Genomic DNA, 65,242 nt, shown 5'->3' on the forward strand with positions numbered 1-65,242 from the left:
CAAATATAATGCTCCTTCCACCATGTTAATGGTTCTTCCTTTTTCTTCCACCATGTTAATGGCCCTCCCATTTTCTTCCACCATTTCATATATTAAATACATATGTATCACTATAAATAGAGGCATAAATTTTCATATGAAATACACTTGTAATACATTTTGGAAGAACAATAAAATCTCTCCTCTTTGTCACTCTATTTCTATGGTTTTCATCCTTTAATATTGTGACTCTTTTAGCTTCATTTTATAACATATAGGATATTATTGTGGAAATTTTTTTGTTCAAGGGATTAAAAATTACGATTTATCATGTAGGATTTCAACTAGTAATTTCATATTACAACTTTTGCAATTTAGGAATTAACTCACGTAATCCGTCCATCCTTGCAAAAGAGAACTCTTGACTACCTCTAGTCAAGTCACTAATACATCGAGATTAACTCTAGCCTAGTGTACCACTCAAACGCTTGTGAAGGTTCACTTCCTACAAGCAGCCTTTGAGAGTTCAACACTTTTTGATAACCTCCAGCCAAACACACTGATACACCTTGACTAACTCTAAACTACCTCTGCAAAACTACTGAGGATTTAGAGTACCTACAACAGCTTCCTTTTGATAAAAGTAAGTTTACAAGTTTAAGAATAAAAGAACAGAAACTTAACACTTCTAGGACTTAACACATTTTCAGTTGTAAAAGACCAGATCTTTGAATTTGTTGAAGCTTTATTCTTGAACACACCTTGACGCGTGGAGACTTGCACTTTTAGATCTGAACAATTTCTGAATTTTGCAAGAATCCAATTTTCACTTTAGCATGATGTTTGAATATGTAGAGAAAGAGTGAAGATGACAGCCCATAAAGCAACTCTGCTGTTGTATATAAAGCAACTCTGTTGTTGTATGCTGCTCTGTTGTACTGCTACAGTGGCAGCAGCTGTAGAGTTGACTGTACGACACTTTAGCAGATCTGATCTAACTGGTTCCTCGAGTGGGTTTGTTAAGTCATCAAAACAGCAAAACACAAGATAACATGGCTTATCATGATTATTGTTATTCGGTCAACTATTTTTGTACTTATATGTTTCGCATTTTATCCTAATGTAAGTTCATCTTTCTTTGGTAGTTGTGTTGTATTATAAGGTCCAGACAGAGAAATATGAAAAAGAATGAGGGCAATTGGTAATAACATTTGGTAGTGCGAGGACATAATTGTTCAAGGTTTCAGAGTGTAATACCTACTACACTGCTACTCCAATTAAACTTGAAAATGACACGTTTTTCTCAATTTTTATATACTGGCAGTGCTCTTAAGTTGAAGTTGTTTTCAGTTTGAAGTGCTTTATAATGTGTGATATTAGCGGCATTCAACTGTTCCTCTCATCATTATGGCGATTGGCACTTGAACCAATGTGGTAGTATCTACTCTTGGTCCTGTTTTTATTATATCAACAACTCGTACTTCCAAACTTTCAATATGCCATGCCAAAAGGCATGTGCAAATTCTCACAAAATTTCGTATAATAACAATTGTCGATATTAATACTCAAAACAATCCTTAATTTTCGGCCTGTACGTCAAATCGTGATATGCCGTTTTATTTTACGTTACAATATTTAATTGGACCCAAAGTTTTAAATGTAAATATAACCAATAAAATATATTAGTGATGATGGAGAAGAATATAAAAGTTATGGTGGAGAAAAGAGATCAAATATCAAGTTAAAATGTAAATTTATTCCTTACTTTCATTTTTACCCTTGGTCAAATGGGTAATAATTACAAGTTCCCAGTTTTCTTCCTTCTCCACTTTCTTTCTAGTGTAAACAAATTATAAAATAAAGGCTTAATACATAAACAGGCTCTTAAATTTAGCCTCGACTGTCAAGTATGCCCTCCAATTTAAGTGTGCATAAGTAGATACCTCAACTTATATAAAATTAAACAAGTAAACACAAATATTGACGTGGCACTTCCAAAATTTATGTGTCGCGTCAGTGTCATGCAAACATTTGTGTTCATGTGTTCAATTTTATACAAGTTGAAGTGCCTATTTGTGCACACCCAGTTTAAGGGCCTGTTTATGTATTATGACTAAAATAAAATTTCTTTTAACTTTCTCCACCATTGTGCTTCCTCCCACTTTTCTTTCCCTTCTTATACCAAACAAAAGTCGGAGAATATACATCAGCAACTACCTTTAATTAAACATCCATATGCAGAACACCTAACTCCTAAAGTCCATAACATGTGATTTACTGATGCCTTGTCTTCTTTTAAGTTGATAATAATACATATAATTAGGTATAGTGTTTTATAATCTATGTTCATTAACACGTGCTTTAGAATATACTATCAGTCGGGTTTTGGAATTTGGATGCCGTTTCCCCTATACCCCAATTAAGTCTTTAGATTAATCTTATCGAGATTCAAGATCTTATTTTTTTAAGAAATCGAACTAGTTGATTAGCCGAACCTATGGGCAATCCTTGCTCCAAACGGTCATAAGAGACAGTTTGACCAATGCAATGACATACGAAGTTGCGTGCCCACAAACTGAGGAAAGAAAAAAATATACAGCAAAAAAATAGTTTAGTTGTTAGGAATTTAATTTGAACAGCTAGGAAAAGGACAGGGACGAATGATGTATCCAAGATACTGTATGTAGAGTGGGCAAAATTGGAAACTAGAGGATTAAGCGGAATTAAAAAAGAAAAAGAAAAAAAGAGCTACGATGGAGGTTGATTGCACTTTCAATATCTGATGACACTTATGACTCTTAAGTAACTCATTTGGATAATGATTGTCGAAATTTCACGGAAATCTATATATAATATAAAGTTAGGCATAGATAAGGTGATGTGGCACCTCTCTATAGCCTTCATTTGCATTTATCTTTTTTCTCCTTTTTTTGGCATTTTTTCTTTCATTTCTCTACATATTCTACTAACTAAATGGACTAATAAAAGCCTTAAAAATTCCTAAAGTAAATACTATCTCTTTGTAATAAAAATCCATTACTGTTTTGACATCAACCACGTAGCAGGGACTAATAAAAGCCATTAAAATTTCCAAAGTAAATAGCACTTTGTAATAAAACCCATTATCATTTTGACTGAGTCAGCCACGTAGCACTAATTATAGATAAAATCTGTTTATAGGTAAGCCTAAATAGTGTCAATTATTACTAACTCTGCAACCTTTCATATTCTATTGTAAATCATTAATACCTATTACTGCTTAATTTCTTGAATGGTACTTATTTCACATCATTATCCTTTTATAACGTCAAAGTTAATAAATATATATAAAGAGAGAGGTAATAGGTGGAGGCTCATGGTTGATAACTTGTGAAATGGTGAACGCAAGCATGGATGGGGAATACTCAAGTCACTCAAAAATAATTTTGTGAACATGCTTTCTTTGGTCAGTAAGGTTTGATATGAGAAGTCTGCTACTTTTATTCGTTACATAAGCATTTCGTTTTTTTTCCTCTTGAATTTTTTTTATAAGAAAGCATTTTCACATTTATTCATTGTTCTGGAATGTATTTGCATCTTACATTTTCATAAGGCGTATTTTCATGCAGCTTTAATTTGGATGTGGGGACAGAACAATATTGCGCATAAATTCAAAATTCTCAAGCAATAGAAAAACATGAAAGAATATAGTTTCGAAGAGCACCCGGATGAGCGACGCCCTTTACTTCTACTTCTAACTAAAGGTAAACAACAGATAGAGCATACATCCATGATTTAAACTTTATGGGTTGATCTTTTTTAAGATTTTTAGCATTGAATCATTATATATTTAAAATTATGAATTCATGTCTACTATTGCAGTTTTAAATTTTTTACACATTATTAATTTTTGCTCTGCATCGAAAGTTATGGGTTCAATTAAACCCGTATCTACAATGGTACATCCACCCCTGACAGCAAACATTGCAAGCTAATAAAGAAGTCATTCCCCGATTGAATACTCTAATATTGTACTCTCTTTTCACTTTCAATTGATTATTGAGACTACCTTTTTTGTGGGATTTATATGCGATAGAGTAACTTTAGGATGTTTAGTCTGATTTTTTGAGGGAAATTAAAGGAACTTTTTCCCTATGTATTCTATTTGCTGGATAAGTGGCAGGTAATAAAGAGCGCGAAGGAAACAAAAAAAAGGGGGTTGGGGAAGAACAGAAAATAATGCTACCATATATATTAGAAAAAGATCCATAACTATTTGAAGCTAATATAAGGTTCAGCCTTTAATCATGTTGGGACGGAGGTGTAGCTCTATTAGCTTTTGGGCAGCTTTTTTTTTTTTAAAAAAAAATTATTGAAGAAATTTAGTAGAATTTTTGAAAATACTTTATATTTGAATAGCTTTTCAACTAAATACAACACTCGAGCTTTCTTTCATCGGAGTGTCCGTTTTGATTTCTTGAAAAGCACTTTGATTTCTTTGCCAACAAAAAAGATTCTACAGTTTTCAATTTTTTTCATGCACCTTATAACTTGAAGGAATGAAAGATTTATATTGAGAATATCACTAAATTGTCTTGCATTGGACAAGTAACGTACCAAAATTGACTTATAATTTATCATTTGCCAAATCTTGGTAATTATTAACTGATAAATCAATAACCAAGGTTCAAACCTTAAAAGTTAGAGATATTGGGATCAAAACTTGCTTTAAATAAGTTTTTATCAAGTACCATATATTCATATGACCTACATGAATTGATATCATCTTTGGTTTGGTCGAGGTGAGAAGGAAAAAAAAGGAAGGACGAATTGTCATGTGATTGTTTTCCTTTAAAAAGCTAAAGAAGAGCGAAGTAGAAGAGAATTTCCTATATATTCATTTAAGTTTTTATATTACTTAAAAATTAGACTAAGATGATAATATATATATCTGTTATTGATTGTGATTTTTGCCAAACAACTAACAAAGTAAATTATGAATAGTTTATGCAAACGAAGTTAATAAATGAATTTTTCTCTCCTTTGCACGTGAAATCACACATGATATAAGGGAATGAGACAGTCAAAATTTAGGTGAAGCAACGTGCTTTAATTATTTTTAAGTGAATAAATATTAATATTCATAATTATCGCGCAAAGCGCGGCATGTTCACTAGTTATTGAATATTTACGTGATGTATTATCATTCTTTTGTCTAATAAGTTATACTCCCTCCGATTAAAAAAAAAAAAGTCTGGCCGAAACACAACGCGCCAAAAATAATATTTACTCACATCAAAATTAGGTAATTTGACAAAATACCCCTAATTAAATACGTATTAGATTTGGTCACTTGACATTTAATAAGGGCAAATCTAGATAAATAAGGTTAATTCTTACTTGATTTGGTTAATAAATACTTTTTTTGAACTAAAAAATAAAGACTAAGTGAACACTCTTTTTGAATCTCATGGAATACTAATTTGTAATGATAATGACTTTAGTTCTTCCAAATAAAGTTGATGGCTCATTTTGTCTGAAAAAGTTGATGAACCTCATTCAAACTTGTAATTTGTGTTTATTATTGATTCTGTGAGATATAACCTATAGTTTATCATTTCAACAAAAATTGTAGTTTCTTAGAGTTATGTTTGGTTTATTTAACAACTTCCATGAAAACGCGTACATGAAACGATTGTATGAGAACATAATTATTTAAAAATAAAATCGTCAAAAGACAAGGATGTGTTATCTTTTTCACTTAAGTGAATCTTTCATGATTAACTAGAACTTCATAATAGTTAAGACTAAATTATAATTTTGAACTTTTAGTTACTCTTTCCACAAGTTTCAACAATTCATTTGTTATTTTAGTACTATACATTTGAAGCAATGCTGATGAGCGTAGAAGGTCAAACAACGGACTAGGCAAAGTCCAGAAATTGAATGTTATCCAGTCTTCCAATGGGCAATTAGCAGGAATGCCCTTATTTTGGGGTGGTCTTTAATTTTTGCCCTTCACCTAATATTATGAGGTTTGGAGTTCGAAGCCCGGTTTAGTAAAAAAAAAAAACGCAAGATAGAGTTTTGTAGCAAAGTTAGGCTTATTCGGGCAAAAGTTAGGCCTCAAGAAGAATTTTGAATACAAAACTCTACCTATAAGAAGAGTTTTGTAAGCCAGAATTAGGCCTTAGGCATAGTTTTGCAAGCCATCAGGCATAGTTTGTAGGCAAATTCTGCCTAGCGAATCTAAACCTCTGCCTTGCGTTTTTTTTTTTTTTTGGTCTGAGCAGGGGTTCGTATCCGGATTTTTAGGCGAAGGGCAAAAACTAAAGATTTCAAATTTGAGGGGCAAAAATTAAAGACCAGTGCTTTTGAAGGGCAATCTGCACAAAAAAATGTCTTCCAATTGCCAAGGCGAGTGCCCAATTTGGGCCTTTGGGGGAATTTGTACTTTTACTTTTTTCTTGCGCGGATTGCCCTTCATGTGGGTGGATCTGTTTAATTTTACATTATCTTTAAAGAACTTTTGCCCGCGTAATGCCCGGGTTGTGGATTCGAACCCCGGTATTTAAAAAAAAAAAAATCGCAGGCGAAATTCATCCTCGAAATAAAAATTGCATGGTGGAAATTACTTTTATCTTTGTGGGCATTACGTCGGTATTTGGTCCGGTATTTCAAAATTTCGAGATCGGTAATTGAAAATAGATACCAAATATTGAACTGAAAAAGTTCAGTTCGATTTGGTAAATCAAACTTCGATTTGGTAAATTCCGATACGATATTCGGGATTTACCATTCAAAAGAGAATCAATCAATAATCTACTATACTAGTTTTAAAATGAACTGTTCAATGCTCCATGAAAAAAACAATTCAATGCTTTGTACATAGCTTTTGAAGCAAAATATGTCATGCAAAAGAGCAGTGCTACTGATTGTAGTATGTCAAAGTACGTTATCTCTTTGGGACTGGGCAGAAGATTGGTGACTGCGTGAGAAGACTGAGCAGTGACCAGATGATCGGTCTTTTAATATTGAGCAGAAGACGAGGGCTCTTTGCCTCTTTGGGACTAAGGTCTCGTTTGTTTTCATTAAGAATAAGACGTTTGAATCTGAATACAGATCTGAATATTAAGATGTACATTAAGATTAAGATGTCTAAATCTGAATACACATCTGAATATTAAGATGTTGTCTCTACATCTGAACACTGAATGATTAAGACTGTTTGTTTTCAATAACTGCATGTGCATAATTTCTCTTTTAAACATAATCAATATAAAATTCAAATAAAATTAGGAATTAAATATTATATCAATATAGTATTATAAACTATCTCATTTCAGCAAAATAAAATTATGTTTTTATATGAACTAATATTTCGAATATATACAAATAGAGAATGAATATTATGAAAGTGACTACTGACAAGGATACTCTTAACTTTTAGAAATTAAAATGAGTATATTGTAGTGTTGTCTCGTATGTACTTCAGCCAAAACGAAACAAAAAAATCAATTCATAAGCAAAATAGATGAAGAATAAAATGGCATGAAGATCTTTTCCAGACACGTGGCGGCAATATAATCACGTAATAGTAGTAGATACACATCAACCAAACAATCTGGTCGAATTTATAAAGGTTTAGAATTTTATCAGTTCAAAAGGAAAAAGTTTTGGTTGCTGATGGATAGTTGGAGAGGACAGAGAGGTGTAAAATTCTTTCGCAAGGCAGAAGACACTGAGGTGTGAAATATGGCGGAAATAAAGTCATATCTATTTTAAGAGTCTAAATTGTGTTCAGACTTTATTAAAAATCTATTTCATTCATATACATTCAGACGATTAAGAAATTTTTAAAAAGGAAAAAAAAATAAATATTTTTTGGTAATTTTGAATCAATCATTAAAATTCACGTAAAAATAAAAACATACTTAATACCAATACGGAATACTAATGATTAAGATTGATCATTCACGTTAAATGAAACAAACGGCCTAAGTAGTTAACTAGTAAGGACTGGGGTCTCTTTGTGGGCAGACAATTTAGTAGGGTCTGTTAATATTTGATGGGCTTTGAGTGTAGATAAATGGATTATAATTAGGATTTAGGGGTGGATCTTTAAATAATTTGGTATTTAGAAAATATCAAATACCAAACGGTATTAATATCTCGGACCGTTTTCGAACCCGAATACCGTACCAAATACCAAATTACCGAATCCCGAATTATCAAAATTCTCAGTTCAGTTCGATAATTCAGGTTTCGATTATTTATGCCCAGCCCTAGTGCCCATGCAAATTCTGAAGGCCAAAATTTAAAGATTACCATTTTGAGGGATAAAAATTAAAGACCACCCCAGTGAAGGGCAATCCTGCAAATTGCCCGTACTTTTATGGTTCAGATCCAGATGCTCATGGAATTGAATCTTGAATGTTGCAAATGTTATAAAATGGCCTTATAAATTAGAGAAAAGACATCATTTCCCCGATCCTCGAAGACGAAAAACTTATTTTAAGAATTAAACTTTTTTCGTATTTATTTACCCCCTAACAACTTTCGTTAATTAAATACCCCCGGATGACACGGCAAGAAAGTGTACACTTTCTCAAAAGCGCGTGGAGGAAAAAAATACCAAAAAATGATTCCACCGTACATACGTCTTCTTCTAATTGATGACAATTTATTATACTTAATTATACTTTTTTAATATTTTATTTTTCCTTTCTCTTTCTTCTTCTTCTAACCCCACCCCCCGCCCTCCTTCTCCCACCCACGTGCCCCCACCCACCACCCTTTCTTCTTCTTCAACCCACCCCCCTGCCCTTTCGCCACACACCAGTCCGTTTGAAGGGCAATTCGTGCAATTTCTTCATTATTGAACATTGCAATTTCTTCATTACTCACTGAAGAAAAACCCATCAACCAAATAGCTTATAGAATCAATATTTTACAGTTCCAATTGTTGCTTTTTATCATTTTTTTTTCTCAGAAAATTTTATTTTTGAAATTCTTATTTGGGGTTTTCATGAAGATATTCTTTTTCCATCAATCTAATGGAGAGATCTTGGTCCTTAAACATTTTTCACATTCTGCTTCTTTGGCTCTCTTGCCAAGGTTACTTCAACTTTTTAACAAATATGACAACAGTTGCCAAGTTGTTGGCAACTGTTGTTGTAGGTTCCCATTGGCCGATGTTGTTGTAGGTTCCGTTTGGCCATTGTTAGGGAATTTTCTTGCAGAAATGTTCATTGAAGGCTCCTGTGCTTTCTTTTCCTTTGTTTGAAGACGTATCATTTCCTTGTAATGTACTCTCTAAAATAGTTTGGGCAGCTTTTCAAGGAACTTGATTTTTGCTGATGCTGGGCTTGCTCTTTTTTCCCCTTTTCCAGCTCAATTTCTTATTTATCGTCAATTAAAATAAATAGTCTTCGTCTTTATTTGCGACTTTTCAGTTACAATATTTCACATATGGGTGTTTCAAGAGCGAGGCACATGCATTTCATTCTCTTGCCAAGGATCACTATAAGAAATTCAAAATGGTAGTAATTTTCTAGAATGTGAAAAGTATTTGCAGGAAAAAAGATTATATACTGAAGCTAAAGATTTGAACAGGGTGTGAGGATATTTCTTGAAAGATTTGAGGAAAGAGAAAGGATACTTCAGTGGTGGGGAAGGTTGGCGGCGGCGGCGGCGGTGGTTATGGAGGTGGGTGGAGGTGGAAGTTGCCGGGGGGGGGGGGGGTGGGTTGAAGAAGAAAGTTCAGTGAGTAATGGGGGTGCTTCAGTGAGTTCAGTGAGAAATTGCACGTCGTGGGTTGATGGGTTTTTTTTTTTTTTTTTTTAATTATTGTTTAATAAAATAATAAAATGGGAAAAGAATGAAGAAGAAAGAAAAAAACTAAATAAATAAAAATAATTTAAAAAATATTTAATGACGCGGACCGATCATCGGTAGTGGTGAGCAACCTTAGATCTCAACTGGCCCACGTATGCTAAGGGGTATTTAATTAACTTGAAAGTTGTTAAGGGGGGTAAATAAATCTGTTTAAGTTTAGTTAACTAAACCAAGTTTTTCGATTGAGCTCGCGCTTAAATGATGTCTTTTCTCTATAAATTATTCAGTCAAAACTATCCTGTCTGTTCTTGTTTTCCTTTTAACAATTCTTTTTGGACTAGGGGTGTGTTTGGTATGAATGGAAGATATTTTCATGAAATTTTTCTTATTCTAAAAGATGAGTGATTTCTTAAGCAAGCAATAACATTACTCCTATCTCATAAGCATTAAGACAAGACTCATCTGATTATGGTAATATCTGGTTTTATTACAATATAGTTCATGGATTGAGCCGTTCAGTTAAAAGTGGAATTTACCTTTCACGTGCGTCACGACTAACGGCGTTATTTACCACCAAAACAAAACCAATTCATTAATTACTGTAAAAGAAAATAAAAAAAGGTTCATCTCTTTCTTCTCTGAACATCAACATCAACATTGCCACAAAAATCGGTCCAAAATCCAGATTGTCCGAAGAAACCCATTCTCTTCTCTTCTTCATCAGAATTTCACAATAACAACAATGGTCGTTGAAGCTCATCAACTATTTCTTCCAAAACCCCCTTTCTTTTCTCCATCTTTCCCTTCTCCACCCCCTCACTTTTCTTCTTTCCTCTTTCACCCTTCTTCTTTCTCTTTAGCTCTCTTCCATTCCGATTCCTCTATCTCTCTCTACCCTTCTTTCTCTCTCTCTTCCTCTTTCCCTCCTCCTCAAACCACCGTAACGCCGCCCATCTCCGCCGCCACCTTCCTCCTCCTCCGTAACCCTAACCCTAATACCCTCTTTCTCATCTCATCTCCTATTTCAGGCGGCTCTTCCGTTCTTCTTCGTTTCTATATACTTAACACTGCACGGAAAAGCTTTACTCTTGCGAAAGTTGTGTGTAACCACAGTGATTTGAAGTTTGATGAGAGTAAATTAGGGGTAGTTTTTAGGGTTTCACATGGGGTTTCAGTGAAATTGGTTGGGGATGTTAATGTATTTGCTTTGTACTCTATTTCGAATGGTAAGATTTGGGTTTTTGCTGTGAAGTATTTAGGGGGTGAGGTTGTGAAATTGATGAAGTGTGCTGTGATTGATTGTTCTTTACCGGTGTTTTCGATTAGTGTTTCGTTTGGGTACCTGATTTTGGGGGAGGATAATGGGGTTAGGGTTTATCCTTTGAGGCCATTGGTTAAAGGAAGAGTTAAGAAAGACAAGGGTGTGGGTAAGAAGAGTTTGAATGGTGGGTTGGAAAAAGATAAAATGGAGATTAAAAAACTACCTTTACGAAACGGGATGAATCATGGGATTAATGGAGTTAATGCTGAGATATACGAAACGGAACTGAAGTTTCCTTCCAATGTTGTATTGAATGAAAGGATTGAGAGCCGCACTGAATCAGGTGCTGGAATACTTTCTGGTTTGCTGTCCTTCCATAGCTGTTATAGAAGCTTAGCGTAGAGACTCCATGTTTTTTTCAGTAACTGTTTCATTGCTTTTATATTGCAATTACGTTTGTGGTGGTAAATGTAGTATTGTTAATTGCAAAAAGATATGGATCACTTAATCCTGAATATGGGATCTGTACATGTATCTATTATATTACTCACATTTCTACAAGCATATCCCTGTATAAAAATAAAAATTGGGTACAATCGTAGTGTTCCTCTGGGCAATTAGTTCTGTAAAAACTTGTCTGTGTACTGTGTACTCTATGTAATAGCAAGACTTTGGTTGGTATTTCGTGTACACGTCGCTTGGAGTAGTTTCTACATAGAAATAGCTGCTTAGAAAGTTCAATTACAATGAACAGGGACCTGCTATTTATGTGGCAACTTTAAGCTATTCCCCTTGCACAAGGAAAGACCCATAACTTCACAGTCGCAGGGTTTGAGTTTCTTGATTGTCTTCAAAATAGTACGTTCTTAGTAGGTTACGTAAATGACACCCTATTAGATTAGTCTGATACGAACAATGTCATGAGTGAGCAAATTTGAGCCTTAAGATATGTGTCGTAGTCTCGTAGAAATGTAGATGTTAAGATGGATGTGCAGATATACCAAATTTGACAAAATTAGAGATGATCACATCTGTTAGAGAGCACAAATAACACCCGTAGATGATAAAATGAAAGGTCATCTAAAATGGTTTGGTTACTCGTACGAGGTCTTCATATGCGCTGACCATAGCTGCAATGATATAATGATTAGAAATGATAAAAGAGGACAAAGTAGATCTAAGATCAAATGGAGAAAAGTTGGCTTAAAGATATCCAATAGATTGGATTGAAGCAAATTTAGCTAAGGACATAATACAATATAATAAAAGGATCCATATAAACGATACCAACTAATTATGATGAAGGTTTAGTTGTTGTTATGCTTACATCATGCCGGGTGTTCGTGAAAGAGTGACTTTATTAGATACATGTATATCCTTTTAGGGATAAGAGTGAGTTTGACACAATGTCTAGGTTTAGAGAACTTTTAATTTGTATAAATGAAATGAACCTGAACAGAGCAGAATGGATACGGTGGATTCTTATTGCTAAATGTCTTCTCAATCTATTTTGCGGGAGTAGCTTGTCTTCTGTAAATAATATTGATCATTTTTCTGATTTTCCTAGCTTCCTGATCTTATGTTAGAAAGCAATCATGTAATGGAGCAAACTTTCACTTTTGTATCTACCACACCTTCTTGATGCCATCAATGAAACTACTTACTTTAACAAAGAAGAAAAAAAGGATTATTATAGCACACCCCAAATAATTTGGGATTGAGGTGCATGATTGGTACTTGTAACTGAGGTAGTGTTTTGTTTGTCTTACGGTCTTACCAAGGTTATGGCTTTAATTTATGTCATGATTTCTCTTTAGATGATACACTTCCTCCTCGTCCTATATGGATCTCCATTTTCCCCATCTGAGAGATACATTTAATGTCTTGGAAGCTAAGTACATCCTTCTGTCAGAAAGGTATCATCAAAAGTGAAGAAACTAAATAAAACAAAGCTTTTGCGGAAATGATCTGACTTAGTTGCAGTTTCGGATTAGCCTATTCGCATTGGGAATGATGGTGATGCTTTCTGATTCTACTTTTTACCTGCATGGGCACTAAGAGTATATTATATCGTGTTGCGTAGATGTTTAAATTTATATATTTTTGAATTGTGAAAGGTTGAAGTAGTTACTTACAAAGATTACTTGATAAAAAAAGTGGTAATCTAGAAAGATGTTAATTCTACCTCGAGATAATGTGAAGTAGTGTTAGTTATATAATATAGATGGGCTGGATCAATAGATGGGTCAATGCCCAACCCTGCCCAAAGCTTGCTTGGGCTAAGATGGGCTAAACGATGGGTCATTAACCAACCAGCCCAACTCAACCCACGTTTTAAACATTTTGAGAATCTAAAAATATTGATATTCTTTAGTTGCAAATATTCTCTCACTCATGCTTTTCCAAATAAACGGCTTTTTCAAAATCAAATCTAAATACTTTTTGGAAATAGAGAAATAAAAAAAATAAACAAAAATTATTTTAAAAAAATTATAATTTTTTTTTAAAAATATTTTAAAAACTAAATAATGATTAAAAAAAGTTAATCATGTTTTGTAGCTTTTATACTTTTGAACGAAGGGCAGTTGATGAGTCAGTTTGGGCTGATGATTTGTGATGGGTCAACTTGGGCTAGCCCAAATCACCCCATCTTCAAAATCACTCTATCTCAAACCCATTAAATCCTGGGCTGGTCAAATGGGTTTGGGCTAGTTTTGCCACCCCTAGTTATATTTGGCTGAATTATAGGAATTAGGATGTAGAAAAACTTCCCTTGAAAAATATTAGTCATATTTTATTAGATGGATGAGAAAAGAGAGTAGGTCAATCATTTTTGGATGGCGGGAGTAAATTCCATGTTTCAAAAAATCAACCAACAGGTTAGGTTGCAAAATTTGCTCTTATCCCCCATCTTATGACAGACCCTGCCTAAGGAGAAATAATACAACACAAGTATGACACCTGGGTTTGTGTGACGTCGCCGTGAAAGTCGTAGAGAGGTGTGAATTAGTTAAGCTAATGACTCTTCACCAAACATTAGTTAAGCTAATAACTGCATGAAGATTTTTCCCTAATTCAGTTCTTTGAATTTTGATGCAAACCACTTGGTGTTCCATTTCTTGTCCTTTGTTCCTCCTACTTTGTTTCTTTCACCTTCTCAAAGATATGAATGCACGACAAGGCTTGTAGGAGATTCCTATATTTATTTCCAGTGAACCTTTGTCTGTACTGATTCCTGTCTGATTCCATTACCATTTCTCTTTTTCACTCCTATTGGGGTGGTTTTTGTCTTTAATCTTACTACCAAGGTGCCTCGGTTGTGTTTGCTATTGTAGAAATGTAGTTTGATATCATTTATAACTTTCTTTAAGTGTTCTGTGATTTCTCCATCATGTTAAAATCTTGAAGCTCCAATTTTCATTCCCTACAGCTGCTGATTGTGCATTCTAACTTGCAGCAAAGTTAAGATCTGTGAGACTCAGACAAGATTCCAGAGAGGGGATTGCAAACTTTGTGGCGTTCAAGAACAAGGATGATATTTCCGAGTCAATGAAGATACCAGCTAAGTCAGCAAAAGCAATTAGCATTCAGGGATTATCTTCAACCAAGTTTCTGATCTTGGACTCTGAAGGAAATCTTCACCTGTTGTTCCTTGCAACTTCTGTCCATGGATCAGAGACTCCTTATCACATGAAACAGTTAAGTCACAACATGAAAGTTCGAAAGCTTGCTGTTCTTCCCGATTCTTCTACAAGTATATTCCCATCCTTTTCAATTTAATAATGTTGTGTTCATTATTATTTTTTTTTTGGCGACATGCCGACATAATCCTATGTTAATTTGTTGATATCTTGCTTCAGAAATGTTTATAAAAAGGTGATGTCATAGACTATCAGCTTTCTCTGTTTTTGTAATGCCATTGGAAGTCCTTTTCAGGATCACAAACTGTTTGGATTTCGGATGCACTTCATACTGTACACATGATTGCGGTGACGGACGTGGATGCTCCTGTCAATCAAACTGACAGCAAAGACCCTGCAGAGAAGCTTGTACAGACCTCAGGTATAGTTTTCCATGTATTATTATGTTTCTAATTTAGGAGAAACATTTTATACCATGAATAATGCCTGTAATATTTCTGATTCTGTCACCTCTTAAAGTGATATGTAAATCCAAATATGCACTCAGTTCAAACTTTGGACGGTGTTTTTGCTTGTACGATGATATGTATCGGTGAAGAACATTCATTTGTTTATTTACGATTAGCATCTTTGTATTATCAGCTCCTTTTTTGCCATTGCTAATGCATTTTGACTTGTAATCCAAGTGGCATTTGGGAGGGTACATGGTCAATTTCATTAACTTCCCAAGGTGCATGCCTATGTCATGATAAAAGTGCCTTCAAAGTTCATTAATACTGCATTTGTCTGTCATCAGGTGATTAGTGGTTTGGTTTTCAGTGAGCATCATTTCTTTTAATCTCCAATGATAATCTGGCCAGAAAATCCTGGTCTTCTTTTTCTACCCGAATTTTTTGGATGTTCTGGAGTATAATCTTCTGATCTTTCAATTAATCCGCATCATGTTTATTCAAAATCGCAAATGTTCTTTTCCTTGAGGCTATTTCAAGTGGGATGAATTAATCTCATTAAACATTATTGGTCTTCTATTAGCACTGTTTATTTACCTTTATCATATGATTATATCACTCCTGATCTTCATCTATAAAGTTAGAGCTATTAGCAATTTAAGTAACTGTTGTCTTCTTTTACCTTTATGTAGTTGTGCAAGCAATATTTTCCAGTGAAAAGGTCCAAGAAATTGCAGCTTTGTCTGTGAATACAATATTGCTTCTTGGACAAGGTATGCACAACTTAAATTCTATCCGGACATGCGTCCCTATATCTTATCCTACTAATGGAAAGAGTCAAGAATCCAATCAAGTTAGTTAGCGTGCTTGAGAAAATGCGTATAGTGTCAATTTCAAAGTTAAAGTAACATGCTTGAGGTCATACAAGGTAATTCTTTCATGTGTGTGACTTTTTTAATATTAATTGACAACATATCCCGCCTGTCTAATTTTTGAGTTACATTGTTGGAATGGTCAGTTAACGTTTTAAATATTAATTTACAGCACCCTGCCGGTATAAGTTTTTGATTTATATAGTAGAAGCAATAGCCCTAAACATTGCAGTCATTGGTGGAAAAAAAGCTCTATTATAAAGAACCTTCTGATCACGCCCTCTGTTAATTGCAGGAAGCATGTTTGCATATGCAATTTCCTAGCGATGCTGAGTGGTTCTTTGTGGTCAGTGAATCCTCCCCTTCATTAGAATTTTTGTTCTACATACTTTGGATTCTCAGATAAGGCAATTTCTTAGGGGCGTAAACCAGAAATTCCTTATATTGATTGGCGGCAGCAAGATATTTTACATGAGAATCTTTACACATCAATATCAAGTTAATTTGTTTGCTCGTCCAAAGAAAAAAAATTATGTTTTTTAAAGGTAACAGTATATTATTAAAATTTTCCAGCGCAAAGGCTGTGCTGGAGCCATATTTATAGATCAGAAGTACAACAAAATAAATCCTTTATCTTCTTACAAGAATTCAACGATATCTAGTAAACCCTCTACATCTTCGAATAGTTCTTCTTTGCACCAAAAATAAAATAACCACGCGCAGTTCATCTTGACTTTCTGTGTAGGGCTGCATTTCCTTCACAACACCTCGAATTCCTTTCCCTCCACACAGTGCACCACCACACATGCTGGGATTGAACTCCAACGTCTATTCTGCTTCACTGTTGTTCCTCCCATATTGTTCTAGAACTCCAGGAGATCTCCAGTGTACTTCGGCATAGCCCATTTAATTCCTTTCATACTGAGAAACAATTGCCACAGTTTATCAGTGACTTCACAGTGAATGAAAAGATGATTGGTGGTCTCAGATCCCTTCCGGCATAAAAAGCATCTAGAGCATAACTGTTAACCCTGCAGATTTTCTTGTGTCAGGCATGCCTCTCTAACAATCAACCATATGCTGAACAGGCTACCTTATATTTAACGCTCCATATATGTTTCCAGGGCCATATGCATTGGTTTCCAGTAGCATTAAAAACTGGTAAGCAAGATTTTGCTCTGAATAAGCCTCTTTTGATGTTTACATCCTATTGTATCTTCGTTAGCTGTTGTACCCCGAAACTGCTCCAAAGCCTTAACTAGCTCAGCAGCCTTGCTCATTTTCCAGTCATTGAGTAGTCTTGTGAACTTTAAGTTCCATCCCTGCTGTCTCCAGACCTCATGGATAGTTGCATCAGGTTTTGGGCTAAACTAAATAGGTCAAGATGTTGCTCATTTAATGGTTTGTGTACTAACGATGTGTCACTCCAGAAAGATATTTTCCTTCCACTCCCAACCTTATAGCTTGTAGTAGCAGCAAAACCAAGCCAGAGTCTCCTGATTATTTTGCAAACACTAGCACCAAAAGCTGTTATGACTTTTTTTGGTGCACCAATGACCCCTCCTGTCCATACTTTATACTGAAGACCCTTCTCCATACGGCTTGATCTTCATGGAAAAATCTCCATAAGCAAACTCTCGTTGTGTTATCTCAGGTTCCTTATACCTAGGCCCCCCAGTCTTTTGCTCTGCATCAAAATACTTCATTTCATGATTTTCAGTGCGTTATAAATTAAATTATGCACCCTTTAGCTTTTGAAGATATGGAAATATAAACCTTTTCTTTTTCTCTCCTGTCCTCCCCCTCTTTTTTTTTTTTTTTTTTTTTTTTTTTTTTTTGTGCTGCATTGCAGGTCATTCATGTTTCACATTTGGATAGACAAGTATTGCCTGTTGGGTGGTTTTGCTGGAGTTCTCTTGTGGGAGGAGTAAGTATTAGAAGTGATTTATATATTACAAACGTTCTTTCTTCAACGTTTCAAACTTTTTAATGTTCATTAGTTTCACCTGGTTATGGTACTTCTTTTGTGGGTATTGAGCAGTCTTTGAGCTGCAGTTCTTAATATCTATCAAATGGTTCATATCAAGTGAAGGAGGCTGAGCTCTTGGAGTAAGGATCTTGATCTTTTCTCATTCTTTCTTCTAGATGATAAACTTCTCAGTATCAGGAGAGATTTAGTAAAAAGTTCGATAAAGTTTCAGGGTTCAGAAGTATTTCGTGAAAGACCAATTGTGAAGTTGGATGTTTGAGGGGGCAAGCATTGTGTAACATAATCTATATTCCCCACAAATTATTTTCCTGTAACTTTTTAATGCCTCTACAAAATATCGATTGCATTGGAACATTACCGAGACTGAATGCACCTTGAAATTGATAAATGCCATGTTTGTGAAGTATGTGTGCATGGTGGCATGAGTGATGGATTGAATAACTTTAAAGACCTACTACTTTTATATGGTGGATTCTAATCTGGTTCTGATTTCATTATTTCTTGGCTTGTGAATAAATCGAGTCATGTGTTGAAGTAGACAATTAGTTTTTTTTAGGTTTCATATTCTAATCTCTTGTGTACTATTTGACACACCATATAATTAACACCATATAATTAATGCAGCAGAAGTAGGTTGTATAAGAAACATACTCAATACCTTATATCGTGTTTTTATTGGCAGTGAAGCTATTGAAGGATCTGACTAGTGGCTGTTGGGCGAGGTCAACTCTTTCAGCAATGATGCCCGCTGTGCTGCATGGCTTCCATTACTGCAGAGATCAAAGTGCATTGTAACCGCTGAAGCCACATGTCCGATGATACAACTGTTGCATGTGTTCCTGGTCGTTGTTACTGGAATTCTCAACATTGATGGGGTATGAGACCAACCATCCATGTTAAGATGTGTGGTAAGAGGGCTTCTGCCATTATATTGGTCTAATATTGGCTTGTTTTTGGGAATTTAGCTTGTGTCTGTAATAAGCTTTGCTAGAATTATGCTTTGTTGGGATGAGGTTATGTTTTTCTGATACCTAGAGCTGCGTGATTAAGCTTCATAATTTGTGAGACTACCTCGTTATTTCCAGACCTTAGATTATGAAATAAGAACTAAGAAGTCTTTAGCTTCTTCACCGCTAATTGTAGTAGAGAATCAATCATCTCAAGTATGTTAGTCAGTGGGGTAACTATTTTGCTTCAACGTTCTATATCTTTACTGCTATTATCTTGTCTCTCTAGAGTACTATAGATGCTGTAGAACTCAACTTGGCGACTTAAGTGGGAATATAAGATTTTGTTTTCACCCTTTATGGCTCTTCACAGCTGTTCTAAGTTCTGTACTCGTATGCAAGTTAATTGTGATTAAGTTTTTGCTGGCTGAGGATCATGGCTAGGCATTTACGAGTCTCCTTAGTACTTTAATTGTAGCCCTCCATTTGAACTTTATCCCTCGTCTTCTCGACATTTTCAAAAGTTGAATTTTCCCTTTTCTTTTTCTTTTCTGTGGGGTTTTTTTTTTTTTTTTTTTTTTTGTTTGGGGGTGGGGGGGGGGGGGGGGTCGTGGAGGGCCTTGGTTGAAACATGTAGATTTCATTGCTGAGAAAATGAAGCTTATAAACTGTAACTACCTGGTAGAATCATGTGTTACCACTTTACAATGAAAAAGCAAGGCAGAATGGTCTAGGAAGCTTATAAACTGTAACTACCTGGTAGAATCATGTGTTACCACTTTACAATGAAAAAGCAAGGCAGAATGGTCTTGGACCCCCCCGAACTTGTCAATTTTTATTCAGTGTACACCTAAATTTTACGTTGGCCTAATTACCCCCTCAACTTGAAAATATGATAGCCTGGACCCCCATAGGCGCTGATGTGGCAAAGAGCGTGGATACACTCTCTTTTAGGCGCGTGGAAGGGTGAAAAATTGAAAAATCAGCTTCCAAATGGGGTATTTTTCAACTATTAATTGCTACATAATCAATATAATGATTTTATTTGATCCAATTGTATTTCTGATTGGTTTTTCTTAATATACATTGCATATTTTACCCCAATTGTGTTTTTTTCTTTTTTCGATATGATGATTATTTATTTCAGCTATGTATTTTTTTTCTTTTTTCGGATTCAAATCTAAATAACTTAGTTGAAAGTTTCAACTTGAAATTCTATTTATTTTATTCAAATAAAAATAAGGTTTAGCAAAAGTAATGAAGTTTAAACGGTGTATTTTTACAAAAATATTGTGTATTTTTCTTTTCATGCAAGTACTATTTATTTTAACTGTGCATTATTTTTTTCAGGTCAAATTCGTAAAATATTTGGTTAATATTTTATTTGATTTCTTTTTTAGATTCAATGGTTATTTGTTCTTGCTGTGTATTTCTTCGTTTCCTGGCCAAATATATAAAAATAACTTGATTAGAATATCATTATCTTTAGGCAAATAAAAAATTATAGTCAAAATATTTTCAAGTTCTTTTTTTACAGATTTGGCCCGAAAAAGATGATTTAAATAATTGTTGAACTTAAAAAGTAAAAAATATATATTTTATTCTTTAAAAAATGCCACATGGACAAAAAATTCATGTGGTAGCGCGTGTTGACCACCTCCATGGGTTGTCAGTGTTCAGGGGGGTCGTGCCTAGCATATTTTCAAGTTTAGGGGGTAATTAGGCCAACGTAAAGTTTAGGTGTATACTGAATAAAAATCGACAAGTTCAGGGGGTCCGATCTATTCTGCCGAAAAAGTAATGGAGGCCTTTGTTCCTTTTTATCGGGTTGCTGCTGTTCGAAGTGTGGTCCCGGTGAACTGCACGGCAAAGATTCTTCAGACATCAAGTCTTTATCTGTCTTTTGGCTATAAACAACTGAACAAGTTCGCGTAAAATCACTGTTCAAAATTTGGGACAGAAAGTAAAAGTTGGATTCCCATTTCCACTCAAGAGTTGCGAGCGTCAAATAAATGATTTCTTTGACTGGCATCATGGCCCGAGAGCTACTAATCCAATCTAAGGTGTATGTTTACATTTTTTTGTGCGGAGTGCGCTTCTTTTGGGGTGATCTTTAAATTTTACCCCTCATATTTATGGTCTTTAAATTATGTCCTCATATTCTTTGGCTTTAATTTTTTAGCTTTCGCATTCTGTTTGAAACAATGCCCGAAATCGTGAGGTTACGAGTTCGAACCCCGCTCAAGATAAATTAAAAAAAAATCGCAAACAAGGTTTGGGTCGCGTGTATCTGCCGGACCGATACTTTTGTTAAGGAATTACAAATTTTATCTTGGACCGCATACTCATGCCTTTTATGGGCGGACTTTCAGCATAAGTATGTCGGGTCCCAAGATAATTTTGATAATTTCTTCACAAAGTTATGCGGGGGTGGGGGCATACTTTTAATGGGCAAACTTTTATGCGGATCCTAAACTTTGTGAAGGAATTATCAAAGTTATGCGGACCAAGATACTTATGCCAAGTCGCCCATATAAGGCATAAGTATGCGGGTCCGCATAACTTTTGAGAATTCCTTCACAAAGTTATGCCGTGGGGCATACTCTTTTAATGGGCAAACTTTTATGCGGATCCGGCATAAACTTGTGAAGGAATTATCAAAGTTCTAGGATCCAAGCATACTTATGCCAAGTCTGCCCATAAGGCATAAGTATCTGGTCATAACTTTTAATTCCTTCACAAGTGTATGTTGTTGGGGGCGTAATAAATTTAAACTCTGCATTGCGAATTTTTTTTAAAATTTTATTTGCAATGGTTGAACGCTAATACTACGGGTTTTAAGCCAAGAAGCGAAAATTTAAAGATTTCAAATATGAGGGCAAAATTTAAAGACCACCCCAAAAGAAGGGCAATTCTGCGAATTGCCCGTATGTTTATGAGTTCAACTTTATTATTATTGTTCGTTATTTTTTTTTTCGAATAATGTATATGAAAAAAGAAATTTAAAATCATGCAACTTACATTCATTACAAAATGAAAAAGTGCGACAGTCGAAAATGATCAACATCTTTTTTTTTTTTTTTTTTAAGGATCAAATGTCTCAAAGAGATAAGACAACTGAATTTCTATCAAAACTGCCAATGAAAATCTACCTTGCATGTACGTGAGAAAAAACCTGACAATGACTATGTGCCACAAGATGATGGACCTACTTACTACGAGCCCCCCTAATTATTACGAGGATGATCTTGACATCGTCACATGTATTTATGGATGTCCACTCACCCAACTACAATTTATTTATTCATATCAGTATCCCTCTATTTCAATTTTATAATATGCCACTAAATTTTATCTTCTCATTATATCCTTTATTCGCCTCTCTTTCAACAAAATCTTTCCAACCCACAATGAAAATAACCCAAGACAGAGGAACAATGTTGATTAAAATTTTTCCCCTCTCAAATATCTTTAAGGTTGTGGCCATCCATTGGATTTCCTCGCCAACACATATCCTTATTCGAATGAAACTTCCTTGAATTAATTATATTAATTTTGCATAATAAAAAAGACTGACTCCTCTTTTGAACTTTTGAATATAGGCGGGTATCTCCACTTGTCCCTTTCAATGTTGGCTGCTTCAATTACAAAGCTTTGCGAGGTTATTATGAAATATCCAAAGATTAAAAAATGCCATGAATTTAAGACCATTCTTTTTAATTGGATTGCAAAAAAATGAGATGAAATATCATATTCTTAAAATCTTTTTCTCGAGATGAGTTTTTAACACCTTGGGCGTTCAAAAGCTTAGTTGTTGAATTACTGTCGTTTTTATTTCATAGCATTATTGAAACAAGATTTCCAAATAAGAAACTGACGGTAGAATTGGGTCACCACAATTTTGAATTCTTTCTCATAAAAGAAGGCTAACGGCCTCTGTCATTTGCTCGACTTCAACTTAGCATATTGGAAGAGTTGACTTAGCTTGTTTAACTAGAATTGAGTAAGAAGGTTAATACATCAAGATTAATCACGCTCATCTACAGAAGGTTAGGTGAATCAACCTAAACTTATATTATTGTAGCAAGTATCAAAACAGACCACAGTGCATGTCCCTATTATATAGTATCATTTCACACCCCTAAATTGGGAATTGAACAGCACAACGGTGACCCATCAAAAAATGGGAGATGAATAATTGATCAGTAAGGGTTATATTTACCTACTTTGTTGCACTTAATCACCAAACTTCCCTCCATTTTTAATGTAAAACCAATATCAGATTAGACTTCTCCTTTTTTATCTTCAGATAAGCCAAATATTCATTTGGCCCACTTTTCACCCTCATAATTTTTCTTGTTTTTATTTATCTAAAATTTGTGTTCAAAAGAGGTTGTGGGTTGCTGTCAAACAGGAAATTTAAATTTGAAATCTCTGAGGCTTATTTTTTGGAAGTTACTCGTTCAGCAACTGCTCTCTTTAGCATCTTTTTGCTGATTCTGCAGGCAAAAGATTTTTGAAATTTATATAGCCTCCTTTCTTTTTATTAAAAAGAGAACAGCTTTTTAAGTCCACACCAAAACTCCATCATCATGAAACTAGAAACTAGCATGGAACAGTCACCTAATATTGGAAATTCAAGAAGGCGAGATGATGGAGACTTGAACTTGAGAGAATGGTCTCTTAAGGCCAAAATTAGCAGAGAAAAAACCAACTCAAGAAGATTCTCAGCTTCTTATATTACGAGTTTTAGAGAAGATGTAAAATCCTTTAGATCAAACATATCCATTTCCAGTACTGCTTCTTCCCCTGGCTACACCTTAAGAGGTAATAAAACTACTTCTCCCATTTTCCTTCCTCATCATTGATTTATAGTATTTCCTCATAAAGTTTCAATCTTTTTTTACAGAAGAAATTGACCCATCAACGTACTCTTTTACCAATGCCCTTAAAGGTGAGTCCTTTACAATTCAGAGGCGAATTCAGAATCTAGAGTCTTGAACCAACAGAATTCGTCATAATGATGATGAATGACATTTTTATTTTTCAACTTCATAGAATTTTTGGTTTGTTTTTGAGTGCAGCATTGCAGGCAAAAACAATATACAGTTGGGAATACATGTCATCAGATGGATTGGCTCTAAATTCCAAGTGGAATGAAGCTGAGAAATATATCTGCAATCCTTTATCAGGGGAAGTTCCTTTGGAATGTTTATCTGCAAAAACACTAAGTGCGAGATCATTTCGACAATTAACCAGCAAAATCACCATGTCTGCACCTCTAATTTATCCTTCTCAAATTCAGACTCGACAATTCCCATCAAAACCTCCTACAAAAGTAGTACCTCATTTGCCTAAACATGAACTTGAAATCCAAATTCCAAACAAAGGTATACACACTTGTTCTCTTTCCATTTCCTCAATTCTATATATAATGTACGTTAAATTATACTGATAGTGTAAGTTTTTTACACTGACTATATAATTCAAATCTTTAATAAAAAGAGTTTAGCTTAACCTGTTGGAGCAGGTAACTCACGGTACTTCCCAAGTTAGTAATCCCACTTTTTACGGACAATTACATGCAGTTAACTTATAAGTGACTTAATTGTGTAAAAATTCTTTCACGCTATCAGTGTATATAACTTAAATCTTTAATATAAAACTTTCTTTTTTCCCCTCACCACTCTGCTTTCTGACTTGTACATTTTTATTGTTAATTTTAGAGAAGGGTAGTGTTACTAGAGATGTGGGAACACAGAGTAGTACTCCAGCTAATTACTTAAGTTCAAAGAGTCCAAGTCCTGCTCGTACTCCATCCATTGAGGATAGATCTACAAAACGCTGCGTAGCAGATGCTGATGATTCACCTATGAGTATGACAACTCCTGAATCAAAATCTGAGGAACAGGTAATAAATTAAATATTGCTTACTTTCTATGAGAAATATCTTTATCCTTAAAACTGTTTCTCTATGATCAACTACTATAAGTATCCAAAAGGTGGCACGTTGCCTTATTTTGCCACTAGTTATGATGTTAACATTAGGAGTGCACTCAGTGCCAGAGCCATAAGTTTTATTAACAAGATTCAAGATATAAAGAAGTAAACACATGTAGAAGTCAAGTAGAGAATTCAATATATGAATGTAAAATTATATTGTATATAGAAAGTCAATTCAATATATGTATGTAAAAATTTCCTACGAAGAGGTCCGGATGAACCCCTTGTGCCCTAGCTCAAACCCTGAGTGTACCCTCTCTGAATGTTTAAACTTTTAGATGTGGTAGTCATCTATTTCAACATATGAAATGGTCGATCACAGGATTGACCCTAATTGTTTTAGTCCTAGACCTGAATATTACTTCAAATTTGCAGCTCAAATGAAATGTTTCTGAATAACTTTTGTTTTCTTCAGAGTTATTACTTGTTGAGTTTAATTTTTATACACTTACTGTATAAAAGTTTTTTTACATTATCAGATCATTTAAAAGATAACGGCAAGTACCTCTCTCTAATAAGTGGGATCAATATAAAATGAGACAAATCTATAACCTGCTATAGGTTAAAACACACTAATAATATCAAAATAGTAGTTGTGAGACTAGATTATCGAGATTGACCAAGTCGCATGAATTGCTATACTGAATTCTACTAGGTAGGTGGGGACTTTTGGTCCCTAGAGCATCGTTCAGCAAAAAGTACCATGCACATGCAAAAATCATATCATCACTTGCATTTGTGGGCACTTAACTTCTTGGAACCAGTGGCACATCCTAGCTTTCACTTTTTTCCCCTTCTTTTTATTTTAGTTTGATCCTCTTTTTCTATTAATGGTTATACAAGCTGTGGAAAAAGTCACTTTAAGAAGCCAAAAAAGTTATGTTTTCTCCACCGGAAAGATTCCTTAGGAATTGTCATCTTCTCAAGTACTTCTCAATAATTATATTCATGCAAGAATAGTTTCTTTCAAGTTCCATATCAACGTCCCCCTTCTAAATTTGTATTACTAGTACATTATAACCTATTATAACTGATTATTTGCTCTGTTTTCCATGTTATTGTACTAACTTGTTAGAATTGTTACGTGTTGTTATAGGCAATTTAACTTCTTGTGTAAACTAATATGCACTGTCGTCACTACAATTAAAGAAGTGAAACCCTCTCAAATTACCCCCTTTATCTCACCTTCTCATTTTATTATTTTTTGTGCTTTCCAGCTATTTTATTTGGCTATTTATTAGTGTAAGATTTATAAATATATCCTAAACAGCTTTAACATGGCCTAGTAACATAGTCCATTTTGCAGGTAAAACATCTTTTTCTTACTTTGAACCAGAAAATGTGTAACACAAGATTCATTATAGTAGGTTAGAGTTCCTTAATTAATACGTAGTACAAACTGAACAGCAGAAACGTGTCTTGTAGGTCCTACTAGCTTCGAAAATACATACTCTGTACTACAATATAATTGAGTGGTCAGCTGTATTTTTGGTGATGCAGTAGAAAGAATAAGCAATTTAATTTTAAATTTTAGAAAAATAGAGTTGAAGTTCTGTATATGCACTGACACCATAAAAGATACTTTTATTTACACAATCAGAGTTACTTATATTATATTAAGGGTAAATATTATTGATAACATTGATAGGTAACCTCGTGAAATGATAGTAGCTAGTTAACATGTTGTAATACGTTAAACTATACTAAGAGTAAGTTAAAAAAAAAATGTATATAACTTAAATACAATATTTTCTACACGAGTTAATTAATCAACTTCCCAATGGATGAAAGTCATGTTGATTGAGTTCAGAATCACAAGCGAACACAGATGCTGACAATGAATGTATATTTGTGTACGGGGGTAATGTTTTATAGGTGGAAGTGAAAGAAACAAGACGGAAAGAAGACACAAAAATAAATGAGGATGAGCAGCTGGAAGAGAGAAATAATAATTACAAGGTGATGCAACAGAGCAGTACTAATAGCAGCAAGTGCAGGCAAGGGTGTTTATCATGGAGGAGTTTATGTATGAGACAAAAGCAGCAGAGAGAGAAAAAACATAGTAAATCAATAAAGAAGAAGAAGAACATCTTTCTTTGCTATGTAAATGGATGCTAAATAGTAGAACACTATGTCCTTTGAAAGATTCTTTCTTTCCCTTATCTTACTATCACTTGTCTCTTCTCTATTTCTCTGTTGTGTTTCTCAGATACTACAAAATCTATGAGAGAAATGAGGAACATGAAAGTGCAATCATGAATGAATGCCAGCGCTTCAGAATATATAGGGTCATGGTTACTTCCTTTTTTATTATTTTAAAGATTCTTTTTTCCGTTTCTTTTGCCTTCTAGGTATGTTATGTACTTATGTTCTTTTCCTGGTAACATATGTTATTCGCTGTGTTCTAAACTAGAAAATAAATATGAACAGTAGTACGTTAGATCAAAACGAAAATATTTGGAGCCCACAAAATTTACTTTATGTCCTTAAAAAATGTAATCCCCTCATAGTATTTGATGTATTGGATTATATTTCTTCCCGTGATAGAAAAGGTGTGAGAATGCGTTTACCAAAAAAAAATGGCGCAGAAGAAAAGGAAAAATAATTTTTGTCCAAAATTAATCAATCGATCATCATTTGATCAAATCCGGAGCTGAGCGACCACACCGTGTTGTCTTTTTTTCTTTTATAAACTAGTGTAGAAATATTTTTCTATTTTATACTCAACAAATATTTCTCCTTTCTCCAATGTAACATCCCTTCATTTCCCGTTCACAACTCAACCCAAATTAAATGTCATGGTTCGAATCCATTCACATCAAAAGAAAACATATATAGTTCATATTTTTTTGTGATAGAGCTGACAGCTTGAGTATCACGTGCTTCCGTTAGAAACGAAAAATTATGTGCTATTGGCGTAGAATTCCTACGGAAGAATTATCTATTCAAACATACTGTTTAACCATGCATGTCCAAATTGCACGGTTCCTGGTTAACGTGAAACTGATATTATCGCCGCAGTCCTATTTTGGAAAGAATGGCTATGTTGAAAATTATCAAGCAGTTCACGTGAACATTGATTAGTCAACAGTAAAGAAAATAAAATAAATAGAGGAACACTTTTCATTGTTTTTAGTATTCCCTCCGTTTCATAATAAATAGAGGAACACTTTTCATTGTTTTTAGCTTTGGGTATACCCCTTAATTAAGAAAACTACTCATTTCTATGAAGTAAATATGTATATTTTTATTAACTTACCTTTGACGTAGCTATTTACTAGTTTTTTGGTAATATAAAACTCTCTTTATTTAAACAAAGATAAAATTGAAAGAACATTATTAATGTCTTCTTGATTATGTAAAACACACTATAAAAAAAACACATTCACAGTGCCTTAGCTATACAGGGGGTGTCAAAAAATCAAAAAGAGATCTTGAGATGTAACTTTCACTTTTAAAACCAACCTCTTTACATATTGCAAATTGAAGGAAACATGTATATTATCATTTGAAGCTTGAGAAGAGGATTATATGAAATCTATATCCAGTAACGCTTAATCATCAACAGCGAAAAACTCAAAAACTCCACTGAGGGAAATTGCACAGATTGAACCTTCTATTATTCTTTCGATGCATAAAGATAGCTTTTTGACAAGGTGTTCAAAGAATCTAAGAGCAGCAGAAATAGGGGATGCGATTATACCCAAACTAACGCATCGCATGACATCAGAACTCCGAAGTCAAGTATGCTTGAGCGATAATTACATATAAATTTTTATGATAATTATAACCCAATAACCTGGTACTACAGCATTAGTTAAGCTACTATGACATAAATTAAAATTCATTGATAGCACATATCCTAAACTAAAGATGTAACAGTTGGTGGGCCCAGTAAAGCATAGCGTACTTAAATATACAACTCTACTACTGTTTACTTGTTACTATTGAAAACAATAAAAACAACCAAAAAGAGAAATATATAGGAGGAGGAGGAGGACGTTATACATGCGGCTGGTCAGTTGACCTAATAACCTTCTTATCGAGCATTAATCCTGGTTTAGTGAACTAGGTTTAGTGGGACCTGCCCAAATCCCAAATTAATGGATATAGGGGCGTTTATTTACACTTGGCAAAGTTTTATTGGGAGAGTGGAGATAAGGTACAACATCATTTGGATCTTTCCGATTCTTTAATTTGTACGTCTTCCACATCTTTTATTTAGAGCCTGTTTATCTTCTAAGTAATCCCTGCATTAAATGGAACTGAGGCTGCTGGTACTTGCTGTTTTGTCTATCTATGAACATCTCTCCTACTCTCGGGGAATACCACTTTTAGCTCTTCTCTAAAGGTCATACGTTTTGTAACTGTCTTGTTTTATTACACACTCTCACAAACATATCCAATTATCCATGATCCTTTATCTGTTTAAAGGTGGAATAAAGAGTATCTGGAGACTGTAGCATGGAACTTTTAATATCCATGTTCCTTTTACAATAGTTTTGTAAGTTGATCTTTACTTTTGGTGTGAGAAACAATAGTGTTCTAGCAGTTGATCAAACTAAATCTTGAGATGGATTATTGTCAGTACAATATTTGCATTAAATAAGGATTAGAATCCGCAAGTAAATAGGATGGGGTTATAATAATTGATCCTATAATTAAGGATTAGAAAGAGGTATCTGTGTTTGTTAAATACAAAGGATATGCCAAGAAAACAAACCTATCCCAAAACAATCAGAACAACATTATCATGAGCTAAAAGGTCTCCAAAAGAATTCTGGACCTTGGACTAATTAATATTATGTTATTCTCGATCGAGCAGAGCTATTTGTGTCAAAAATTGCATGACTAGAAAATCTTGTCAACTTGCAACATAAATAGTTAAAGGGGTTTCAAAATTATGGACATCAAAACTGCACATTTTTATTAGAGACTTCTCTCACACATGACACAATCACTGCCTATGTTGTGCAGTGTCTATCTAGAAACTTTATAGTTCACACAATTGATTGATATTTACATATATAATGAAGTCCATTTGATCCTGACACAACTCTTATTCTTGTTGCAGAAGTTTATCAGCATACCTAAAATGCAGTAAGTAGTATACGAGAGGTGACATTTTCTAAGGTCACTAGCAAGGATGACCATGGATTACTTTAAGGAACCAGTACATAGCTGAAAAAAACGCAATGGTCTGCACTACAGTATCACTAGGAAGAGTTCATACCAGGGGATGCATTCCACAGCAGGTTGTGCCTAAATTAGCTCATGTATATAGGGAGAATAAAAGACACCTCCCCTTTGTATCCCGGCTTTCACATAGTTCTCAGAGAAGAATACTTGAGACAGTGAAATCTGCATTGAGTAGTCAGGAGAAGCAACTGAGGGCCTTAGATTCTTACTTCAAAAAACTCCATGATAGCACGGGAGATTCATCTTCGAATGAGAAAGCTAAACTAACAGGCAAAAATCATCAACTTAAAGCAGAAAAGGCACTGCGATCTTTGAAAGATTTTAGTGGAAAAGAAATTGGAGGTAAGAATGCAAGAACTGCTATTCTATGAACAAACTTTATATTAACTATATTGTTGTGATAATTTCTTCTACTTATCATATTCAGGTGCAGAGTCAAAACTCCATTCCTTTTCTGCTTCTGATGACGACACATTTGAAGAAGCATCATATTTTTCCATCAAAATGATCAACAGTGATGGCAAGACTAAGAAACTAAAACAGTATGTGAAGTTAAAAGCTAAGGACATTCAGAGTTCGAACGAAGAATCATCTAGTTTTTACTTGATGTAAGACATCAGCCTCCCATTGAAATTTTGCAACTGCTACTTTAGTTATACTGTATAGTGTATGCATATTCTAATTTTATACCTTTTCTGATGATTTTTGCCTTTCTTAATGCAGAGGCATACTGGCTTCAATTAACATTGCAGTTTTCCTCTTCGAGACAGCTAGTCCGGTCAGGAACTCTGATATAGGGATGTTTTCACTTCCGATGGTATATGGCGCGAAGATAAATCATTTGATCCTACTTGGTGAATGGTGGAGGCTTCTAACACCGATGTTTCTGGTACAAGATTGAAATTGGTTCGTCCTTACATGATTAATTGCCCTAGAATTGCATAAAAATACAATAATATTGGAAACCATGGTATATGATTTAGTTTTTATGATTGCCAGATGCCAAGATACCAGCAAACACACAAAAACTTAACTTTTGCTTTCTTTTAACTAACTTTTGTTACATAAACAGTTTCTGATGATGAACCTAGAGTGGAAAAGAATTATTCAAGATATACAGAAGTAAAACTGCATATGTAGCAACTGTTATTAGGGAAGATCAGCTTAATTTGGTGTTAAGAATAAAACAGATAGGTTAGGTAGTAAGAGTTTTACTCTATATACTGACAGTATAAACGCTTTTTACAATATCAGGTCATTTAAAAGGTAATTACAGGTAAGTACTGATAAGACAATTAATACTCGATAACTTGTTAAATTACGCTGATAATATAAATGTAAGTGGATATAAGTTAAATCCATTTAATTTGATTGTTGATATGCTATGTTGCAGCACTCAGGAGTCCTTCACGTAGCCCTTGGTTGTTGGGTGCTTATAAGTTTTGGGCCTCAAGTATGTAAATCATATGGTTCATTTCCATTCTTCCTGATATATGTTCTTGGAGGAATTTCTGGTAACTTGATCAGCTATCTTCACACACCAGAGCCAACTGTTGGTGGAACTGTAAGTTCCATTACCATTATATCAGATTCTTTTTTTCTCAAGTTCAGCCTATTTGCCATTGAATGCTCGTCTTCCTCAGAAGTTTATGTTTCTACAATATTATTGTAGTTGTAATAAGGTCTAAAAGCTGATCAACTTGGAAAATGAAAATCTAATTCAAGAATTGCATTTCTTAGGGACCTGGTTTTGCTCTAATAGGAGCTTTGCTCGTTTATCAAGCTCGGAACAAAGACATGCTAGGAAAAGAAGCTTCTAAAAGCATGATTGAAAAGGCAATAATTGCAACTGCTTTCAGCTTTGTCCTAAGCAACTTTGGGCCTATAGATGACTGGTTAGTACTTACTATAAAGGGAAGTAAAAATTTCCATAATTACTTAACCAAGAAATTGACAATTGTTGTGATGTTTGCAGGGCACATTTGGGAGCAACATTGATGGGAATAGCATATGGTTTTCTTATATGTCCAACTCTTCAAGTGGACAATGCATCTTCAGAAAGTGGTGAAAAAGAAGGAATCACACTTGTTAAACAATATTCAGATCCTTGTAAATCTCTTGTTTATTTCTCGGTCTTAATTCTGCTGCTTGCGTCTTTGCTTTTGGTAATAGAACCTCCACTCAACTCATTAGCTGGAGGTGAAGAAGGGTTCTATATAAGCTGAAGCGGGGTGCTTAATTAAAACCACAAATATACCCCTTGTAAATAGGCTTGTTGTATACAGGTTTTGAATAAATAAGCTTTACAAAATTTTCTTACTGTTGATCTCTGCAAATATTTGTTCAATTTTAAAATGCAGGATCATCATCATGTTTACTTCATCGTCTGTCCAGATTTGGTTGGTTCAAAACAAGTGTATAAACATAGAATTTTTGACTGAAGTAAGCCATTATTTAAAGCAATTCACCAAAATAATACGTTTTTTTGAAAATTTACTGAACTAGAATAGATGTATTTCGCAGTAACGTATTAGACATTATTTACTCAAAAAACCTAACGGGCAAAAAAGTTAGTGATTGACTGTGTTAAAGGATAATACGTACTTGTGAGTAACGTTTTACCCTTAATACGTAACTGAGAGTAACAATTTTAAGAATCCAGGCACGGACAACTTTTGTATGAAATCTGACAATGATTGATTTTAAAGTTGTAATCCAGAGTTACGACTTCAGGCTTAAACGTAACTAACAGTAACGTTTCTACAGTGAACCCGTGAGCTGAGTTTAATGTTTTGGTTTCAGAAGAATGAGATAGATCATTTTCATCCATTAAACTTATGACAGTGCAAGCTAAAAGTAATAAAAAATATAAATACATCATATTTCATTTTATTTGTATTAATTTAATTAGTTACGAAATTTTAAAAAAATTAAAAACCTTGTAAATTTTGTGGTTTTAATAAATATATTATAATATTTCTTACATAACTTTAAACCTGCTATGTTATATGTCGAAATAAAAAATAATTTTAAATATGAAAAGATTTTTTTTAAATAAAATACATAAATTGAATTGGAGTGAATCTATTAAGACCCATTTCATAATGTTCATAAGTACATATTAGATGTGTTTCATTGCTTACCCATGACATATCAATTGTCATTATCATTTTAAAGTGAATTACAATTCAACGATAAAATATGCATTGCTAATGTACGTGTTTTATGTGACGCATATAAGCGAGATATCATACTTATAAAACCAATAAAAATTGTTATGCAAAAACTTGAGTTTTTTTGTCTACATCTATAATCGATTGGATAAATATTATATTCTTAAATATCTATAGTTAAAAATAAATTCACGGTAAATTTTTTCTCAAGTGTATAAACTTTCCAAATAAAGGAACACTCCCAAACACCATGTATATAATATGGTCTAAACATAGGCGGAGCCATGATGTAAAATTTAGGCATTATGAACTTATCATCAAATGCACAACTCGTTGTACTAATTGGTTTGCAATTAAAATCGTTATAATAAAAGTGATCTATCTCATTCTTTCGAAACCAAAAGATTAAACTCGCTCACTGGATAACTGTAGAACATTACTATCAGTTATGTTTTAGCCTGAAGTCGTAAAGTCGTAACTCTGGGTTACGACTTTAAAATCAATCAATGTCAAATTTGTTACAAAAGTTGTCTGTGCCTGGATTCCTAGAGTCGTTACTCTCAGTTACGTTAAGGATAAAACGTTACGTATTATCCTTTAACACCGTCAAGTACTAACTTTTTTGCCGTTAGATTTTTTGAATAAAATAATGCTTAATACGTTACTGCAGAATACGTTTATTCTAGTTATGTTAAAAAAAAATGTATTATTTTGGTAAATTAATTTAAATAATGGCTTACTTCAGTCAAAAATTTATAAACATAGTTACAACTTACATATGACCTACTCCCAAATGGTACAAAAATTGTTCGTGAATAAAAATAACAAAAAAAGTAAACTTCAAGCACGACAAAAGTCAGATATAAAGAATTAAACAGTAGTAGTTGATCAATAGAGGAAATGATCAATTTTCACTAATTTTTTCTTTAACCGTTCCTACTTGCCCTGCTAGTTTGGATTCACAGCAAAGCTTCTCTATCAAGAAGTTGCTAATTCTCAATCCGAAGCCCTAAATTAAAAATGGACCATCCCAACACATTTCTGGATGACATCTTACTCTGTCACTCCCTCCCATCAAAGGACAGGAAAACACAAGGGCAATTTGCAGGATTGTCCTTCGTTGGGGTGGTCTTTAATATTTGCCCCTCAAAATGGTAGTCTTTAACTTTTGTCCTTAAGGCAGAATTTGTACATGGATAGAATTTGCAAAATTCTATCTTAAGGCAAAATTTGCATGGCCAGCCTCCTTAAAGTGTACCTAATTTTTTTTATATAAATTAAGTTTCAAAAAATTCAAATCCACAACCTCGCTTTTTTGAAAGAAATAAAAACGTAAAGACCACTAATTTGAAGGACAAAAATTAAAGAACACCCCAAAATGAAGGCCAATCCGCGCAAAAAAAAATGCCGACTAATGATGAGGCCCAGGGTCCTGGAACTATGGGCTTGGAGAGAGACTGTGAAGTAGTGGGCTTAATTCATAAATGCAATCCCTGGAGCCCACCAGCATTTTTTTTTTTTTTTTTTTTTTTTTTTGTTATCAAATTTCTAACACCTGTAAAGTGTAGCAATGGAGTCCTCTTGAAGCAACCACGTATCCAACAAACAGAACACTATACTACTATTTCCGGGAAAAAACCAGACAACCACATATACTATACAATGCAAGCAATATTGGTGGAACTCTTAGAGTATCAGCTGAAGTTAAGTTAATCAATTAATGGCGGTGGGAAGAGGTGGCAGAAGCCTTATGGGACCATTCTTGGTCATAAACTTAGTTGTTTATTTAATAGTACTAGGACTTGCTGGTTGGTCACTTGACAAATACATTGATGGAGAACAAAATCACCCCCGTAAGTTCAGCTCTTTAAATTTCCATAAAATAACATGTTTAATTTCTGTTTGATAGTATGTTTAATTGTATTGCACGTGTTTGTGCAATGTGTGAACAGATTTAGGTGGGAATACATCAACAAGTTTTATGTTGATGTTTGCATTGATTGGGGGAGTGATGGGTGCTTCCTCTATGCTAGCTGGGTTTATTCATCTCCGAAAATGGACAAGTCAAAGCTTGGCTACTGCTGCTACTTCTGCTATCATTTCTTGGGCCATTACGGCTCTTGCTTTTGGGTATTAACTACTCCTCTAGTTCATATAATTTTGTCATTTGCAAACTGAATTTGTTCCAAAACTATTTAATTTTTAAAAAAGAGTTTTAAGTTCTATGGAAAGTGTAAGGCTTTACCATACCTTTTCACAAAAAAAAAAGAAAAGTAAAGTCAATGTAAATTTTTGTTACACTGTCAGGTCATCCAAAGATGTTCACAAGTCAGCCTCCGTAAACTGTACCTAAAATTTATGATATTGAAAATAAGACATGCTATTTGCTATAACAGGTAAAATGTTGTAAAAGTGGCCTGATGGTGTAAATTAAGTGAGATGTACAACAGAGATACTCTCTGGCTATTAAATGTTTTGTTGAGGATTGTGAGAAAATCTTACAAAACACTGAAACAGATAATCTTTTTTTTTTTTTTTTTTTTTTTCTTTTTTCTTTTTTTAACTGAAACAGATAATCTAAAAAACTGGTAATATGCACCATAATTAGAGGACTAAATCACTGATCAATGTGTTTGATGAACTTATGATGATGCAGTCTTGTTTGCAAGCAGATAATAATGGGAGGTCACAGAGGAAAACGTCTGGTAAGTGTCTCTCTAAACCTCCATTAATTACTATTACCATTTCATATTTACCTACAAAGTTACTGTTCTGTTAAGAGTTCATTTCGACTTCTGCTTGCAAACAGAATTACTGAATTACCATTTCATATTTAGCTACAAAATTACTGTTCTGTTAAAGAGTTCATTTCGATTTCTTTTTGTAAAATGGACAGCAAACTTTGGAAGCCTTGATCACCATAGCTATGGTTAGTCAATTGCTCTATATACTGTTGTTGCACGCTGGGATCTTTCGCAGCAGATATGGCCCTGTTTATGGTTCCTATGGACCTCAGCACTAGCTTTTGCTCAACTTAACCTCCCCTGGTCCAGCTCCGAAATCGCTCTCTCGATGATCAAATTACATGATTCGTGTATATAAGTTAAGTACATAGGATTGGGAGCTTTCCACTATGCGGATTAGACTTAAGAACTTGTACACTTAGAACTCGTACACTGTATACTCAATATCTGAGGGACGCTTGTGCTTTGTATGCTTGATAACTAAAGGAAAGTATGCTTGCCCTTCAAGTATTTTTGCTTCAATGTAGTGGCTTAAAAGACTTACATTTCACTCCCTTTTTCATCGATTGGCACGGTAAGAAATAGCTGTACATAAAAAATGGGTTCTTGTTTTAGAAGGATCCGGGGGGATTCGAAACATTAGATGCAAGGGATGTTAGTTCCTGCTTTGAAATGCAAGGTTTAATAAGAAAGAACAGAAAACTGAGTTCAGAAACCAATTTTTCGATAGTGTATTATGTGCACGAGGCCAAAACATGGCCCTACTGCCATTGGAATTCCAATGTTTCAGATTTAAGCAGCAAGAAGGTAGAATCAGCCTCGTCACAACATAGCACCAGTAGACAACATCAGCAGACAGTACTAAGTTCCCAGTAAACGCCAACCTAATTTCCACCTCAGTTGCATAGCCTGCTCAATAATATTTATAATAACATTTATAAGTACAACCATCTCATACAACAGTGACAGTGAACCAGATATCTACCATCTGAATTCAGACTTAAAACTGATACTTTTAAAGTGATTACTCAGACTCAAATGTCTGCCACTCTACACTCGCCATCGTATGGCGGCCACCACAAGCAACAAGTTTAGCGCACCAACGCCCTCCTTCAGGGCTGCTGACATCACTTGGAGGCGGAATATTTATTGGAACTTCCGATGGATGACCAGTTGTCACCTTTCTACCATATCCTAGTCGTCCATGGTCACCCCGCCCAAACTGCCACATGACAAATAGCCAATGAGTTGTTATTTTATCTTCAGTACAAAAACACAGTAATACAGAATAATTATCAATGATCGTAGTTAGTCACCATTACACCGAACGCCTGTATATCCAATCAGTACCTAACGTTTAAAGTAAGAATTTTCTGATGTATCTCACTCCCTTGGAGAAGGATGTTTCAAAATTGAAATATGAGGTGTACTCTACATATTGCAGAAATAAATGCGTGTAACCATTCTTCAACATCACATTTCAGCTTTTTCCAAAAGCTTAAAAAGGGATGGCGGATCACCCACAAGAATGTTATTCAAATGCTTGTTGCTATAACAAATTGGCTAAAGAGTTTTAGACAAGACAATTGCATGTTTTCGTTAAAGATTTCAAACAAGTAAAAAGATGGGCTTTGGCATGAGCCTAGCTTATGCAAACTTGAAGGTTTAGAAGGAAAACAGTGGCGGGTACTCACAGAAAACATTCGACCATCACGCGTTAATGCAACAGAGTGTGTGCCCCCACATGAAATCTGCATCATTAGAAAGAGAACTCACCTCAAGAAATTAGAGACAAAGACAGATATTAAAAGCTAAATTGGATTGACAAGCCCACGAGTAGATAGTTTGGAAATAAGTCGGAAACAAGAAGAAACAAACTCTTATCTCAAGCATGAGCATTCACAATCGGATTATAATCTTCTTCCACTCCCTATGACGAACTAACACGCACGGATACAAAATGTAATGTTGCATCTCGGTATCAAACCCCAATTGGTCACACAAGCTGCCAAGTTTTAGTAGAGAAAATGGCCAAATGAGCCCCCAACGTTTGATCGAAATCTCAACTACACACCTTACCTTTGCAGGGGTCCTATTACCCCTGAGCATTTTAAACGTGCAATATTTATCCCCTAAATGCTTGCATGGCAAAGTGAGTGTATTTCTCTCCTTGAGAGAGTGAGCACCAAAAACAAATATTAAAATTTTGTTTTTAATAATTATTTTCATAAATATATGTATTCTTAATTATTATTATTTTCCTTATTTGTTTCTATCTCATTTCTAAAAATGTTTTTCCTTATTTTTTTTAATCTGTGAAAACTTCTTCTACAACACCATCAAACACGCCGATGAGCTCTTCCATCTCCGCTGCCAAAACTTCTACCACCACCCCTTTCGTCTTCTCCTTCCGCCCTTTACCTCAGTGCCTTGCTTCCAAAATAATGGCCAGTTTTGCTGCCAGGTCAGTCCTTCACTACGCCAGAACCGTCGCCACGAGACTTACCGCCGGTGACAAGCCCAAGGCCGCTCCTTCTCCCTTTCGCATCACTTAAAAACCCCTCATTGCTCCCATTTTCAGGTCATGCAGTAAATACAAATGTTATACTTCTTACATTTCATCGATTAGCCTAAACTCACACTCAATTTGATCGACCCGATTCGTCAATCTCTTCTACGGTGCATTACCTCGACGTGGGAGCTAGGAGAATTTGGCCGGAGATGGAGGATAATGACATGGCGTGACAGAGCTGAAGAAGGAGGACGTTTTTGAGAGTCTTGAACCATCCCTTGTAGGAATTTTTAAATGGCTGCGAAGGTTTCTTGAACCCAAATAGGTTGATTTCTTGAAAAGAAATGTATGATTGAAGATGAAATTGAATGTGTGTGTGTGTTAATGGAGAAAGAAAATGGTCTCACCTATGGCTTTGGAGGTGTTGCAGAAGAAAGAGGGTTTTGATTGAGGAAGATGAAGGAAAAAGAAAAAGAAATTAAAAAATAGGATAACAAATCAAAAAATTACAAAAAAAAAAAGTTTTAATTGAAATTTCCAGGTGTCAAGTGCGTGCATTTTCACCAGCAAGCATCTATGTGGGTGTGGCCTTTTAGGGGGGTAAATATTCCACTTTTAAAATGCTCAGGGGGGAATAAGACCCCCGCAAAGGTAAGATGTGTAGTTGGGATTTCGATCAAACGTTGGGAGCTCATTTGGGTATTTTCTCTGCATTTTATTTTGGTTTTCCTGCATTCTTTTATTTTTTAGGCGCATGTGTCCTTGGTCAGTTGGCCGTGCACATGTTCTGTTACAAGTCTCCTATTTTAAAATAACAAATAGATACTAAGTATGCCCCAACATTGACGAAGATATTGGGGCAGCGGTGTAATGAGCAAAATCTATTAGAGAGTGTAAGCCTAACAAATTGCTGAAGCTCCCCTATCTGCACCTGGGAAGCTCAACGACAATGGAAAATATACAATCAAACTCAGAAGAAAATCCACATTTTTACTCAAACTCTAGAAGAAGAAGAATAGCTGAGCTTGATGAAGAAAAGAGCATTGTTCCACCTTTATTTACCCCCTGATTCGCTGTTTTGTTTCTCAGAGTTCCAGTCTTTCTTCTTTTTCTTCAGTTCAGCTCTGACTTCCACTCTGACTGTTCTCCTGATTCTTTTATTTCATCCTATGAATTTTGCTGCTTTTTTCCATTGCTGCTCCATCATGTTTTGCATTTTTATTGTACTATATGTTTTATCTGGTGCTATTTGGGTGCTTTATCAAGAACTATGTGAATCTAAATTATTTTTGCATTTCTTTGACAGTTATTAATACTCATCGCGTATTCACATAATAGTTTAACCTTCACATAATTTTGTATAAATAGTGTCCCCTTAATTCTAGAAACTTCTGTGACTTCCTGCCGTATTTGTGCCACAACGCCACTTAGATGATGAGCAATATTTCAATCTCAAGTAAGATTCTGGCAAAGGCAGGCCTCTTAGTAAGACAAAGTCAGTCTAAAAATAATGAGCACGAGTGCAATTATAATTTTTCCTGGACATACAAATTATATTCCATAGCGTCGCACCTCCATCGGATACACAAAGAGTGCTGACAAAGCACAGGGCAGTGACTTCCATAGTGATGAGCAGAGAAAAGACCTACTGATAATGAAAGAAATGAACAACTCACCTGAACAATATTCTGCTCAGCTAAAAGTTGAACCTGTTGCGGCAACATTTTACTACTTTTGTCATCTCCAAATCCAAGTCTACCATGTTCCCCTCTTCCCCAGCCATAAACCTGTAGTAAGCAGAGGTTAACACACAGTTGACACAGGTTGTTGACTGTAGAGGATCATGAGAGTCATGATTCTGCATTCAGCCTCTTCCAAGGCACAGAATAGCAAACTGGGAGAACGTGTAGCCACGTCTGCAGATTGATCTAGGTGAACTCCTGCCATAAGCAATCTTTCCCACAAAAATGATGGTCATGGACTCATGGAAGTACAAAGCAAAAATACAGACCTAAAGTTTGACAACTTATCCGCCAAATTGACCTCCTGTTGGACCTATTTGCTAACCAAGCACTATGATTATTTTAGTTTATTTTTTTGATGACAAGGGAACCTGGGTGCGCACAGAATAAACCCCGCTCCAGTGCAATAGCCTGCAAACCACACAGGAGAGATAACCCGCACTAGGCAAGCCCCGTGCGACAAGCTCGACCCAGAAGGCAAATCCCCCTCCGTCGTAGGCAGGGAGTTTCGAACCTGAGACCTCCGTTATGGAAGCCCCATGCTCAACTAACTGAGCCACCCTTGCGGGTGCTATGATTGTATATGCTAACATTTTTAATAATTAACCAAATTTAACATCTCAAGAGCTGGAGGGAGACCAGCCTACCACATTGGAACCTGCCAGACAACCCATTACTTGAAATTTTTCAAGTGCAAAAAGAGTCATGTATTGTGGAGGAGATTGTTAGAATAATGACAACCTCCTTTGCAATACAAGAAAGTATCACTTGTGAGAATCAGAGAAAAAGCTGGTGTACTCTAATCAAGAAAAATGCACATTGCGTACTATATGCAACTTCATTTAACTATATTATTTGTATGTAAAAAGATTTATCTAAAGGAAAGAAAGCACCTATCATCAAAGTATTTTCACTTAGGTTTTGCACAAGCCAGAAATAAAGGGGGATCAGGAAATCTTTGATCAGTACCACAACAATGACATATGGTCAGATGCCCAACGTTCAGCCAGAGGTGTATTTATCTCGAAGTAACATATATACTGATCGTTGTTTAAAAAAGTACAGTACACACAAAGCAGAGAATGTTATGTAGAACTAACATAAAACATTAAAACACAAGCTATACCTCTCCGTCATCTGTCAAAGCTGCAGAATGCCATCCTCCTGCAGCAACATCAACCTGGACATGAAAACAGAAATATCTTACATACTTGTTTTATTAATACATCTTATGTGTTCATTATAACTCTTTGGCCCATTTCGGTTCTAAAATCAATAGAATATTAGGGCTTGTTATGTTTCATGCAGTAAGATAAATATCCAAAGAAACCTTCAATTAAAAAAAAAAAGATAAATATCCGAAGAAACTGGACTGAACAACTGGTCCTTTAACATGATGAACAACTTAATGTGTAATATACCGAAGTACTTAATGAGAAAATGAAGAGAAATATAAGGACAAGCAAAGGTTGGACCAAAATGATCAAGTACAAACCATCTTACAAATAAAAGCACAATCAAATGACAAGAACGGATTAATACAAACCAAAGTGAGACCAGATAGCCCTTGAACGGCAATGGGTTGTGATCTTGGCTGGGTATCCCCAGTTCCAAGTTGCCCATACTCATTATTACCCCATGCCATTAGAACTCCATCATCAAGAAGAGCCAAGTTATGAAAGGCTCCTACTGCAATCAACCTCACACTTGCAAGACCTTGTACACGGACAGGAGTAGAAATTTGCTTTCTGCAAGGTTTAACGCAGCACTTATGAAATTCTTAAACAAAAAAAATAATTTATTGTACACATCATGTTTACTAGAGACCAATGATTAGAATAGACTGTACATGTCACCAGGAGGCCATGGTTGACCCCATGTCCATACTTGTCCTTCCCTTGTAAGAACAACAGAGTGTGTACCGCCAGCAGCTACCTGTTATGTAAAGAAATTAGGAGTTAATTGGCAAAGAAGGCACACATCCAACATCGCTGCACATGATATAAGTATCCAGCAGAAAGGGAAAAAGCATTTAATAGGCCTGCATGTATTGAGATCCGGTTGGTGAGAACCTCTAAGTAAATTATTTTCTCCCTAACAAAAAAGAAATAAATATTGAACAAATGAACTTGAACCTATATCTTAAATCTATTTCTGTCGATTTTTTTATATTTTTTTTTGTATAAGGCAAAGTTTTAATACTAAAGTAAAAGCTATTGCTGTCGAAAGGATGTTCAAAAAGGAAGAAGTACAAGAGTTAGCAATAAATTTGCTGGCATGAGACTTAGACCCAGACACTAGAGGTTAGAGAGCACGTGTAAATATCCAAAATCCTGAAGCTCCAGTATTCAGTAAGCACTTATCAGGATCAAGAACCAAGACAAACAAGGAAAAGTCTTTGCAGAGTCATCAACCAACAAAACAAGGAAAGAAACTCCACGTGTCCAGCTCCTTATGAAATGAATCAATATAACGAGAATGTCACCTGATGAACAGAAAGCTTAGGAGCACAACGCTTAGGGATCACAATATCTCTCTTTATAGGCCTTCCAGTGTCATCTTTCCTTTCCGGTTCTTCACCACATTGCCCGTATTCATTACCCCCTGCAAGGTTCATGAACTTGAGAAGATAACTAACGCTCCAAGTCACCAGAATCCAGTAATTTGAACACTGAACTATTAAAGCAGACTGCTGAGTATTGGAAGAAACTAGAGGCGAAAATGGGTATGGAGGATTCATACAGTCAACCCTAGCTAGTTTGACGGTGAGCCCTTGTTGCCTTAACCTATTAAAGCAGATTTATACAAAGTTCATAGATGTTAGCTTTGTGGGTATAATCCACCAAAGCAAAGAAAAATTGAAACTTTTCCTTTCTTTTTTGTACTTTCTTTATTGGAAATCACCCTAACTGATATATTTGGAATACAGTATTGCTTTTAAGTAAGGATAAAGATGAACAAAGCGGAGGTGTACCCCAAGCATAAGCTTTTCCTTGATCATCTACTGCCAAACAATGCCAGCCACCAATAGCTGCCTGCAATCAGAAAATCCCATTAAAACCTACATCAACAAACTCAACTCTTTTGCACAAATAAAATTAAAATCTGGCTCTTACCTGAACAATTTTCACATTGGCAAGAGCTTTAACCTGACTAGGAATATTCTCAGTTTTAGTCTCAGGTGGATGCCCCAAAGTCCCTCTTTGATTCCAACCCCAAGTAAATAACTGATTATCCAACACAACCAAGAAACCCAAAATCAGACATAAAAATAAGAACTTTAATCAGTAACAGCTAAAAAGAAAGAAAGGGTATAATCGTACTTTGCCATCTTCACATATAGCAAGAGAATTTCTACTGCCAGCAACAACAGAAGAAACTTTTTCTGATTTAAGAGCTTTAATTGTACAAACCCATTCTTTCTCTTCATTATTTCCAATACCCAATTGACCATCTTCTCCAGAGCCCCTAAAACAGTAATAAACACATATATGTATAACCATAAACATAGTCATTACTTTTATTAATTAAAAAGTTAATTAAAAAAAAGTTATCAGCTTGGTTTGAATAGCTTACCAAGCGATGACGGCGGTTCTGGAAGCCATAACTCTCAGTTTACTCTGTGTTTTTTTTTTTCACTGCTAAGTGGGAAAACTTGGAGCTTTTTAGTTTTTAGTACAGTTCGGTGGAAATCTGATTTCAAGAATCGCTGTTGGGTGTGTGTATAAAAATGGTGGCTTCTTTAATCTCTATATATAGTGGAAGTGGACTAGTTGAGTGGAGTAGACAGTGGAGGCGCCCCAATATATTATTATGCATTCTCTAAGTAATTATTATTATTGCTACTTTGGAAAAGGGTCAAAAATACCCTTGAACTATCGAAAATAGGCCACTTATACCCTTCGTTAAAGTATGGGGTTAATTTTACCCTTGCCGTCTAATTTTGAGACCACATATACCCTTTTAGTTAACAGACCTCCACACAAGCTGCCAACATGGAAGAAAAAATGACGTGGCTGCCAACGTGGAAATAAAAAACCTCAAGTCCCTTTGACCCTATTCTTCAACATCATCTGCAACGCACAAAAAAACAAAACACAACGGAGAAGACAACTAAGTCACCGGAAAACGCAAGACGGCCAGATCTTGTACCGAACAAGCAACGTATCAGATAGCATCAAACAAACCATGTTCTTAGGAAACGAACAGAACCGAAAGAAAGACGGAGGAGGATGTGAAGCCACCGCTAGCGTCGGATTTTCTTCGACATCGACCGGTGAACAATTAAATATGAAAGAAAACAAAAAGGAAGCGTGAGCGGGGGAAGGGAGAAGGGGCGTTGGCCAGTCGTTGTGGCGTGGCGACGTGGTTGGAGCAAAAAGGGGTCGTCGGCTATTTATGGCTCGAGTTCGCCGGAGTCCAGCGTAACAGTGATGCACCGAGATAGAAAATAGGAAGAGAGTAGCGTATGGGTGAAGGGAAGGTCGTAATTCGTCACTGGCCTTCCAGTGGTCAAATCCGGCAGCGATAAACAACAGAAAATAGAGAGACGATATCATAGTAGTAATATAATTAGGGGAGCAATTTTCTTCTTAGTTTTCACAGTACCCTCGAGTCTCTCTTTTACAAGTAGTAATATAAATGGCGCTTCTACTATGGTACTCATGTTGATGCTCATTGATTTTCCTATCCTCGGCCAAATCGCCGTAGCCGGAGAGAAATTGATTGTTCTCCGGAACCTTAGATTAAATCTATTCATGAAGATCCGGCTTGGGGATTGTTCTCACGGCCTTGTTTGGCCGGAGCTCCGGTGAGGATGCTGATCGGTAGTGGAGAGTTTTCCACATAGGCAGCCACGTCATTTTTTCTTCCTTGTTGGCAGCTTGTGTGGAGGCCTGTTAACTATAAGGGTATATGTGGTTTCAAAATTAGACAGCAAGGGTAAAATTGATCCCATACTTTAACGAAGGGTATAAGTGGCTTATTTTCGATAGTTCAAGGGTATTTTTGACCCTTTTCCGTTATTTAATTAATTAGTCCAGTAGATATGTGCTCACTCCGTTTTAAAATACACACTCTTTAACAAAATACTAAATTCTTAAAAGAAAATTGATTTTTTTTTATTAAATTACTCTTAATTAAAATACATATTACTAGTATTAACTTTGACGCGGTGGATCTGGTCCACTTAGCGACAAATTTGAAAAAATAAAATTAATTTCTTCTTAATTATGTAAATGGACGCTTATTTTGAATCAAAATGAAAAGAATAAAGTGAATACGGACCGGAGGGAGTATCTTTTAAGATAATAGATTTTATTTAATTATAATTGAGTGAAATATATTTTTAGTTTAAGATGTTATTTAATTATAATTGAGTGATGTATATTTTTAGTTTAATTTATTATCTTTAAATTTAATTAAGGAATAAATACATCACATTGCTCCTTTATCCCTGTCATTTTCTTTAACTCGTGTAGGAATCAAAGCACTCGTGAATAGTTTTAAAATATTTATTAGCGAAAAAAATATGGGTGCATCGGAGAGGGTTTGCAAATTAATGAAATCCAAGCAGGCAATTGGATGTATTAATAGTTTATGTTTCCTCCTCTGGACTCTTATATCGCCCACTAGGAAGTGAAGCCCGTGCTCTGCAGGGGCCCAACATGTGTGTGCGGTTTTATATTTCTACGATTTTAAGAATTTTTCAGCATATTTTAATGTGTTTCTCAAAAGTAATATATGGAAATAATATAAAATATCATTACACAATTATTGATATATTATTGTACTTATTATGCTCTTATTTTACCGTGAAAAAAGGAGCGTCATAGTTAAAATGAGATTGACGAAGTGTAAATTTCGAGTCGTATTTTTCTATAATTTTTTAAAATCTGTTTGCTAACCTGTTAAAAGTGCTAGGTTGCATTTCTATTACTTAGAATTGATTTGATTATCCTAAGAAGTGATTGAAATTTGTGTTTTTTTACAGTTGAGTAACATATTTTTACACTATTAATATTTCCAACTATTTTAAAGATAGTACTTAAAATTTAAATACAATAACTTTAGCAAGAAAAAAGCCATTAATATATAGGTACTCTTCAATTTTTAAGATGTAATGCAGACACAATGCTATTAGAAAAAGCAAAGTTACGCTATATAATTTTATAAAATATTAAGGTATTTTTGTATTATTACTAATGAGTTAAGACTCAAAATGGAGAAAGCTGGTTCATTATTTTTCTTACTTTCAATTGTAAACGTAGAACAATCAAACTAATCCGCACTTTAAAGAAGAAATGAATATGAACAAATTTTAAAATTTTTATTTTCTTAATGCTACATAAGCTTGCACCAGTTTCTGTGCGTAGCCTGAATTTAATTCGTCTTTAAATAAATTAATATGTAGAATAACAAATGGAGAAGTAACTTTATAATATATTATCCTCACAGTTTAGCATATAAGTTAATTAGGCTAGCTTTTACTAAACTATATCATATTGGCTATTAACATGCATACCAAAAAAGTTATTGGCTATTAACAAATATTCTCTCGTCCTATAATAAGTGTCACCTTAGTCAAAAAAATTATCTCATAATAAGTGTCACTTTAGAAAGTCAAGACATAAATTGGTTAGTTTTTTTCAACTTTACCCTTAGACAAAAACTGACAAGTTAAAGTAACATCTAATTGATTATTGGGAGAGCCACATAATAACTTGGTATTGTTAGATCTCCAATGTGAAAAAGATTACAACTTGTGCATGCTCTAATCAAGAGGAAAAAATAATTTACTTTAATTATATAGGGTAATTTAGTGAATTTTATATTACATTATTGATTTTTTAATATGCGTATTTTTTGCCAAGTTAACACTCATTATGAGACGGAGAGAGTAATATAACATGAGCAAAACGTGGCATGCAGACATGATGTGTTGGTGTGTCCATCAACTGGGCCTGCAGCCTCAAAAAAGAGGGTCCGGAACAAAAATGCTGTAAAAAGAATTTTTTTAACCAAAATACCCCAACAAAAAAAAAGTTACCAATATACCTTTAAATAAAGCATTTTTTTGCGCGCTAAAGCACTTAACCGTAACGGTATCATTAAGTGCTTTAGCGCAAGAAAATATTGCGCTAAAGGAGTTTTCTTTACTATAACGCAAAGATTTTACTTTGCGTTATACTATAAATATAAAGAAAATATCATGCGTTATACTCTTCAACATAAACCGATCGGGTTCCACCACTGGTCCCCTCCAGTCGTTTTAAAAAAAAAAAGGAAACCGCCATTGACGGAGAAAAAAGAGGTGGTCCCACTTCCAAAAACGTCACTTTCTATTAAATTTCGTCCGGAAAGTTTAGATTCTCGGTATATTCAAGTCGAGGAGCAAGATTCTAAGTTCAAATTTTGGGAAAAGCGGCGTGAACTCGATTAAATAACTCTACAAAAAATCTTCGATTAAGGTTTTTTACTATGAACTTTTGTTATTATTTTGTTATATACATTATATTCTAAGCATGCTTAACATTTAATCCTTGCTATGTTTCAAAAAAAAAAAACAATTTTTTTTTGTTCTTTTTCGGACTGGGCAGTGGCTTTTGCCACTGTTCCGAAATTTTTTTATTTTTTTTTGTTGGTTTAATTCAATATTTATTAAATGTTTATGAATTGTTAATTTGTTAAATGTTTATGAATTGTTAATTTGTTATATGTTTATGAGTTGTTAATTTGTTAATTATTTATGAATTGTTAATGAATTATTATTTTGTTAAATATTAATTATGAATTTATTAGTTGTTAAATATTGTTTATGAATTGAAAGAAATTGATTGGTAATGAATTATTATGTTGTTAACACTTTGATTGGATGATTGTTATGTATTATTTTGACATTTTTCGTATTGTGTCATATTGTATAGGACCAAATCAATGGTTACATAAAATAGGACCTTTCGTCGTTACATAAAAATTATCTAAAAAAGTAACAATCAAAACAAACATTGTATTTAAATTAACAACATAATATAATACAATAGGTAACAACCATCCAGATAAGTTGTAAATGATTATGAATTGTTATCTATATAATTTTAAAAGCGTGAATATATATATGTTAAATAAAAAAAAATTATCTAAAAAAGAATAGTTAAAGTTCTTCTTTTCATAAATACATAAGTTAACGATAAAAATGTAAAGATTATCTAAAAAAGTAACAATCAAAACAAACATTGTATTTAAATTAACAACATAATATAATACAATAGCATTGAATCAACCATCCAGATAAGTTGTAAATGATTATGAATTGTTATCTATATAATTTTAAAAGCGTGAATATATATATGTTAAATAAAAAAAAAATTATCCAAAAAAGAATAGTTAAAGTACTTCTTTTCATAAATACATAAGTTAACGATAAAAATGTAAAGTATGTAGAAAAATATGTGATCGACGAATATACTCTTTTAGTCTAATTTTATCATAGCTGTGTTGGTTATTTGGTCAACTAAAAATATATCACATATTCAAAATAGAGTTCTAAACAAATATTACTGCTGAATTTCGATTCTCAAACTAATTAACTTAAGATGATTCTCAAAAAAATCTTTGCCATCACATATGTGTCCTTACTATCACATATTAAATTTACGCATATCCATGTTAATTATTCACAAGATATAATACTACATAATTCACATATTCCCTACAAATTATTAATTAGTTAATATAATTTATCTTTCATTTCAAGAATAATGACTAATTTAGTTTTGTACGAGGCGGACTCTTTCATGGATCCGAATGTTCCCCCTGGGCCCGATGTTCCCCCGGGGTCCGATGCTCACGCGAGGCCCTCTGTTCACCCGGGACCCTCTGATAGATCAGTATTGTCTTTACAAGACAATCATAGATCAGACTTATTATGGGTCGGTACTATAGGGATATTTACTAGGCTCCGCCCCCGTAGGCTGCAGAGAGCTTGGGCTCTTTTACGCGAGCACCCCCCACACCCTCTCGTCTTGGAGATATTGTTTCGGGGCGGCATCTACCGTTGCGTGTCCGTTGGTCGAGTACAGCATGATTGGGCGCTCATCACAGTCATGGTTGAGCGGTGGAGGCCAGAGACACATACCTTCCATCTTCGCACTGGTGAGGCCACGATTACACTTCAGGATGTGGAGGTCCTATTTGGATTGCGAGTAGATGGAGAGCCATTATACACTCGGTACGAGCCTCCTCAAGTCGGACGTGGGCGACGAGTTGACTAGGCTCACCCACTTCGTGCTCGTTGTCCAGGGCCGCATTTCGGGGACGGAGTCGGGTTCGGATTAGTGCACTCTGCACTTTTTGGAGGTCTTGATCCGGTTGATGACGCGCACCGGGACGCTGTCGATCGTCATGCCCGTTTGTATCTCGCTTATTATATTCGGGGGCATCTTGTTCCCGAATTCATCGGGTGCCTTTGTCGGCTTACGTTATTTGGTTTTCTTGGAGCATCCGGACCGCCCAGAGACTACGGGGGGGGGGGGGGGGTCGTTTTTGGCGTATCTTTACGGATACTGTGGCCGAGCGTCTATTGGAGTTGTCACAGATGTGTGTGGATTTTTTGTTGTTCTCCAGGTAATATTTTAAGTATGCCTTCCTTTAATGTAGACAAAACTCTTGAAAAGACGACTTAAAAATCATATTTTCTAATATCGGGCGTACGCATGGGCATGGGAGAGGATGCTTGCCTTTTCGGCCGTGCCTAGGCATCACCTCGACATTGACATGCCTTATGCGAGGAGGTGGACGGCGGTTTTGATCGAGATGTGGATATGCGCCACAAGATTCTACTATTCCGGACCGGCTTGATCACATGACGGACGATGCGGTAAAACAATTTAAATTTACATTAATAATTTAATTAAACGTCTTTTCGACTTGGTGATCAACGATTTGTATATATATGTTATGCGGCTATTTATATGGACGCCAAATCAAAGCTATATTTGATGGTTTGCCGGCCTTACGTAGGGCGGGTCGGGGGTTTGGATGTCGCGGTGTCCATTGATATACCTGGACATCGTAGGAGGGACATGCCGGCGTGTCTTACGACGGTTGGGCATACACAGAGTATACCCCCGACGTCCGTCATGAGCTCCGACACTTTACCGGACGATCGGCCGCCGTTGATGATGATTTTAAAGCTTTCATGTATGTTTCGGCTCCACCGTGGGAGAACGGGGGCACTTTAGTCGCGTCGGCCATTTGACTCCCATTCAAGATTACATGCGCCGGTATCATCGTATCACACGCCGATTGATCGACAATCCGCTTTGCGTCCCCCAGGATGTAGATACTCGGCACTCGCCGGCAAAGATGAGGCATTGGTAAGTTTATCGTATTTAGATTTATTTAATCGCATTGAATGTTACGTTTTAAAAAATAACTTTTTTTTTTTCGTTGAACACAAATGCGGGCCGGTGGCGGTACGGCGTTTACGCATGTCAAGTTAGAGCATATGCCTTACCCCGGGCTTGCGGCGGAGATGGTATGGATATCGGAGGATGGTATCCGGACAGCGAGATTAGGCGCATGGAGGAGCCTATTCGGAGGGCCGACTATCGGGCGGCGCCGGGAGGAGGACCGGGTGCTCCCCGCAGAGGCGGCCGTGGCCGGGCAGGACGCCGTGTCCGCCGGGGACGCCGTGCGCGTAGGCCGCGGTGCCGCCGCCGCAGGACACGGTGGTGGAGGACACCATCCGGTAGATGAGGCGGATGAGGCCGATCCCATTCCGAGGAGGGCGTTCACGGTCTAGTCCATCCGCGGCCGTTCCGGGCGGTGGCGGCTCACCGGGGACTCACCTACGTTTACGCCGCGCTCTTGCTGGCCGAGATACCCGGGTCGTTATCACAGCCGAGCCAGAATGCATATATGGAGGAGCGTGATAACGTTGATTGGGCGGCGTTACGCGCTTCATTAGCTGATGAGCGGCCTGTGAGGAATTTAGAGGGACCCAAGATTCTTGACTTCGATGAGTTTTTTATCCCGGTTAGTATTTAAAATGCTTATTTGTTCATTTAAATTATTTATTTAAATATATATATATATATATGTTACTCATTATTTAGTAATATTTTATATTTTTAGGATTCGAGCGCAGTGTCCACCGAGCCACCCACTCAAGCGTTTTCTCATGGGTCTGTCGAGCCAGCGGTGTCTTCCCATATGACCACTGAGCTACAGGTAAGCTTTTTATTAAATTTCTTTTATTCAACATAAGGTCAATATTTAATATATATATTTGATTATTTAAAGTACTTATTTTAAATATGTATGTTACGTATTATTTCGTTATTTTGATATTTTAGGATTTGACGCCACGGTCCACGGGGAGTGACCCATTCGGGGGCGTTACCGGTCGACTGTAGTAGAGGTGTCTTCTCGTGAGACTACTTAGGCGCATGTAAGTTTTTTACTTAAAACTACTTTTATTCAATATAAGGTAAATATTTATTTAATTTTTATAACCTTTACTTGGACTTCGAACAACATCTCGTCCAGGAGACTACCTCATATTCACCACCACACCCATCTAAGGAGCCTACAGACCCATCTCGGAGCTACTCGCGCCGTTGACACACACAAGTTTGATTAAATAAATAACGTTAATGTATTCAATATAAATAAGAAATGATACTAATTATTATATACTTTTCAGGTTCATCCTTCGGCGCCTGAGGTGGCGACTCCAGACGAGGAAGTGGTTGAGTCTCCAGACCTAGCTCGGCGAGGTTCGAGCGTGCCGGCGGGGAACGCATCCCGAAGAAGCATGTTCTAGTCAAGGGCGCACGGGCTAGGGGAAGAGGAGATGATCATGACTTGGAGCGTCCGGTTATTAAGAGGAAGAAGGACGATGGAGACGATGGCGAGGGCGGTGGGGATGGCGTGAGCCTTGTGCTGTGGATAGTCTCCGATACTACATGTGGGACCCATCCACGATAATGTATATACATTAGTGTTATACAATTTATCGTAAATATTATATATTTTTTGCATATTTATATATATTATCTTAGTTTTTATTATTGTTTATAGTTTCACATCCTAAATTGATAAAAAAAAAAAAAACTGACACGTTCGAAATAAAGTTAAGCATTAATTTAAAAATAAGACGAAACCCTAAAAGATAAATAACGTAAAGCTAATGACTACAAGTCTTCAAACAAAAAGGACTTCGAACACTTTTCAACCACTAAAACGACAATCCAAAGTATTGTGTATTCTTTATGTATTGAGCCTATCTTATTAATTGTACAAATATAAGTAGGGTTCTATATAAAATATTGAAGTTTCGGAGTATCAAAGCATGATTAATATACGGCTAAACTACATAAAAAGGAGTGAAATGGAAAATGGCGGGGACTACTATATATAATAAGAAATAATGCGCTATAGCTAAAACCCATCTATCTATAGCGCATTAAAATACTGCGTTATAGGGGAGAGACAAAGGTACATTGGTAACTTTTTTTTTGTTGGGTATTTTGGTTCAAATTTTTTTTTTTTAAGCCATTTTTGTTCCGGACTCCAAAAAAGATGAAGTGGGCCAACAAAGAAAAGTTATAACCGGACATGCGTCCCCGTAAACTATCCCCATGCAAGGGGTGAAATTGTCAAAGCAACACAAATATTTAAAAAGCAAGCCACGGCACGTTACCTTTCAGCCAATGGAATTGCTCCAATTCTACGAAATGACTAGACTTTCCCTCAACATGCCAAAGTAGGCATGTTGACCTGGTATGTGCTTATCACCATTTATAGTATATATTATATTTAGATATATAATAGGTTTGTGAATAAAATAAATTATCTTTTGGATTTAAAAAGTAAAATCAAATTAAGTTTGTGAATTGAAAAGCATCGCTGGTACCAAGATTTTTTGGCTGCTATAGCGATTGACTGTTATACATCTATAACAACATTAAAAAAAAAAATTATCCCTCCTAAAAAGATTATTCCAGAATAAATAGGCAATAATTAGGAAAGGTGCGCCAGCGGCGAGCAGAAGCAAGGTTATTAGATACCTCAGGAAAGTCCGGCCAGAACTTTTAAATAATATTTGATGTTGGCAAAAAGATCCATAAATTATAATTTTTTATTTTAATGTTATAAAATATAACAAAATTATTTAAAATTTAAAAATCAAACAAATGCATGCTTCACTAACTAAAAGTTAATAGAATTTCAATGATGGAAATATATATTCATAATATTCTTTGTCATAAATACTGTGTTAAAGTATCAAGATATTTAGACAAGATCTACACCTATTATTCGTAGTTTTAGACATTCTATTTCCATTAAAATAATAATAATTATGTTGCAAAAAAAGAATATAGTTATTATTAAGGGGTCTGACTGTACCTTTATAGTCACTGGTAGTCGCGTAGACATTGCTAATTTGCCATTGGTTCCATGGATCCTAGATTTGCAATTAGAAAGATATATACCTTAATAAAGAAGAATTAAAATAGTTCAATGTGTGGCATTTTTCATTAATGAGAATTACACAGAAAAAAGTTACATATTCATCCTCTCGTATTGATTGTGTAGATGAATGCAAAGTAAAAGTTCACATTCATTCAAATGACGGTTTGTTAAAATGTAACTTCTTAGATGAAAAGATTTTAGCTTTTCAGAAGATGTGAAGTTACTTGTCTTTATGAGAATTTTGTCATTAAAGCAAGTATCACGTCATTAACCCCATTTGGCTTCTTACGAATGAAAACGTAGATGATGCGCCTATTAAGGAACATCATTTGTGAACTAAATACACACCAATTCTCTCATTATCTCAAATACTCTGTCCTTCCTTGGCTTCCTTTCTTTGTGAATTTCTGGGCAATTATTTTGTGCAACTCCAAACTTCCAACCACTAGTGCAAGTGTTTGGGAGTGCTTTGTGGAACCTTGGGAGTGACCTTTGTGAACGATATGCACCGAGTCGGGCCGAAAATCGCTTTCAAGGCGGTGGCTTGCCACGACACAGCGATTCAAACTGATAAGTTGATTCTATCCTTTTGTTCAATTTTCTGGTTGATATTGTTAATATTTCCAACAATTTGAAAGCGATTTTTCTTATACAATATTAATCGGTAGTATACGGAGAGGTAAAATAATTTTATACATATTATGGTGATGAAAGGTAAAATACTTTTATATCTTCTCTAAAGAATGTGGTCATGAAAACAAAAACAAAAAACGTATGGATTGATTCCTTATGATGGATGCCTTAATTTAAAATGTTTGAAATTGAGAAATGTTTGTCCATCATATACAATTACAAAGAAAAAGGAAACTTACAGAAGAATACATGGTGAAACATCATAAAGTTTCATTAGTTTACACATTAAATGTTTGGAGTTATGGACATGGAAAAATTGAGAGTTGTGATTGTTAATTGTTATTAAAGATAGAAGTTAGGAAAAAAAAATGTGAGCTATGGAGGTCTTTTTAAGGAGATATGATTTACGTCTTTAACTTTGAGTTAATTGGATACCATTCATGTTTTGCAGTATCCTTGAAACCGCCTGATAGCACAGTTTCAGGAAAACTAATAAATGAATAGTGAATTAATGCCAAAGTTAGATTATGAATCTTGCACTTGGTATACATGAAGGAAACTGAGAGAACAATAATTTTCTTTGGGAATGTAATTGTCATATTACAACGAGAAGACAAAGACAACTCCAAGGTGCAAGGAAAAAAAAATGGCAAAAATCGAGTTCTATTTTCTTACAACTCCACTCTTATTTACTTATGAATTTACCCTTGTGTTTCTTAAGAAATACTAGTGATATAAATGTTAGGGTAGATGATTCATTTTGTGATGATCTTAAAATGCGTAACATATATGATATGCTTATGGTGATATGCAATTTCATTATATTAACGTGAATTTGTTGCATAATAGATCATGTGGAGTTTAACTACAAGTTATGGAATGATGTGAAATATTTAAGTTGGAAGGATCATATCTATACTTGATCGGTGTTCTATAATGTTTTGACCGTGTGAATAAATGGTATTTACATTTAACTCTTATCTTAAGGTTGGTGAACCTTTATGATAATTTTAATATTTCTTGTGAAGTATGTTTGATAACTGAAAATGTGCATTTGTCTAGATGTTGTCTCTTCCAAAAGAAAAGGCTTGAATATATATATAGACAAGAACAATCATCCCATCAGATGGCTAGCTTAAAATGCTCCAACGTATGACAATCAATGAGATTAAATAATAATGAGAAAATAAAGAGGCTGATGTCTATCTGTTACAAATCATATTCTCAACATTATGTAACCGTCATTCAAGGCTATTCATCAATGGACAAAGGACCATTTGAGTTAAGAATTCAAAGGCTATTAATGGCTAGTTAAATGTGGTTTGTTACAAATGCTAATAAAGGGTCTATTATAATAATGGCTATTAACCATGGCTGTAAAAGGATAAAGAATATGTTAGTAAACAATGAGCTTGTTGTTAATACATCTGACACCTGTGTTTATTCTAGGATGGTAGGATAATATATTATGATTATATGTCTATATGTGGATGACATGTTAATATTTGGCCCTAAGTGTGAATGTTGTTAATGAAACAAAGAACTTTTTATCTTCTCAATTTGAAACGAAAGACTTAGGAGAAGCGGATGTGATTTTAGGGATTAAAAAGGAACTGCTAATGACTTCTCGTTATGTCAGTCTCGCTATATTGAGAAAATATAGGAAAAAGTTGATTGTTTTGATGTAGTTCCTGTGAAGATTCCCTATCATTCTAGCATATATCACTTGAAAAAGAATAAAGCTTCTAATGTTTCTCATGAATTATACTCGGCTTGATATAATTTATGCTGTTAGCAGATTGAGCAGGTATATTCGTAACCCTATTTGAATGCTCTTCATCATTTGTTAAAGTACTTGAGACGTACTATTGATCGGCGTTTGCATTTTAATAAATTCTTGTTGTTTTAGAATGATGTTGTGATGCAAGCTGGGTAACTGACAACGATAAGGCTAAGAAGCCGAGTAGCTGAGAAATCTATTGGCAGATGTATCATTGTGAGGGAACAAGCTATACCAGACTCTTTACATTGTTACTCACAGGCGGCAATTGGGATTGCAAAGAACAGTGTGTACAATGAAAAAAAAGGAGACACATATTCGCATCAACCATGGTGTCGTTAAACGCTTGTTGAAACATGGTGTTATTTTCTTGGAATATGTAAGGTCCAAAAGAATTTTGACGGATCCTTTAATCAAGAGTTTGGTAAGGAAAATAATTCTTAAAAAACGTCGAGGGGGATATGGCTAAAGCCCGTGGATTGAGGTAATATGGTGGATACCCGTTTGTGGTCAAACGACGCCATATATGCCGTCAATATGCACTACATATCCTATCCCTATGGCGTGTGGTAGTGTTTTGTAAGGTTGAGTTTTACTCTTAATCCATAACCTGTTGTGGGGGTGCGTTTGAGATGCACTTGATGGATTTACTTGAGTTTTACTCTTAATGTTTCCATAACCCATTGTGGTGGTGCTTTGAGAAGCACCGGATGGATTCACCGCTTGATATGAGAAAGGTTGAGCTTATTTTTGCTCTTAATGGTTCCATAGCCTTGTGGTAGTCTATGTTGAAGATAGACTTGATGGAATCACCTACTTGAGTGTAAAGGTTTGGGCGCCTTGTATGAAAAATTTGGGTTGTTTTTCTAGAGCATTCATGAGACTCAAGGTTTGGTGCATGGCCATAAAAGCACTAAGTTGTATCGCGGAGTTTGCACGAAATTAAGGATATGGTATGTGTTGTGGGGGTCTCAACTTATATCCATTTAGTTCAAGAGTACTTCACTTTGTGGATATTTGTTGTTGCCTCATTTCACTACGTATCAATTCAAATCGAAAGATATTGATACTTAAGTACATGTTCCTTCGTTTTGCCTAGAAATTATTCCTATTCTTTTGACTTTGCATTTGTGGGGGATTGTGGCATTTTTCATTAATGAGAATTACAAAGAAAAAAGTTACATATTCATCCTCTCGTATTGATAGTGTAGATGAATGCAAAGTAAAAGTTCACATTCATTCAAATGACGGTTTGTTAAAATGTAACTTCTTAGATGAAAAGATTTTAGTTTTTCAGAAGATGTGAAGTTACTTGTCTTTATGAGAATTTTGTCATTAAAGCAAGTATCACGTCATTAACCCCATTTGACTTCTTACGAATGAAAACGTAGATGATGTGCCTATTTAAGGAACATCATTTGTGAACTAAATACACACCAATTCTCTCATTATCTCAAATACTCTGTCCTTCCTTGGCTTCCTTTCTTTGTGAATTTCTGGGCAATTATTTTGTGCAACTCCAAACTTCCAACCACTAGTGCAAGCGTTTGAGAGTGTTGTGGAACCTTGGGGAGTGACCAGCTGTGAACGATATGCACCGGAGTCAGGCCGAAAATCGCTTTCAAGGCAGTGGCTTGCCACGACACAAATGGATTCAAACTGATAAGTTGATTCTATCCTTTTGTTCAATTTCTGGTTGATATTGTTAATATTTCCAACACAATGGAATTAATTGGAGGAAAATAGGCTGCTGAGACTTAATTCTAGATAAACCTTCAATGTCTTTCTAATTTATCTTTGTTAAATCTAATTTTCTAATTCTAATGAATTTGAAATATCATATTCGCCACCTTTATTTTGAAAATTTACGACAAAGTAAGAAAAAAGAATTTATTAATTTTTGAGAATCGAATTAAAAAAAAGTGTAATAGCATACGACAGTAACTACTAGTAGTAATACTCATTGATAAAAAGACACCGAGAGAGTGTCCCTTTTTCCGCATAGAAAGAGACTCATCACTTGTAAGTAGCGTTCCGTTTGGGTACGATCTATGATCTCACTACTTTGTACCTTATTTTTCTTTATAATATTGTAATTTATTCTTTAAATTAAAGATGTATAGGTAATGACGAAAAATTATTCAAATCTATCCAAATGTTGTATTCATCAAGATAATACAATACAATATGATGCTTTATGAAACAATAGATACAAATAATACAATGCATTATGAAACATATGTAACAATCATCCAAAAAAGCTGTTAGAAGTACTTCTTTTGAAGTACCATATTGTTGATCATGTAATTTAAATAAAAAGAAATTGAAAACTAATTTTATAATAAGTCAATAGGATGTCCAACATCTAAAAGAAAACAAGCAGACAACTAAAAATTTAAAGACTAGCAAATGTTTCATCCTAATTAACTAGTAGGGCAATAAAAGAATCCCAGCTAGTAGCTACTATGTTGTATGACATAAGCATCTAAATAAGAAAAAACCCTAAAAACCGTGAGTTTTCTTAGCGCAAAGCTTTTTCAATTCCTTGACAACTTCTTCAATTTCTTCATCTCCTTTGGAACAAAGCATTTCCTTCATATCCTTTGCCTTTTGCCTTATAAATTCACCATTCTTGTCAACCACCACTTGGTTGATTATGGTTGCAACTTCTTCTCTATGAAGCTTTCCATTACTATCCCTCACAACCTCCACAGCAACGCCAACGTCTTCAACAAGCCTAGAATTAATTGGTTGATCAATATGCATAGGCATTGCGATAATCGGAACCCCATATTTCATGCTTTCCATTACAGAACTCCATCCACAATGACTCACAAATCCACCTATACTCGAATGCTCCAAGATTTTTGCTTGTGGTGCCCATCCTTCAAAAACTTTTCCCCTATTCCCTACCCTATTGAAAAACCCTTTAGGCAATGCCTCTTCAAGTTGAATATTTTCCCCCTTTTGGAACCTTATAGGCCATATAAAATTCACCTTACTATTTTCCAACCCATAAGCAATCTCTAACAAATCTTCCTTGGACAAAAAATATTCACTTCCAAAAGACACAAAAATTGTGGATTCCTTCTCTCTTTCATTCAACCATGTTATTAACTCTGATTCCCCATCGTCAACGCTAGGTTCTTGAACTAAAGGTCCAAGAGGTACAACCTTTTTCCCGGTTAAATTTGTGATATAATCACTATACTTACCCTCAATCTCCTTAAAACTTTTTATCAAAACAATATCACATGATAGGTAGAAACAATCTCTAACTCGTTTCTTATCTTCCTCAAGCTTTTCCACAGGCATAGATGATTCTTGTTTCTCAATACGAGCCATCTCATAATCGCGATAATAAATAGACGAGAAGGGAAATTTGATACCTGGCTTCTTGAACACATGCAACATGTAAGCGGTCATCGTGGAGCTGCTACTAATAAATTCCACAGCAGGAATTTTTAGTTCAGCAGCAGCTTTTGGAGCCCATGGTTGGAGAAAATCATAAATCAATAAATCCGGTTTTAGGGTTTTCAAGATTAGGGTAAAATCAGGGCTAGCTAAGTCAAAAGCTTCTTTGAGAGTGCTCATGAGATGGGGAGGGAGGCCATTGGTGGTGTGGTAACAAGGAGGAAGATTTGGTAAAGTTTGGAGATGAAGTTCCAAGAATTGGATTGATGGTGAAAATTCCGGGCTAATTTTTTTCTTGATAGAGCTTAGGATTACTGGGGTAGAACACAAGTAAATAGTGAAATTTTTTTGGCTGAGTTTTTTTGCTAACTCTAAGAACGGTGAAATGTGTCCATATCCCAACCATGGGAACATCAAAACACGAAGAGGTTCGCAATTATCCATGAAACCATTCATGATTAATTCCTTGAGTTTTTCACGTCTTTCTCAAACTTACTTTCTTATTGAAATCGTTTCTATGGAGTTCGTATTTGAAGTTGTTCAACTAGTTTCCCATATGGTAAGTTCGCAAAAATATTTGATACACAAACATGTAGAAGGAAAATTCGACAACGTATTTTGGTGTAGATATAACATCTGCATGGTTCATTTTCCTTTTATGTTGATTTACTTTCTTTATTTTGTTCCCTTCCATTTTAGCTTCTCTAATTTATTTTCTTGTTCCTTTTCTATTTCTGGTAACTAGTGCTAATTGGAGAACCAATGGTAGTTATTGTGTTTAGTGGGGTAGTACTAGCTAACGGTAAATCACAATTCCGTCGATATAATTGGAATCCTAGATTCCGAAGTGTTTATATTTAGACAAGATCCAGAAAAAGTAGCGAAATCATTTTTTCTTTTATATTCTGTTCTTTTCGATATTTGTAAAACTTTATTCTTCATTTTTTTTTATATGTGGCACTATTATTTACTGAAGCCAAGTTGGATGAAAGAATTGACGTATGCATCCAATGATAATAAAAAAAAAAAAGATAAAAAAATAAAGTTTTTGTTACCTAGCAAAACATAGCACAATAATTAAGGGTTGATAATTTTATAAATAATATTTTTAATTTAAATAATATATGAAAGAAAATAAAAGGGGTTTGTAATATATACTAGAAACCAAAAGAGGATGTGCGTATATATTATAGTAAGTCAGAACTTCGGGAAAGGTAGGTGTAATTCTTCCATAATATTTTTAATTAAGAATAAAAAAAGGTGTCCAGTGAGCTATATAATATATAATCTATACTTCTTATTTTTTGTTTTTGAGAAAACAGTGACAATAAATTATGTCAATTCACCTTGATCTCGTTCCAATAGATTCTTTAGAAAATTTTAAGGTAATTATGTCAAGTGTAAGTTTCTGGAATATATATATATAGAATCTTTAGATTTTCTAGTTAAAGGATATTTCTTAAGATCTTTACATTAAGGAAGTACTATATTCCTTTAATGCATAACGTAAAATCGATAATGATATAGGTGTGACTTGTGAGACAGATTACTAGTACTTCTATTCCAGAAACTAACACTTGACATAATTAAGTCAAGAATTAATAATTATGCTAGCAAACGACAGTAATTAAATCAGTGAAAAAGAAACAAAGTTTTTAGAGAGAAATTAGATCACATTTTTTTTAATCTGATAGACTACATTATTAGCACAAGTTGCGGGCATGCTCCTACAGTAATTAATTATAATTTTACTCTGTGAAAATGTAGACATGAGTGGCAAATTGTTCCATTGTAAATACATGATTCCAGTAATAGTGAAGAAATAAAAAGTAAAACCTCAATGATTTACAAAAGTAATTTCCAGTATCATCTTACAACTCTGTTCTTAGCTGGTTCTTCTGCTTCGATATTGCTTTCATCATCGTTCACTTTGCTGGGTAATATGTTGTGATTTGTAATTTTTACAGTAGATTTCTACTTTGACTACTTCCGGCTTCGTTGTTTCTTCAGAAAATTGTGGTTAATCTTCTGTTTGTGCGCTCCCAAGTATTAGTTTTGCTATATCATTTCAAGGAATGAATTTAGTAGCAGTAATTGTCAAAGTCAATATTTGAAAGTAATAATACTTGTTCAGTTGTTTGTATTGCTTTGTCGTGTCCAAAGTTTATCCTACTATGTTTGAATTAAAAAAAAAAATCTACTATATATGTCATTTCAAATAATGAAATTTAAATTTTGACAATTACTTGTCTTTTAGCTCTGCCTTCTCTAGAGGGGTTATTGTGACTATAATCTACACTAGAGATTAACGATTTAGCATATCACTACTGATGCAACCGCTGTCACGCCCCGAACCATGGCCTGGGCGAAACACGGCACTCGATGCCTTACTGCATGTGACCGACCGAACCACATGGCTTGCTGAATCATCATGAAGCATAACATGAGCGGAGTATAACGTGAATGCATGATGAGCCTTTATAAAACGTAGTAAGTCATAATACTTAATAAAAATACTTGTTTAAACATGAGTGCGTACGACTCCGAATGTCTGACATAACATAACTGACTTGTCTAGTCTATGAAACCTCTATCATGAGTCTGACTGGAAAACATACTTACTGGGACAAGGCCCCCAGCATACCTTAGATGCATAACAAATCATAAAACAAAAGTTGACTAAACCCCGAATGAGATGGGGCTCACCAATAAGCTGATACGAATGCTGTCCCATCGAGCGTATGTGTCGTCCGTATATCAATACCGCATCGTGAAATGCGAGGCCCCCGGAAATAAAAGGGGACGTTAGCACATTGAATGTCCGGTATGTAAAGCAAGCCGAATGAAATAACATGGGACATGAAGTAATAAAGATAAGAACCGAACGTGAAACTGAAACCTGGTTATGAGCATGGACATGAATACATATATAATATAAAGCATGGTAAAAATATCATAAGTAGGGAGAGCAATAACTTATAACCGATCCATGGTCTGGTGCTTGCGTCCCGCCGAAAAAACACTCGGTCCTTGCCGGGGAACATGAGATTTAATAAAAATATGAAAGGATCCAGTCATTATGAGAGATCGCCTGGGACATGGGTGGAGCGATCCTCATCCTACGGTGGCTACGTAGTTTCAGGCTATCTGAAGCCTTCCTCGGTAATTAAAGCAACTCCCAAAATCATAAACATGTAAAATAAGTGGCACTTGCTGCCCATGGTTTTCATGAATATAACTTGCTTGTTCATGGATATCATAAATTATAGCTTGCTTGCATGAACTTGTAAAACATGTATAGTATTTTCTTGAAAATAGCATAATATATCATAAACTAGCATGCATGAACTCATGGAATGAGATATATGGGTTTTCATGGATTACGGACGGATTCTCAATAATCATAGAGAAATATTAAGAACTCAATGATGGAATTATAACAATTCATACATGGTATAATCATGGACTTGGACCTAGGGTTATCATGAGCATGGTATAGAAACCCTAGTTTTCGTAAAGAATCATAATTTATGGATTATGAGGCGTGGGGAAGAACAATGATATTCCCACACGTAGATAGTAACTCTACATACCTTAGTCGCTTCAAAACTTGAATTAAAGACTTGAGCTTTGAAGAAGATTTCCAAAATCTTGAATTCTTGAACCTTGAGATGGATTTTCTTGAAAACCCTATGTTAAGAATGATGGATTCTTGCTTAATGATCATGAACGTATGTTGGAATTGACTTGGATTGCATGGAATAGGCTTACCTTAAAGTTTCTTGAAGGTTGGGAGAGAAGAGCTTAGTCCTTAGGGCTTGAGAGACTTCTTTAGGGTTCTTTACCTCAGAAAAATTGGTTTAAAACGAAGTGGGAAAGAATATAACGAAGTTTGGCTCTTAGATTGTCGTGGTCTGTGCGCGGTCTCGCAGCTGGAGGGTACTTCGCGCAGGTGATCGCGCAGCGAAGGCAGTAACACTGCCTCTGGTGCGCGATCGCGCACTTGAAGGGTACTTCGCGCAGCACTTCGCGCAGAGTAAAACGGGTATAACTTCTAGCACAGAGCTCCGTTTGAGCTCCATAATATATGGTTGGAAAGGTATTTCAAAGACCTACAACTTTCATGTTTTGAGTTTTCTCAAATTCCTAACGTCACTACCCGAAAACTAGCCATAAGTACAGACTGTCTCAGACTTAGACGAATTTAGAAGGCCTTAAGAACTTCACTTTTTGGTTTGACTTCAAAATGATCAAGTTTATCACCCGAATGGATTCATATAGCTAAAATATGATCTTTCTACTAGTTTCATACGTTCACATCTAACTCGGATTTATGGGATATTACCGATATGGTTTAGTATGAAAGTACGAGGTGTTACAACCGCCTATCAGATCATTTCATCTGATTTTTTGACGGTCCCAGGACATTTTTGTACATATTATTTTTTCACATAACTCAAAATATCAATTAGACCATACCATGCCTGTCTCGCACGACAATTCTTGGCCATTGGCGTATAAGCATCTGGATTTGATTTTTGTGGTCATTTCTGATATTTCAATGCTCTTGTGCTTTAATTATATTGTACCAAATGTTGTAGCGTGTGTACCTTTGCTCTTTATGGACAAAAAAGTGGGCTGCTTTTATTGAATTTCTTACTATAGTTTTACACTTTACACTTCGGGGCTTATGTGGGCCCACCTCAGCTTTGGCTCCATACATAATGGCCAACAGGATTTTAAGTTTAGTGCACTGTCCGTGTACAATATTTTTTACACTAGTAGGTAATTTTGAAGGTAAATACAGTAACTTTCTTAAGTAAATATGTTTACTTGTTTTAAAAATATGAAATTGTAATTTATGGTAGAGTAATTAAAATTAAGGAAAGTTGAATCCTACTTGTACTCTACCCAAAATTAGTTCCTAGTTTTACTACTAATCAATGGTATCCTTCTCAAAGTTTGTTTACAATTTGACGTTCTCTCTCTCAAAATATTTGCTGAAGTAATTCTTTAACTCTTCAAATATAGGGAACTTTGTAATAAGTAATTCTTTAAGCATCTCATATATTGTGAACTTCGAGGAATTTCTTCTTGTTTAACAGTAAGTGTTTATTAACAAATTTTGAAGTTTTTGTTCCGTCTGCAAGCATTTGAAGGTTATTGTCTCTTTAGTTTGATGGAAGGGAACCGTAAGAATTGAAGTTTTATTAATGTTTACTAATAATTTTTTAAGTAGAGGTGGACGTAAGTCTTTCGGCTACACGGGTTCAATTCATTATATTAAAATCTCAATAAATATTAGATCTGAACCCATAATTTTGACATTTCAAGGATTTCAGTGTTGAAAACCGTTACATGAACCAATTAAATTTAAATTCTAAATTTGTCTCTAATTTTAACAATAGAAAGCTTTGATTAATTATATCACTTTTCAATATGTGTTTGTAAAGTTTGTTACTTTAAAACAAATCTTAGGAGGGTTTGAAGAAGAAATAAAAGCTCACGATGGTAGAAGAAGCAAAGACAGAGACCCGATCAAAATTCTGGGAACGATGAAGACATAGGAGTTAAAGGGAAGAGAGAAGGGGATAAAGAAAAGACCAGA

The 65,242-nt window shown here is 35.1% G+C and overlaps 6 protein-coding genes across 19 annotated transcripts; 4 read left to right on the forward strand and 2 right to left on the reverse strand.

Moving 5' to 3' along the window:
- Window positions 1-10,390: 10,390 nt before the first annotated feature.
- LOC132046598 (uncharacterized) lies at window positions 10,391-19,227 on the forward strand. Of its 13 annotated transcripts, none has more exons than XR_009412747.1 (8): window positions 10,392-11,399; window positions 14,514-14,810; window positions 14,993-15,118; window positions 15,839-15,919; window positions 16,314-16,368; window positions 17,871-17,945; window positions 18,060-18,127; window positions 18,691-19,227. XR_009412747.1 is itself a non-coding variant. In XM_059437276.1 (6 exons), exons 1-5 carry the CDS (start codon window positions 10,538-10,540, stop codon window positions 16,340-16,342), a joined length of 1,395 nt encoding a protein of 464 aa, XP_059293259.1. In that variant the 5' UTR covers window positions 10,392-10,537; the 3' UTR covers window positions 16,343-16,364; window positions 16,764-17,843. The 13 variants fall into 13 exon arrangements, 3 of the variants coding, with proteins under 3 accessions (XP_059293262.1, XP_059293259.1, XP_059293261.1); XR_009412746.1 differs by having other exon boundaries at window positions 10,393-11,399; window positions 16,314-16,364; XR_009412744.1 differs by having other exon boundaries at window positions 15,839-16,368.
- Window positions 19,228-23,111: 3,884 nt separating this feature from the next.
- On the forward strand, window positions 23,112-27,294 carry LOC132046600 (uncharacterized). Its single transcript, XM_059437280.1, has 5 exons — window positions 23,112-23,782; window positions 23,865-23,909; window positions 24,040-24,345; window positions 24,682-24,866; window positions 26,834-27,294. The coding sequence occupies exons 1-5, from the start codon at window positions 23,548-23,550 to the stop codon at window positions 27,074-27,076; spliced, it is 1,014 nt and encodes a 337-aa protein (XP_059293263.1). The 5' UTR covers window positions 23,112-23,547; the 3' UTR covers window positions 27,077-27,294.
- A 1,890-nt stretch (window positions 27,295-29,184) lies between these two features.
- On the forward strand, window positions 29,185-32,477 carry LOC132046601 (RHOMBOID-like protein 9, chloroplastic). 2 transcript variants are annotated; one of them, XM_059437281.1, is made up of 7 exons: window positions 29,185-29,309; window positions 30,033-30,499; window positions 30,585-30,765; window positions 30,881-31,046; window positions 31,551-31,721; window positions 31,898-32,052; window positions 32,133-32,477. In XM_059437281.1, the coding sequence occupies exons 2-7, from the start codon at window positions 30,154-30,156 to the stop codon at window positions 32,380-32,382; spliced, it is 1,269 nt and encodes a 422-aa protein (XP_059293264.1). In that variant the 5' UTR covers window positions 29,185-29,309; window positions 30,033-30,153; the 3' UTR covers window positions 32,383-32,477. The 2 variants fall into 2 exon arrangements, with proteins under 2 accessions (XP_059293264.1, XP_059293265.1); XM_059437282.1 differs by lacking the exon at window positions 29,185-29,309 and adding an exon at window positions 29,316-29,462.
- A 2,430-nt stretch (window positions 32,478-34,907) lies between these two features.
- LOC132046603 (membrane protein PM19L-like) lies at window positions 34,908-36,923 on the forward strand. The gene is made up of 4 exons (XM_059437284.1): window positions 34,908-35,183; window positions 35,283-35,460; window positions 35,987-36,035; window positions 36,227-36,923. The coding sequence occupies exons 1-4, from the start codon at window positions 35,051-35,053 to the stop codon at window positions 36,350-36,352; spliced, it is 486 nt and encodes a 161-aa protein (XP_059293267.1). The 5' UTR covers window positions 34,908-35,050; the 3' UTR covers window positions 36,353-36,923.
- A 36-nt stretch (window positions 36,924-36,959) lies between these two features.
- LOC132046602 (ultraviolet-B receptor UVR8-like) lies at window positions 36,960-44,093 on the reverse strand. Its single transcript, XM_059437283.1, has 11 exons — window positions 43,905-44,093; window positions 43,652-43,796; window positions 43,445-43,555; window positions 43,303-43,363; window positions 42,814-42,932; window positions 42,178-42,263; window positions 41,875-42,076; window positions 41,455-41,508; window positions 40,263-40,373; window positions 37,769-37,825; window positions 36,960-37,296 (listed from the first exon to the last, which is right to left on the reverse strand). The coding sequence occupies exons 1-11, from the start codon at window positions 43,931-43,933 to the stop codon at window positions 37,099-37,101; spliced, it is 1,173 nt and encodes a 390-aa protein (XP_059293266.1). The 5' UTR covers window positions 43,934-44,093; the 3' UTR covers window positions 36,960-37,098.
- Window positions 44,094-58,722: 14,629 nt separating this feature from the next.
- Window positions 58,723-60,090, reverse strand: LOC132047844 (beta-D-glucosyl crocetin beta-1,6-glucosyltransferase-like). The gene has a single exon (XM_059438823.1). The coding sequence runs from the start codon at window positions 60,088-60,090 to the stop codon at window positions 58,723-58,725; it is 1,368 nt and encodes a 455-aa protein (XP_059294806.1).
- Between the last annotated feature and the right edge of the window lie 5,152 nt (window positions 60,091-65,242).

The sequence above is a fragment of the Lycium ferocissimum genome, chromosome 2, assembly GCF_029784015.1.
Source record: "Lycium ferocissimum isolate CSIRO_LF1 chromosome 2, AGI_CSIRO_Lferr_CH_V1, whole genome shotgun sequence".
Taxonomy (NCBI): Eukaryota; Viridiplantae; Streptophyta; class Magnoliopsida; order Solanales; family Solanaceae; genus Lycium; species Lycium ferocissimum.

Coding starts and splice junctions, on each gene's coding strand:
- LOC132046602 (XM_059437283.1), bottom strand. CDS start 43,933: ATGGCTTCCAGAACCGCCGTCATCGCTTG. Junction 40,374..41,454: donor CTTTGACAGATGACGGAGAG/GTATAGCTTGTG, acceptor TGCTTACTACAG/GTTTATGGCTGGGGAAGAGG. Junction 37,297..37,768: donor GTGATGGTCGAATGTTTTCT/GTGAGTACCCGC, acceptor GTCATGTGGCAG/TTTGGGCGGGGTGACCATGG.
- LOC132047844 (XM_059438823.1), bottom strand. CDS start 60,090: ATGAATGGTTTCATGGATAATTGCGAACCTCTTCGTGTTTTGATGTTC.
- LOC132046603 (XM_059437284.1), top strand. CDS start 35,051: ATGGCGGTGGGAAGAGGTGGCAGAAGCCTTATGGGACCATTCTTGGTC. Junction 35,184..35,282: donor TGGAGAACAAAATCACCCCC/GTAAGTTCAGCT, acceptor ATGTGTGAACAG/ATTTAGGTGGGAATACATCA. Junction 36,036..36,226: donor GTCACAGAGGAAAACGTCTG/GTAAGTGTCTCT, acceptor TAAAATGGACAG/CAAACTTTGGAAGCCTTGAT.
- LOC132046601 (XM_059437281.1), top strand. CDS start 30,154: ATGGTCTGCACTACAGTATCACTAGGAAGAGTTCATACCAGGGGATGC. Junction 30,766..30,880: donor TCATCTAGTTTTTACTTGAT/GTAAGACATCAG, acceptor TTCTTAATGCAG/AGGCATACTGGCTTCAATTA. Junction 32,053..32,132: donor TTTGGGCCTATAGATGACTG/GTTAGTACTTAC, acceptor TGATGTTTGCAG/GGCACATTTGGGAGCAACAT.
- LOC132046600 (XM_059437280.1), top strand. CDS start 23,548: ATGAAACTAGAAACTAGCATGGAACAGTCACCTAATATTGGAAATTCA. Junction 23,910..24,039: donor TTTTACCAATGCCCTTAAAG/GTGAGTCCTTTA, acceptor TTTTGAGTGCAG/CATTGCAGGCAAAAACAATA. Junction 24,346..24,681: donor AATCCAAATTCCAAACAAAG/GTATACACACTT, acceptor TGTTAATTTTAG/AGAAGGGTAGTGTTACTAGA.
- LOC132046598 (XM_059437276.1), top strand. CDS start 10,538: ATGGTCGTTGAAGCTCATCAACTATTTCTTCCAAAACCCCCTTTCTTT. Junction 11,400..14,513: donor TGAGAGCCGCACTGAATCAG/GTGCTGGAATAC, acceptor TCTAACTTGCAG/CAAAGTTAAGATCTGTGAGA. Junction 14,811..14,992: donor TCTTCCCGATTCTTCTACAA/GTATATTCCCAT, acceptor AGTCCTTTTCAG/GATCACAAACTGTTTGGATT.